We start from the raw sequence: 72,089 nt of genomic DNA, 5'->3' as shown, positions 1-72,089 counted from the left end.
CTCCTTTATTTTCTCTTCTTCTCTCATCTTACTCTTCTTATGTTTTTTCTTTATGATATCTGTTATTTTTGTTATTCTTTCGTTTGATTAAAGTGGAGTTGAGATTAGCCTATCATGGTAGTCCTGTCGTCTAGCCGTAATGTTGTTGTGCCAAAATTACTGTGCCCGCTTTATTGCCACAACAGACTAACCATTGTGTCTAGCTAGTTAGTATCGGTATTGATGTCTGTAGTATTCTTATTGAGCCGATGTGAGTTACTGAGCTCGTTTTACTACCACGTCAAACCAATTACTCATCAGCTTAGTCACTGTGTTGATCTCCCCGCCTGGTCAAATTCTTCTCTCCCCCATATTTCTTATCTCATTCTTCTCTTCTTCTGTTTTTAATGTTCATGCTTGTGTACGTTCACCAAAGAGGCAAGGTGAGGTCTATTGACCCACCTGTCTTATAATATTTGCCATATCTGTGTGATTGCATAAAACAAGAGAATACAAGTCAAGGGAGTGATTCCGAACCAGTTTTATTACTGGGGGCTTTCTTCATGATCTAAGAGGGCACCCACGCTAGCCATCCCGAGTAAGTCCCGAACCCAGCTTAAATTCCTCTCCCAAGAGAGCGATCTCAAAACGTCCCGAGTCTCCTAGAAACCTTAGACGTGTGCCTCCCGATCATCAAGATTCATAAGGTGAGATCGAAACACCTAACCATTGTCCTCTTACATCGATCAATTGACGGAATTCTCCTCAGATGCGTCGATACACAAGAGGCAAGCAAAGTACTCGAAAAAGTGCACGCAGGTATCTGTGGGCTACATTAGTCCGGCCCTACGATCTACGAGCGCATATGCAGACTCGGCTATTACTAGCCTTCCAAGGTGGCTGACTCCCAAAACTATGCCAAAAGATGTCAGGCGTGACAGATCCACTAATCCTCATTCATCAAACCCCGGAGCCTCTCCACCCTATAGTGACATCATGGCCCTTTTCCCAATGAGGTATGGACATTGTAGGACCCATCGATCCCCTTCTGCCTTGGGCCATGCCTTCATTCTGGTGGTGACAGACTACTTTTCCAATGGGCTGAAGCGATCCCTCTCAAGCAAGTTCCAGGGACCGCGGTAGCCAACTTCATGTGTCATCACATCTTCTACTGATTCGGAGTTTCAGACCGGATAATCTCTTATAATGGCCCCCAGTTCAGAAGCCATCATGTTGATCGCCTGGTCAACCAGTTTGGCTTTGAGTGAAAGTACTCGACTATGAACTATCCTCGAGCCAACGGATTGGCTGAGGTGTTCAACAAAACTCTGTGCGCATTACTCCAGAAGTCAGTTTCAAAATAAAAGAAGAATTGGCACGAGAAACTGCCTGAAGCTCTATGGGCTTATTGCATCACTTCTTAGAATGCTACAAACTTTACTCGTTATTCCCTAGTCTACGGAAGTGAGGCAGTCTTACCCGTCAAGGTTCAAATACCCTCACTATACATCAGGGACTAACCGAAGACGAGAGGGTCAAACTCCATTACCAAGAGTTGGATTCCCTTGACGAAAAAAGATTAAAGGCCCAGCAAAACCTCGAGCTCAATCAAGGAAGAATGAAGAGAGCCTTTGACAAATCTATCAAGGTTCGCTCATTCGCTCATCAGGATGTGGTCCTAGCAGTTAAGAGACCGATTGTCATGCACGGGTGCCGGAAAGGAAACTTCGAGCCCAAATGAGAAGATCCGTTCATAGTCAAAAAGGTCACGCTAAACAGGGCCTGTGTACTGGCAGACTCGGATAGAGAAGAGACGATGCCCCCTATCAATGGACGATACCTAAAGAAGTATTATCCTTGACATATCCTTAAAAAGGCGGTATGTGCAGCAAGAGAAAGAGGGAAATGAAAAAAAAAAAAAAACACCAAGCCATTTCAAAGGAAGTTCGTTTTTTTTCCATTGCATAAAAAAGAGTTACAAGTTACAATCAAAGGCCCATTACTAGGGAAGTTACAAAGCTCTTGCGTTTGAGGATGGCTACAGACCAAAAAGAAACACTCTCCTCATGAAGAAGAAGCAAACCCACTAAAGAAATGCTCTCCTCACGAAGAAAAAGCAAAACCACTTGGAGAAGTTAGCTTAAGTGCCACCAAAGAGGTTGGTTACAAGCCAAAAGATGGTGCCAACCATTTTCGAGTCAGCTTCAATACATCTAACGAAGTGTGGTTGGCTTCCAAGGGACCGGCCCACGATGAAACAACATGGACTTATGGCTGCACTGGAGGATTTGGCTTCCAACAAACCGCGGCGACACAGCCTTCTCGTTTGCCATCACTCTTGACCCCCACGAGACAAGAGTGTTTGTCATCACTCTTCATGGCTTGTTTGGCTTCCAACAAACCACGCGTGACTCAACACCATGTGCAGCTATCGTTGTGCGCAACATAACGCCGCATTCTACCATCACGACGAGAAAACAAACTTTGCGCGAGACCATCGCCGCGACCAGCATACTCGTGAACATGGCTATCACCGTACATGGTCTAAGGACATGCAAAGGTGGCACTGTATACTACTTAATGTCGCGCATGTTCTTGTCATACCGCGATTCCCACTATCCCCAATTCCCAAATAGTATTAACCCTTGTGCTTTCTCGGTTTCCCCAACTACCTGCCTGCGGCGACCGCCCACCTTCTCGCGACCTTTCATATCCTCCGGAACCCTTCGGATTTAGCCGGAAACACTCCTTCGTCAGCCAGAAAATCCTGTCTAACCCAATTCTTTCCCTACTAGCATTTCTCCTCTCCGTTGGGAATCCACTCCAAACCACCGGAAGTCCCCTGAAGACTTCCCTGTAACCCTGTGGGTCTTCCCTTCCCCCTGGTTTCCCACTTCAGCAGTTCGCTAAAGCTCACCTGAATTCCCCAGCGTTTTCGGTGAGCCCAATGCAACCCCTTCTCTTTCTCCTCCAACAACCAAAGGACTAACAGAGCCCTTTAAACTCTCTGCGACCTCCTCACCAATAGAACGATCAGAGGAGCACTCGAATCCCGGCAAGGCACCTCTATAAATCCTACTAAGGCCCTGAGAAGCCCTCTTCCTTGCTCAGAAAGCTTCGGCGCTTGTCGAAAAGTGTTCGTAAACACCCTGCGAAGCTTCACACTTCCTGAAGCTCGCCAGAAAACTTCTAGGGGCCTATCTCTGCAAGTTTTTGCCGGAAAGTTTCTGCTAAAAAATCCGTTTCCAAAGGATCTGGCTCTCTCTCTCTAAAAACCGCTTTACCCTTCCATAAAACAGTGAATGGGGTTTTCCCCCTTTTTATACCTAGTGATGTCGCAAACTGCCCTCGACAAACACGAACTGACATTCCAGTCCTCAGTTCCTGATGACAGTAAGACCAGGCCGAGTCAAGTCAAGCCCGAGACCCGAAAAGGTTATCGTCACAAGCTTCATTCAAAGGTCAGTGCTGCGAGCTCCATCAGAGAACTATCACCGCGTTCCCCATCTAGAGGCTATCGCCGCACGCCTCGTCAAGGCTGCACACCTCGTCAAGCGGTCAACGCTGCATGCCTCATCAAGAGGTCATCATCGTGCGTTTCTTCAAGAGCCACCATCGCACACTTCACCAAGGGGCCTAATGTCGCGTGCGTCATCCGACACTTAGTGCCACGTGCATGCTCTGGCACCCTCAGCAGGACCATCATCCTGTACTCTCAGAAAGTTCATCCCCTGCACCACAGCCTCACTCATCAGGGAGTCTAGCCTCTAGTGACGGCTCTGCATGCCACGGTCCATCTCTTAAAGGGTATCTCAACAACATCCCCCCGTGGAGTTAGATTCACACAGGGGGCGTACCTACCCTCTTAACCCCAAATGGGTATGTTTCGCACCAACATCCCAATAAGGGTCACATCCTACTGCAACCCGCTATCCCTAAGGAGTTTGGGCCATCCTTATCCATCAACACTCAATGAGGTTCATATGTGCTTTGGCCTGTCATCCTCAGCAGAGTTACGTACACCCCATTGCTGATTATCCCCGTGGAGTCACACTGGCCCTCCTAACCCCCAGTGAAATCGTTGCACGACCTTAAACTGCATGGTCCTAGTTGCATGACTTTAAACTGCAATACCACGGTCCAAGCTATATGACCTTAAACCATACTACTCGTTCAGGCCGCATGACGTTAAGCTGCTTTGCCCATGTCTAGGAAGCATGACCTTAAAGATGCCCCCACATACGTGCACATACCTTTTACGCGTATCTTCACGCATGTCTTCCCTAACCGCCCCTTCGTGTGCGCACTCCACCTCCATTTCCTCCCCAGTGGGTCTACATATGCGCACACACACCCTTTGTGTACTTCTTCACGCCAGCCCATTCATGTGCATGGACCACCTTCACCATCATTACCATCGTTTCCCTCAGTTAGTCTTACCCGTGCTCACCAAACAGCGAACCCTTCTGCAAGCCATACTTGCCGTCAGCTAGTGGGTCACCATTGCTCACCACCATCCAGCCATCATCAACTCTTCACAAGGAAACTTCATGCCATCTTCCCAAGTGAGTCAAAATTCATCAGCAAGCTCACTCTATGGCCTCCACAAACTGCCATTCATCACCACTATGTTCTAACTGTGTGACCCTAAACTATAGTGCATGTCCTGGCCGCATGACATTAAAAGGGTTCGTACAGGTCTTGAAGGCACAACCTTAAACACGCCTTCTAAAAAAAAACAATCATGGTGTACACCTAGACAAGGGAACTCCATGAGTAAAAATGACGGATGGGCATGGTCACGAAACCATGAGTAAGTGAGTTCCATGGAAAACAAAATCCTGACATGGTGAAAACCCTGAAAGGGCATCATGAGTAAAAAAGGATGAAAAGAGTGGATATCACCGAAGGTCATGGGTTAAAGAGCCCAGAAATAATAGGAGTTGGCAAAAACCATCGTCATAGTGCCACTTCTCCTGTTCAATTGAAAATCGGCAAAAGGGCGCTTGGATCGACAAGACATGATGACACACGACTGCCGCCTCAGCTGACGTCCAGTTTCTAAATAGTTAAGATCCTAGCTAATGAGGTCTGCCTAAAATCCTCAAAAGTCAGCATCTAATTGCAACACCAGGTGGCTCATCAGGGAGTGAGAGCCACATAAGATCTCCCAAGAACATGGTTCATCAGGGAGTGAGAGCCGCATAAGATCTCCTAAGAACATGGCTCATCAGGGGGTGAGAGCCGCATAAGATCCCCCCACGTTTCAACATAGCTCATCAAGGAGTGAGAGCGGAATAAGATCTCTCCAGTTCAACAACAACAACAAGAGTCCTTGAGGTCGAGGGCGATGACTAAAAGATCCCTCTAAAAATTCTAAGGACTATCACGAAGGCAAGAAACTGACGAAGCCAAGGTCTAACCTGCCGTAGGCTTCAGGGTACATCTCGCCAAAACCCCCTAGCCTACATGGGACCAGACTTTCGAGATGGGTCAGAAGCCCCCAACTGGACCCCACTAGACGGGACCTATCGAGATACCCTGAGCATCAAAAGCAAACTTGGTGTAGCAGTGAACAATGCTGATTCGTAGCATTTGGCCTTCAAAAAAAGGCCTGATAATCCCATGAGGGTGAGGACTTCGACAAGGTCCCTCAAAATTTTTGAATGATTGCACTTCTCGATTCTCTCTAAGCATAACATTCGGCGGTGCATGCTGTTAGAAGGTATTTTTCATCAACATGGGGCCCCCGATCAATAAAGGCCTAGCAAACAGTGGAAATTTTGACAGTCTCATAATAGCCCCAAAACTGGCCAAGATCTTCATAACGTCTCTCAAAAGTCTCCTGCCAAGTTTCATCACATTCCATCATGTCTAAGGAAGTGCAGATTGAGAAACAATTCCAGCAAAATCACCCTCTAGCACCTTGGAATGGACTCTATAGCTAGAGCTACATTTTCGGTGTCTCAATTTGTTGTGGGACTACCACCATTGGAACCGGAATGGTTGAAAACCTCAAGGGGTCATTTCAGCTCGAACGGACACTCCTGGAAGAAGTTATAGGCAAAAGAGTGAAACATGAGGGGCCGCAGGCTATTCCCATGTGGCCACCCTGCAACTCCACGGCATGGGAGGGACAATCACGACCAGTGACTTTCGATGCTCATATCTCACCTGTCTCAAGTCAGATCTTGCTCAAATTTGGTGAGCCTATTCGTCTAGTCAAGACGAGCGATTCAATACATGGCATGTCCCGTGATGACAACCAAACACAAAGAAAAGCTAAAGAGAAGTTGTTGATCCGTGAAGAAAGTGCCAAAAATTCAACAGCGTCCTGTCTCGCTCAAGCAATCGGATCACTTTGCTCACGAGCCCGATCGACGCGAGACCAATTCCATTGTGGGTGTAAGGTCTCAAGCTATCATTAATCTGAACCCTGTACATGATGAACGGTCGGATTCTACACACCAAACCAACGAAGCAACTGCAAATTTCAACATCGGAATTCAGAATTCCGGCCAAAATTTCAAAGTGGAGAAATCTTCGTTCAGGCATGTAATCGAGCTGCTTTTGTTGCCCCACGATCATAACGATATGTTCAGTGTATTTCAATGAAGAAATCACCGAAAAACATCAAGAAACGAGTACACTATCGATCCGAAGTTTCAAGATCCACTCAAATTTCAAGTCACATGATCGTGCATTAAAAATACAATCCATGGCTCCAAGGTGGTATCAAAACGATTGTCATGCCAAGCCCTATAAGAAAAGAATCATCTTACGATCAACCAGGCATCAGAACGACCTCGGATCATCCATGCAAGTTCATGCAAATCTAGGGCAACACAAGGACTGCTCTAAAATTTCATGAATTGTTAGGAAGGGACAAATCTATCATTTTGCACCCTATTTTCTAATTTCTTTTAATTCAATTTAGTCTTAATTTTCAGCAATTAAGGTTACTTTTGATCATCCACCCATGTTTATGGCAAATTCTATATATACATACCAGCATTGTACGCAGAAAACACACACACAGGATCAATCTCCTTGCAAAAGAGAGAGTTTTTACTGAATAGAGTTTCTCTTTCTTCCCAATGTTGAGTTATGCTTGAGAGAGAGAGTGAGGTGAGAGAAACTTTTGATCGGTACCCCTAAGTTCGAGGTAAACCTTCTCTTTTCTTTTTCTTTTCTTCTCTCTCTTCCTTTTCTTTTCTTCTCTCTCTTCTTTTTCTTTTCTTCTCTCTCTTCTTTTTATTTTCTTCTCTCTCCTCTTCTCTCTCTTCTTCTCTTTCTTCTTCTTCTTCCCATCTGAGCTCTCCACAGAGGCCATGCACGACAGTGGCAGTGGCAGTGCCCTATATGCCTCTCTAGTAGTCTCCCAAGTCGCGCATGGCGATGGCAGTTCTATACACACATCTCTTTCTCCCTCTGTTCTATCTATTTCGGGAGGCCTACAGATGGCACTGCTCATCACCGTCGGCAGATGTATCCTAAGCACCTCAGCAAAGGACGTGGGTAACGAAGCCTATTGCTGCCCACAGGGGCTTCACCCTGTCGCGTGACCGTTGCAAACGGCAATACCCATCACTGTCTGCAAAGGGTCGAGGCAATACTCGTCGCAGTGCACTGGCTTCTTCCACGCTTCCTTGTGTCCATCGCCGTGCGCTCTATGAGAAGTAATTGCCACGACACCTATGAGAAGTTATCGTCATGCACCTCATTAGGAGCCATCACTGTTCCCTAGGGACATGTCGCCTCCTCGTGCTACCAACGGCAATGCCCGTTGCCATCTACATTCTTCCTCCCTCTGTCATCTCTCTCTCTTCTCTTCATCATTTTCTCTTCTAATTTGACTTAGGGTAGATCTAGATTAGCACCGCCATCTCGGTCTTAGTTTTGAGTAGTATTGCCACCGTGCTGGTCCTGAGGACCATGCCCGTCTTGCTACCACTCTGAGTCGATAATTGTCCAAATGTCATGCTAGTTCTGCTTCTCCGTCAAGTTTTTCTTCTCTTTTTTATCTTTATCTAAAACTTTACGTTTCATCATGTTCTCACATTAATGTACGTTGTCCTAAGACAAGGGTGGGTCTCCTTGACAAACTTGTCTTACAAATTAACCATAGAAGTGTTAGGCAGAAAACAAGAGGATTGCAGGTCAAGGGAGACGATTTCGACCCAGCTAAAGCAGTTGGGGGGGTTTCTTTGTGATCTAAGAGGGCACCCACGCTAGCCAGCCCGAGTAAGTATCAAACCCACCTAAAATTCCTCTCTCATTGGTTGGTATACATGCCCTTGCTCTCAAGAAAGATTCTGAGAGAGCGATCTCAAACCCCGAGTTGACCAGAAACCTGAGGTACGTGCCACCAGGTCATCTAGATCTGGAAGGCGAGATCGAGGTACCTAACCGGCCTCTCCTAAATACAAGACCTTCTTTAGCCAAGGTCTTATCCCTGACTCTTTCGACTCCATGATTGAGCAGATGGCACGACATGAAAGGGCTACAGGGGCACCTCTCAGCACCAGGCCCGACAATAAACCGATAATAACTCCCCAAAATAAGAACAAAAATAAGAACAAAAATAATAACAAGGGGAATGCTTTTGGTCAGGTTAATGAGATTGTCGTTAACAGACCACCTCAAGGTTCAGCCACTCAGCACAACAATCGAAACCAAAATCGAAGGGGTCAACATAGAGTCAATGCTCAAAATAATAACCAAAGGCGAGAGGATAACTTCACCCCTCTCAAAGACCCATTAGAAAAAGTGTTGGAATTACTCCTGGCTAGAAATATGGTTTATCTCCCGCCACCATTTTAAGTCACAGATAAGAGCAAGTGGTGCAAAGGCATCAAAACCATGCTCATGATCCTCAAAACTACTTGTATTTGAAATGAGTGATTCAAGGGTTAATTAATAGGGGGATATCACTATTGCACCTAGAAATCAACATGTCGAAAAACCTAATTAAAAGATACGTATCTTCACAAATCCTTTCCTTAAAAATATGGTCACAACAACAGAAAAGCCAGGAGCTCAAGACAACTCAAAAGAGAACATCATCATTCACATGATTGAGAGTGGAGACGAAGAAGATGATCCTAGTCAATTCATATTTTCTTATGATCATCACTTTCAAGAGTCCGAAGAAGATCTTTTGAGCCTTCCAAGAGGAAACCCTTCATCTCTGAACCTCTATAACCTTCCCAAATGGGACCAATATGGCGAAGATGATACGCTAGAGATCGATATGGTCAGGATCAACGAAAAGGGGTCATCTTCCAAACAAGGGTCAACACCCTGAAATCTCCCATTATTCTCGTTAGGGCTTAGCATGTCGAGCTTCAGGCTGGCGAGGTTGATTCCCTAACTTGAAGAGGCCAAGTGTTCAAACCCATTCAACTGATGGTCGATACTCTCCATGAAAGAATGGTAAACAACTCAAATGCCAGACAACCAACAAGGATCGCAAATCATAAACCGAATAAAGAAATTCAAGGATCTGCAACCACCTATGATCTACCTGCTCATCTCGGGAAGATCCAAGCTCAAATCTCCATCTTGGAGCTGCTTACCAATTCACCAGCACACAGAGCCCAGATCGAAAGGGTCCTCGCCAAAACACATATCCCGAGCAACACACAGTCGAATGAGTTATGCAGCATGATCAACCAATTGATGGCACCAACACCAATCGTGTTTATGGATGATAACATCCCAGCCAGCATCAACCGCTTTCATGTCCAGGCTTTGCACATCAATGTTTTCATGCAAGGATATGAGATACGGAGAGTGCTTGTTGATAATGGGGCATCCTTAAACATATGCCCTACGAAAATAGTTAAGCGGATAGGCAAAAGCTCGGATGACTACGAGCCATGTCAACTAACTATCGCTGCATATGATGAGACCAAGAGACAAACCGAAGGCATATGGCCTCTCACACTCAAGATCGGCCCTATCGTCCAAGTGAAAAAGTTTTATGCCTTAGACATGAAACCTTCATTCAACATGTTGCTATGAAGACCGTGGCTGCATGAAAACCTTGTGGTCGTCTTTAAACTACATCAATGCCTCAAATTTCTGACTAAAAATGGCGTTACAAAGGTATGTGCTGAACCCCCTTCTTTTCTCAATCCTAGTATAGGTAACGGGAAGCTAGCCGTAGGGGTCAATCTTGGAGAAATCTCACTCGCTTCCTTCGACCAAGCCGATTGTGCCACCTTACACCTAGAGGCCGATGACCATGTTCCTCAAATTTTGCAAACTTCCTCATCGAAGGAGGACATCATCCAATGTCAACATCGATACGGTTTCAGGTCCCTCAAGGCATGGCACATGCTCTTCTCCCAAGGCTTCCAACCAGGCCAAGGCTTGGAGAGTCAAGGGTAAGGCGTAACTGAGGCAATTTCTTAATCACCCCAAGCCAAAACTAAAAATGGGGATCGAAGAGGACTCAGGTATTCTCTCACCTTATTGCAAAGCCAGATGAAGCATTCATGCCATCTGGGATTTGTATCTGGAGGCATTCAAAGCCTCGATCCTCTCGATGCCTGTCTTTCAAAAAGGCCGAAGGTGATCCTTGATTCCCCAACGGTTCAGAATTCCTCTTCTTCCACACCTCAACACACACAAGAACTAGGGATTGAAGACCTTTTTGCTGACCTGGATTTGAAGGTATGCACAATTGGCTCTAACACATCCAAGCATGTTCATCCACCGATACAAACCCAGGAACAGAATTGGTCGATCACTCCTTCGAGAATCGCTAGAAGGATACCAGCGGCACCTTCAAGTCCTGGTGCCAAACAACGGATAAATGCAGGGTGGCCACCTAACCACCCTATGAGTCCAATCCCCAACAGTGTGTCAAGTCCCCAACACATCTCTTGCGAGTCCCATAAGGGACACCTCTTGTGTTATTTCAAAATCTACAAAAAATTCAAAGCATGATAAGACTGATAAAAAGGAAAAAGAATTTTCAAAAACGGAAAACACTCAAGATAGGCCAATAACGGTGCACAATACCCAAGACGACGAATTGGACACCCAAGACGAAGATCAAGAGAGCCAAGAGTCTGAAGAAATCCCTCAACCTGAGGAACTCACTTCCCATGTTGAGTAATTCAAGAAGAGGTTCGATGGCGACCCAACAACTATTATCGAAAAGACGATCGACGAAAACCTAGGAACTGAGAAGGACCCAAGGTTAACCACGATTGGAACCTCCCTATCTCCTGAGGAGCGAGAAAATATATTATTTCCTTTCTCAAGGAATATCATGATGTCTTTGCCTGGTCATACGATGATATCTCAGGGTTAAATCCCACATTGGTGCAACATCACCTAATATTCAACGAAGGATAAGGCAGAAACTCAGACGTCTAAAGACCCACCTCGAGCTCAAAATTAAGGAAGAAATCGACAAACTGCTCAAGGAAAAATTCATTACCCCTATCAATTACTCAAAGTGGTTGGCCAACATAGTGGTTATACCTAAGAAAGACGAGAAGATCCGAGTGTGTGTCGACTACAGAGACCTCAACAAGGCATGTCCCAAAGACAATTTCTCCTTACCAAATATAGATGCCTTAATCAACAACACTACGGGGCACGAGATGTTGTCATTTATAGATGGCTTTTCGGGCTATAACCAGATCCTCATGGCAGAAGAAGACCAAACTAAGACTTCATTCATAGTGCAATGGGGAACCTACTACTACTTTGTCATGCCCTTTGGCCTAAAAATTGCAGGGGCAACTTATCAACGAATAAGGATTAGCATCTTCCACGACTTGCTGCACACCATCTTGAAAGACTATGTCGACGACATTCTGGTCAAGTCGAAGGCCAGATCTGATCATCTCACCAACTTGATAACCATTTTCGAAAGACTCCGGAAACATCAACTCAAACTCAATTCATAAAAATGTGCCTTTGGGGTTGAATCCAGCAAATTACTAAGCTTTGTAGTAAGCCAAAGGGGCATTGAGGTGGACCCGTTCAAAAAACGAGCCATCAATGAAATGCCCGTGGGCTTCAAGGTCGCATATAAGCCATAAGGCGTTTTATCTCACAACTGGCAGACAAGTGCATGCCGTTCAATATGCTCCTTACAAAGGATAATGAATGCCAAGAAGTGTATGAACAAATCAAGGAGTACCTCACCAAACCTTCCATCCTTAGTCGTCCTAGTCTTGATAAACCCATGTTCCTATATATGTCAGTGAAAGACAAGCCCATGGGGGTAATGCTCAAACAATACAATAACCATGGAAAGAACAAACGATATACTACATCAGCAAAACTATGGTGGACTACAAAATAAGATACACGGACGTGGAGAAGCACTGATTGACGCTTGTGTGGGTCATGCAGAAGTTAATACACTATCTTATCTCATATAGTTAATCTCATCTCAAAATTGATCCACTCAAGTATCTATTAGAGAGACCAGTCCTTAATGGATGTTTGGCGAAGTGGGGAATGCTATTGAGTGAGTTCGAGAACGAATATGTTACTCAAAGATCGATCAAAGGACAAGGCATTGCTGACCACACTGCTAGATAACACTCACGTTAACACGGATCTCCCTAATGAGAACCTTTTCACAATTGATGACTCAATTTGGGAGCTATACTTTGACAGTGTAAGGAATGAGTGTAGGTCAAGTGTAAGTATCATACTATGCTCACCTGAGAAGATTTTAATGCCAACAGTCATCAGATTGAATTTCCCATGTACCAATAACATTGTTGAATACAAAGCCTTGATAATCGAGCTCGAGAACGCTATGGGAATGAAAATCCAACAAATACGAGTGATTGGTGATTCCTTACTCGTCAAAAACCAAGTTCAAGGGATTTTGAAGGTGAAGGAAGAAAAGCTCAAACCCTATGAAGAAAAGGTGGAAAAGATGATTCTATATTTCAAGAAAATCACCTTTCAGCATGTAACTAGGGAAAAAAAGCGGTTCGCCGATACCTTTACGACCCTTTCTTCAATGGTTGATATTCCTTTAGAAATCACCATGCCGCCATTCTACATCAGGAACAAACATGACCCTTCCCCACCAATGATCGAAAAAGAAATAGAGCAAGAAAATGAGAACGATGGGGAAGTGTCTCTCATGGCTTCTGATGCGCTAGTCATGGCAAAACCATGGTTCCACGATGTTCTGTCCCTACTGAAAGATGGTTTACACCCCTAGGGAGCCACCAAAAAGGATAAAGAAGCCCTTCGAAGGTTTTCTATGGGATTCTTAGTAAGAGGTGATCTCCTGTTCAAGAAATCCTTCGATGGCATCATTCTACGGTGCCTCAATTAGCCAGAAATCGATCAAGTACTAACAAAGTTACATAATGAAGGAGGTCATTCTGAAGCAGCCGCCTTAGCTCAGAAAATCAAGCGCCAAGGCTATTACTGGACCACTATGGCCGAAGATTGTTGGAAGTTCGTTAAGAGGTGTCCCAAATGTCAACTTTATGGAGACCTAATCCATGCACCGTCCGTACCACTCAACTCATCACCGCCCATATGGCCCTTTACCATGTGGGTTCTTGATGTCATCGGAATGATCTCACCAAAAGCCTCAAACCGCCACCATTTTAAGCTACATGGTACTTCACCAAATGGATAGAGGCTGCATCATTTGTAAAAATCGAGGGACAACATGTTGCCCATTTTATAAAGAACAACATTGTATTCAGATTCAGTATTCATGAGTCAATCATTATTGACAATGGATCCAACTTCATAAACAAAAAGGTCACTAAGGTATGCAAAAAGGTTAGGATAACACAAAAATTATCCACATGTTACTGCCCTCAAAGAAATGGACAAGCAGAGGCCACGAACAAAGTACTTATCAGGGTTATAGACAGAATAATAAAGGTGGCATAGATTGGCACAAAAAGCTAAATGACCCGCTATGGGCCTACTGGACAATCGAGAAGACTCCGAGTGACATGACCCCATACTCATTGGTGTATGGTATGGAAGTAGTGCTACCCATTGAAGTTGAGATATTGTCTCTCCGAGTTCTTATTCACAAAAATTTAGATGAGGAACAAAAGATCAAAGCATGAATCACTGCCCTCATTACTTTGGATGAACGACGACTACGATCAACACAAAATATCATTGCTTATCAGTGCAGAATCGAGAGGGCATACTAAAGAAACATTGTTCCCCGACAATTCAGAGAAGGGGACATGATAAGTTGTTCCCTGACAATTCAGAGAAGGGGACATGATAAGTTGTTCCCCGACAATTCAGAGAAGGGGACATGATACTCAAGAAAATCTTCTACACTCCTACAAATCCACACCCTTTAAGCAAGTTCAAACCTAATTGGGAGGGGCCATTCGTGGTTACCCGAGTGCACGTAGGCAATTCTTACAAGATCAAAAATCAGGAGGGGTACGAACTCAATGACCCCATTCATGCTATGTATCTTAGAAAATATTACCCATAACGGGCACAAAAGTGTGATGAAAACCTGAAAAGGCATCACAAAGAAAACCAAAAAAAAAAAATTGGACGTGGTGAAAACCTGAAAAGGCATCACGGGTAAAAAAAAAAAGAATAAAAAATCTCCAAGAATGAGCTTCCAAGCAAAACATTCAAGTACAAATAAGTACTTGCCAGTTCCAACAATACTGCACAAGCAGACCCTAAGGACGAGGATTCCTCCTAAACCCTGCAGGTTCCCAACAGAGCCAACACAGAAGGATGTGGGAGGGTGACATGAATGGAAAATCGAAGTGACTTCGATGACCCCTGGAAGAATGTTGAGACTTCTCCAAGATGGAAGCCCGGCAAGAATCCAAAGAACTCTTCATGGACCCACGAAGCACGGGATGAAAGCTCCAAAGGTAAAAGAACAATTTCGAGACTTTTGAGTTCTCACAATCCCACAAGGAAATCCTTTCATCATCTTTGGGTAAAACATAATAAAGAAAATAACTACCAAAGGGGCCACAGGTGGAAAAACTGTAAGGCGCGTCCCTTATGAAAATGCTTTTTCAATTTAATTGTTAAAATCGTCCAAAACCCTTTTAGAAAGGACATCCTCCATCACTAAAAGAGGTTAAACAGTTAATCGATCTGGCCTCGTTCTCGAAGCCAACTTCCTACTCATGTTATGAAGGCTTTAAACTAGTCCTGCACTCCATTGTTGTATGAGTATAACTACCAACTACCACATATTGGAGATGGGTGAACCTCGCCAATGAAGATATTGGCTAGTCGGGGAGCGTTTTTCTCTCGACTGGATCCCCTGAAGAAAAATGAGGCAAGCTCATCCCTGTGTGTGCATACGATGACCCAATAGCCAGGAATTTGAGATAAAAACCCTACAACTAAGGGACTAAATGTGTAGGAATTCACATTGAAAAGTGTGTTCAAAGAAAGTGTTCCACTATGCTTCGGTTAATAAAATCGCACACTTACAAGATGAACAAGGACCCCCCAATAGGAGAATTAAAAAAAGTAAGGTTTTCAAACTCCCCAGAACAGGGGCAAATTGAAAAAGACCCCCCAACTGGGGCAAGTTGAATAAGGACCCCCCAATAGGGGCAATAAAAAAAAAATGTCTTTCAAACTTCCCAAAACAAGGGTAGAATTTCCAAGTAAAAAAATAAAATAAAAAATAAAAAAATTTCCTATGTGCGACACACCAAGTGTCGCCCAGCCTATGAAGTCGACACCACTAATGTCACCCAAATTTCTTTTGCAAAACCCTTCTGCAGCATTTTCTATATATATATATATATATAATGGGCTACACGCCTAGTGTCGCCCACCATGTGAGGGCGACACTCCCCCAAATCTTTCGGCAAAAACCCCTTTTTTCCCAATTTCCCCAACTTTCACATAAAAAAAAAAAAAGAAAAAAAAAATTACATGGGTGACACGCCTAGTGTCGACCAAATCTTTTCATGCCCCTGCCTAAAAACACCTAATAAAAATAAAAAAAATTATGGGCGACACTCCAAGTGTCACCCATCCAAAAAACACTTAATAAAATATAAAAATAAAAATTTCTTTTGGGAGACACCAGCCGTGTCACCCAAACTTGTGGGTAACACCACCAGTTCCACCCCGGCGACACTAGTACGGGCAACACCACTAGTGTCGCCCGAAAACATTTTCTCAAAAATTCCCCCACTCAATTTTGGGGTCATCTGGCGATCAATTTTGGTTTGATCATGCATTTTTATGACTGTTTTCAAACATTTTAATGTTCAAATATTTCAAACGCTCCTCGGTGGCATGAGCCTAAACTGCCAACCAATTTTCTAGAAAGAAAAAAAAAAAAAAAAAATATATATATATATATATATATATATATATATATATATATATATATATATATATATATATATATAATAACAAATCAAAAAGAATAATTTACTCCTCTGTGGCATGAACCTAAACTGCCAACCAAAGTCTAATTCAGAAAACGTCAAACTCGTGCGATGTAAAAGAGAAGAGATAGGAAAAACGTCAAACTCGTGTGACGTAAAAGAACCGAGGCAGGTAACGTCTAGCCTCGTATGACACAAAAGGTCGGGTGTATCTAGTTTAACGTCAAACTCTTGTGACGTAAAAGATTCGAGGCAGGTAACGCCTACCCGGTATGATGTAAAAGGTCGGGTGTATCCAGTTCAACGTCAAACTCGTGTGACGTAAAAGAGCAGAGACAGGTACTGTCTAGCCCCATATGACGTAAAAGGTTGGGTCGAGTGTATACGACATAAAAGAGCTGAGATAGGTACCGTCTAGCCTCGTATAATGTAAAAGGTCGGGTGTATCGAGTTCAACGTCACACTTGTGCGATGTAAAAGAGCTGAGGTAGGTAACGTCTAGCCATGTATGACGTAAAAGGGTTGGGTGTATTATGTCTAACCCCGTATGACATAAAAGGTCGGGTGTATCCAGTTCAACGTCAAACTCGTGCAACATAAAAGAGCCGAGGTAGGTAACGTCTAGCCCCGTATGACGTAGAGATCGGGTGTACTCCGTCTATTCCTGTATGACATAAAAGGTTGGGTATGTTTCATCTTGCCCCGTATTACGTAAAAGGATTGGGTGTATTTCGTCTAGCCCCATATGACGTAAAAGGATAGGGTGTATGGTCCATCACTGCATGACGCTAGACTGCTTAGAGGGCTCTATGGTTGCAGAAGTTAAAACTGCTAACCAACGTTGTTTTTCAAAATATCTTTCTCTTTTTAAAATTTTCACTATCTGTCTTGTGTTTTCAAAAACTTTAATTTCTGTGATAAAATCATAACTTGTCCTTGATCCAGGTTCTATTTCAAATATCCCTCTATTTTCAAAAATTCTAATAAGTCTTTTAAAAATGAAGGATCTTGAACACCTATATATGATGATTACCGTATTGCTGCGATTACCACATTGTTGCCTTGTCTCTCTCTTCGGAATCGGCCAGACAAGTCTCTTCCTATAGAAAGCCTTTTCCTATAGAAAGCCTAAGGAAACCCTAAGGAAATCAAAGAAGATGTTAGGGTTAAATAATTTCAAACCGTGAAATCCCTAAAGTTAAGTGGCATGGCCAAAAAATTCAACTCTATTTTCAAGCTTGTGTAACTCACCGACATCTCACACCGAAAAACCTAGGAGGAAAATGCCCTAGGTGGGTGAGCTTGGTGAGTACAGTGACTCGGAGGGCTTAGTTGGTACACCCCCAGACCACGTGACGTCAGGAAGATATTTAAAATATCTCATTATCTTTGACGTTCACCTGCCCCTCAAAGGACAGGGAACACCAAAGTGTCTACTTCTTTGGCACTCCCTGTTCTTTGCCACTCACCTGTCCCTCAAAGGATAGGAATTGCCAAAGAGGGACAACTGTAGTCACCTCATTTTAAATATGGAAAATTCTATAGTTTCCTGAATCCTTAGGACCATATTTTCCTAGTAAACCAAAATCCATAGTCCACACAGCCTACCCTGTGACCCAGAACCATCTGCTTACCCATAACCCTGCAAACAAAATCCTGCAGACGCCCAGTTTTACCAAAAAATCCATTAAAAATAGTAAAAAAAATCATTTTTGACCCAAATTTTCTCTGAGAGCTTCACAAGAGGCTAAGGAACACACATGAAGTGGAAATTTCAAGTTTGGATCAATTTTGGTGTGAGCGACCTAGGAGTGCCGATCGGCCTAGACTAGGTGACACAAGTGGCGCCGCCCAGACTTGGGCGACACTACTAGTGTCGCCCAACCCCTTTTGGCCCAAATAAGAAATTTTCCTTGGGGTTATGATTTCTTGCCCTTTTTGAATATTTTTTCCTTTTTGTTTGAGCGACACCTAAAAATTGGTATTTTTGGCTAGAGGATCTGTTGGTTACAAAAAGATGCCCTTCCCAACAGATCCTTAGCCTTTATAAACCATTTTTCGTGGCCATTCAAAAAGAGAACTTCTTGCTTCAAGAGATAAAAATATTGAAAACCTAATCTAAAAGCCCTAACCCAAAGCTTGAAAACATTAGATCTTTACGGCACAACAACCCTAATCCTAAGAAACCCTGACCATTTTCAGTCATCTCTAGGGCACAACAACCCTTTTCAATCAGAGATTGTCTTGTCAAAATCTGAATCAGAGAGGCAAAGAGCACGTTGGTTCTAATACGAGCGAACCCTCGAAGGCTCGGGAGTCCCGGGCCATCTGACCCAGTTTGGTATTGTTCTATTACCCATTCCTTCTTCTTCTTACTATTTTATTTAATTTTATCAGTTTATTGTTTTGAACTCGTTCTTTAATGTTTTCGATCATGCTGGCTCTGCCATAGATCTGAGAGTGGATATACTCGTTTCTGGGCAGATCTAGCCTTAGATATGAATTCGATTTATCCCACTTTCTCTTTCACATTATTTTTATCAATTTAAGGTGTCAAGATCCGAGAGATCTTTGTCAGAAGAACTATCCAATTTTCATCGTAAACAAGTGTGACACTCTCTCTCTTGTCTGTTACGAGCGTCAGTGCATACTGTCAAGCGTGACGCCCCTTTCCTTTCTCAGTATGTCAATTCGTTGCAGGCGACAGTGCCTTTTACCTAGAGTGATGTTCACTTCACTCTCTGTCTGTTATGCGCGGCAGTGCATACTGCCAAGCGTGATGTTCACATCTTCCTCTGTTTGTTGCACGCGGCAGCGCATACTGCCTAGCGTGATTTTCCCTTCTTTCTCTCTGACTGTTGTGCACGGCAGTGAACACTGCTAAGCGTGATCTTTCTTCCTTCCCACTTTTTCCCTGCACGGAAGCAAACACTATTGGACACGATTTCCTTTCTCTCTCATCTCCTTTTGCTCGTTTGAGGGTTGGTTGATCCTTGCACTGTCGTGCCAGTTCTGACATTGAGTAGTTTATCCGTTGTGGCGAACTAGTTATCGTGCCTGTCTAGCTGCTGTGCCAGCCTAGTCACCGTGCCAGGACAGCAGTCGTGCTCATCTTGTGGTCGAGTAGTTTAGCCGTTGTGCCGGTCTAGTTACCATGCCCATCTAACTGCCGTGCAAGACCAGTCATTATGTCAAATTAGTCATCGCACCTGTCTTGTCGTTGAGTAGTTTAGTCGTTATGTCAGTCCAATTACCATGCCCGTCTAGCTGTCGCGCCAGACTAGTCATCGCGTTAGTCTTTTCACTACGCATGTCTAGCCGTTAGGTCAAACGGCTTCATTTGAACGTTTAGCGAGAGCCAAGCTGACCTTCATCATTTCTATCATTCTTCTTCTCTCCACAAAAATCTTGTGTATTTGCCTCTGAAGAGTTGGGTGAAATCCAAACCAACCTCCATCCCACTTTTCTTTGAAGGACTAGTTGAAAGACATACTAGCCTTCAAACCGTTCTTCCTTTTCTCTGTCACTTCTTCTATCTCACCCCTTTCTTTCCTTACTATAGGATCTTACCAAAAGTCCCTCGTTAAGGAGACATCGTAAGATTGTCAAATTGACACGGACTCTCTTATGTTATTTCTTTCACTTCTCCTCGAGTACACATGCATGTGTGTGTTCACCCTATGACAAGGTGGGGTCCTCAGACCCACTTGTCTATACTCTAATCCGTGTGTGTTTTGTAAGTAAGAAGAAAACAGGTCGAGGGAGGCGATTTCGAACCAGCCACAAGCCAGAGGGCATTCTTTGTGATCTAAGAGGGCACCCACGCGAGTAAGCCGGAGCACGTCACGGACCCACGCGAGGTGAATCCCGCCTTGTGACCCTAATTTCTCTCTCATCGGTTGGTATTCCTACCCACGTCTTCTTCACACAGCTCTTGAGAGAGCAAACTCAGGTCCTGGTCCATTTCGAACCCGAAACTATGCCACCAAGTCAACCCGACCCGGAGGGTGAGATCGAGGCACGTAACCAATGTCTTTGACTTTTTTTTCTTTTTTGGTGTTCGATTCCTTTTCGAAAAGGATGATTTGTTGCTTGAGCCTTGAGGAAAACGCATCTCTTATGTAGAAGCAATTTTTCTTTTTGGATAAAGGGTCATTTCAAAGATGGTTTTGTTGTAACAGAAATTTGTACTTCCCAGAAATTTATGCTTCCCTTTATCTATGAATAAATCCTCTTTCTATTTGCCTTGAATGCTCTCTTTTTTCTATTTTAGCGTATTTTTCTCCTTGTTCCTTCTCTGTCGACTTCTCTTTCTCTTTTGGGAGGCAGGATCTGCCTTGCTTGGACTGCTCGGATGCCTACGCCTTGAGTGTGTGAGTGGTGCGAGGAAATGTTTCTTTGTGTTCACTGCCTTAAACACCTCTGATCGCGATGAAACTTGGCAGGTGGTCTTTTGAAGTGTTGATGTAACCAATTTTGGGGCCATTCTGAGAGTCGGGAATCTTCACTATTTTGTAGACTTTACTGGCTTGCTTCCAATCAGGGACCAAGGTGCTGAAAAATACGTTCAAACAGCTTGCCCCGCCGAATGTTGTGCTTCAAGAGAAGCGAGAGGGAAAATCATTCGAAAACTTTCCTTCGACTTTGACTTCTTTTTTTTCCTAGCCACAGGACCACGTGAACGCCGATGAGATTCACATAATGGTGTCACTAAGCTGCTCAAACCTAGGGATGCATAGTTCACGGGTCCATCCGTGGAGACTTTAAGGGGAGAAGAGACATTTTTTCGGGATCTTGTTGAAGTTCTCACCCTCGTGCAAACTGTTAGTGATTCTAAAGCTGAGGATTTTGTACGGACCTCGTTAATCAGAATCAAGCCCATCTGGCAATTGAGTGCCATGTGGAGGGGCATTATTCCCATTTGGTCTAGGTTCGCTTTGCTTTGGTAGGAATTGTTTGCTTTGGTAGGAATTATTTGCTGCTACACCAGGTTTGCTTTTGACCTTCAAAGTACCACTATGGGCCTCGTCTACCGAGTCAAGTCGGGGGCAGGTTCTATTAGTCGATCCCGAAAGTCTGATTGTGTCGGCTAGATGAGCTAACGTCTCTGGTAGGTTCTCCCATGGCTTTGTCAGTTTCTTGCCATTGAAGTATTTATTTCTAGAGTATGTTTGTGACCTCGTGGGAATAATGTTCTTCCTCATGCGACTTGTCTTGCCATCTTGGTGAGTCTTCTGTCTTTCGAGTCCTTTTACAATTGGACTTAGGTTGCCGGAATATTTTCTTTGAAGCTCATATTTTTGGAGTCCTGGTACTATGATACCAGGGATTTGCTTCTTTTGAGTGAGGGCTGAAGTTGTCTGTTAAGGCGATTACTGCATCAACCTGTTTATTGGTCCAAGCATCCGTTATGGATTTTTGCTTGAACTTGGGAAGGGCGCCGTAGAGATGGTTTTCACCAACTTTTTTTTATTTTGAGGCTCTTTTACCCTAACCTTTCGGCTATCTCCACCCTTTTCATCCATTTTTACTAACGATGCCCTTTCAGGTTTTCACCGTGCCAGGTTTTTATTCACGGAACTCTTTTACTCATAGTTTCGTGACCATGCCCATCCGTTATTTTTACTCATAGTGTTCCCTTGTTAACGTATACACCATGCTCATTATTTTTCTTTTTTCTTTTTTTTTTTGTGTGAAGGCGTGTTTAAGGTCATGCCTTTGGGACCTGTGCGAAACAATTTAACGTTATGCGACCATGATATGCACTATGGTTTAAGGTCATACAGCTGGACCGTGGTGGTGATGAATGGAAGTTTGTGGAGGCCATGGAGTGAGTATGGTGGTGGTTTGACTCACTTGGGGAAATGGCATGAGGCTACCTATGATGCATGAAATGTAAGTGGACGATGGTTTCCCACTAACTTACAAAGAGTATGGATGGCAGGATGGTTCGTCGTTTTGTGAGCACGGGTGAGACTCACTGGTGAATGAGGAATGGTGATGAAGGTGGCGCGCGCACACTAACAAGTAGGCTTAGGGAAGGCATGCGTGAAAGTGCACGTAAAAGGCGTGTGCACGTATGTGGGGGCAAGTTTTAAAGGTCATACCTTCAGGACCTGTGCAAAGCAGTTTATCGTTATGAGGCCAGAATGTGCACTATGGTTTAAAGTCATACAACTGGACCGTGGTTATGCAGTTTAAAGTCATGCAACTAGGATCATGCAGATTAAGGTCGTGCAACTAGACCTCCGCTATAGTTTAAGGTCATATAGTTCAAACGATGGTGTTGAGCCTTTTAATGTCATACAGTTAGAATGTGCACTATAGTTTAAAGTCATGTAGCTTGGACCATGGCTGTGCATTTTTAAGTCATACAGCTAGGACCGTGCAGTTTAAGGTCGTGCAACTAGACCTCCGCTACAGTTTAAGGTCGTATAGTTTTGTTTAAAGCTAGGCAGTTTAGGGTCATGCAGCACTGATCGTAATTGTGCAGTTTAGGGTCGTACAGCACGGACCAAGGTTGTGCAATTTAGGGTCAAACAGCACGGATCAAAGCTGTGCCGCCATATAGGTGGAGTTCCATGGGGAATAGGTCTATGGATGGTAATCGGACTCCCTGGGGATAAAATGGTTAAGGCCATACACAAGCAGAGGGCTCAGATGGAAATGGTGGCCCGATGAAGGATGGCCAACAGAAGCAGACTTCGCTAGGGTTTAGGGGGGCAAGTGTGGCTCCCTGGGTGAAAGATGAAACTCTATGGAGAATTGGCTTATAGGTATCGTGACTCCCTGGGGATAAGATAGCTTGGTGTGAAACAGACCCACCGGGAATTGAAGAGGTAACAATGAACCTAAATCCACTGGGGAAAATGGGCTGTAGTGTGGGTGTGACTTCTATGGGGATGAGGAATAGTGACCTGCTCCCGACTCCATTAAGGATGATAGGTCACGGCTTGGGTGCAACATCACTGGGGATGACTGGTCACAGCTTGGGTGCAACCCCACTAAGGATAAGTGGTAGGACGCACAAGACTTCAACCTGGAGTAGTTGATAATAGGTTGTTATAAATACTGCTGGTGTCATGTGTAGCGCTAGTGGTTTCTTGTGAGTATTCAACCAACGATAAGTTCTCAGAAACACAACTGGCATTGAGTTGTTAAAAACTCAGCTAGCACTGTGAATGACCCCTAATATTGTTTGAAGACAACCAGCGCTAAGTTAACCGCCGTTAGGGTCATTTGGAAACACACCCAGCACAAAATCAACCGACACTAGGGTTGTTTGGAAACACAATAGGCACCAAGTAAACAGGGGCTAGGGTTGTTTTGAAAACACACCCGACGCTAATCAACCGGCGCTAGGTTTGTTTTGAAAAACACCTGGTGCTAAGTCAATTGGCGCTAGGGTTGTTTGGAAACACACTCGACGCCAAGTCAACCGACGCTAGGGTTGTTTTGAAAAAACACCCGACGCCAAGTCAACTGGCGCTAGAGTTGTTTTGAAAACACACCCAGCGCTAAGTCAACCGGCGCTAGGGTTGTTTTGAAAACACACCTGGCGCTAAGTCAACTAGTACTAGGGTTGTTTGAAATTCACCCAATGCTGGGGATGGATTGATGAGAGTTATCTCAAGCCTTGAGTCAAAGCCTAACCTGACTCATCGTCGCATGGCGTCCCTTGGACACGACTGGAATTCCCAGTTTATGAGGGGTATTTGAGGGTAGTGTGGGGTCTATATAATAAGGTAAAATCTCGTTTTCCCTCACTTTTTCACCAAGGGTAAAAAAAACTTAAGCAAAAATTTTCTTAACAGTGAGGAGGGAGGTCGGTTGACGTTCCCGGCAAGCAGTGGGACTCCAACAAAGGTTTTGCAGGGAACGTTCTCGGCCAACACTGGGATTCCAGGTGATTTTACAGGGAAGACCTTCGACATGCAGACTTTACCAAGAATTTGGCGAAGTTGCAGGGAAAGGAGCAAGAAAGGAGAGTTCTTCGAGGAGTTTTCCAGCAAACAGAAGAGGTTTCGACTGTAGCAATGTTTTGTACAAGAGATAGGAAGTGAAATTCTGAGCATTTTCGCACATCTCAGGAGTTTTTTGAGGATTTTTAAGAAGTTTCCTGGGGATTGTGGCAACTTTCCGACATTGTTAGTGGCTCTTGCAGAGGTTCCCAGGGACTTAGGGGAAGTTTGCAGAAGTCTTCAGTGAGGTTCTGGTGTTGTCCAGGTGAAAAACACAGAAGGGATAGTTTTTAGTAGGCCATGTAGGAGACATTCTGGCAAGAGACGAAAAGTCACGGGAGGTGGACCATCGCGGAAGGTGTACAGTTGGTGGAGGTGAACCGTCTCATTGGAGGTGTATGATTACCTCCCGAAATTGTGCGACCATTAAGGAGGTGCAAAAACTTAAGCTTTGAAAATGAGGAGTCTCGAGAAGCGAACAGTCGTAATAGGGCGGCGCTAGCATAAGTGCGGTCGGTGCTGAGGCAATTGACGCTGATGGTTTGGAGTTCTGACTCAACCGGATGCTGGCCTTTGGAGGACACAGCCCACGTTGGCTTCAGTTGGCACTCTTATCATGGTGCGAAGAGTGATGCTCTCTTATGGAAGTAAGTTACGTGCAGAATTTGCGGTGCTCAGCAACGAGCTACATACAGTGATGTTCATGGGCCAGCAAAAACCGGTGAACGATGATAGGGTGTGGCTTATGGTACCTATTGGAAGCCAAATCCTTCAGGATTACAGTGAGGTCCATGTTGTTTGTGGAAGGGCACCCACTGTGAACAGGGTATGCTTTCTGTCATAGGCCAGTTCCTTGCCAGGGCAGCCCACTTTGTATGTTTGATACACACGTCGAATGAATCCTTCGTTGTATATTTGATATACACGTCAGATGAGATATCTGGCTTATACGTTTGACATACACGTCGGATGGACTGAGGCTAACCTCTTGGAGTGGCTTTCCTTTGTATTCTGGCATGTAACCATCCTCTTACTCGTCAGATGAATTAAAGCTAACTCTCTGAGTGGTTTTGCTTCTTCTTCATGAGGAAGGCCTTTCTTTAGTGGGTTTGCTTCTTCCTCATGGGGTAGGCATTTGTTTTGGCCTATAATCATCCTCTTATCCTAAGATGCAAGAGCAACACTGCAGGTTTTGGTTTGCAACTGTCCTCTTATCCTTAGATGCAAGAGACTTGTAACCTCCCTAGTAATGGGCTTCTTGTAACTCGTAACTCATTTTTACTGCAATAAAAAGAGTTAGAATTTTGTTTAGACTATCTTGCCTATTTTTGCGTTGAGTCCCTTTCTTTTGAATACGCATTATGGATAGTACTTCTTTAAGTATCGTCCATTGATAGGGGGCATTGGTCCCCCTCCTTCAGGATGTGTCAGTATATAGGCTCCATTGGGCGAGACCTTTTTTACTATAAAGGGACCTTTCCATTTAGGCTCAAACTTCCCTTTATGCCGGCCGGGCATAACAATAGGCCTTTTGACAGCTAAGACTAGATCAATGCGGGTGAATGAGTGGACTTTGACAGACTTGTTGAAAGCCCTCTTTATTCTCCCTTGGTTGAGTTCAAGGCTATGTTGAGCCTCTAACCTCTTTCCATCCAGTGCATCCAATTCTTGATACCGGAGCTTGACTCTCTCATCTATGGTTATTCCTTGGTGAATAGAAACTCGCAGTAAAGGGATTTGTATTTTGAGGGGTAAAACTGCTTCACCCCCATAGACCAGAGAATAAGGAGTGGAATCAGTAGCATTTCGCGTAGTAGTACGATAAGCCCAGAGGGCTTCGGGAAGCTTCTCATGTCAGTTCTTCCTTATTTTTTATACTGACTTTCTTAAAACGTTGAACAGAGTCTTATTGAAAGCCTCAGCTAATCGATTCGTCCGAGGGTGGTACATAGTCAAGTACCTTCATTCAAACCCAAACTGGTTAACTAAGCGATCGATGTGATGACTCCTAAATTGAGGGCCGTTGTTAGATATAATCCGTTCGGGCACTCCGAAGCGATATATGATGTGATGTCACACGAAGTAGGCCACTGTTGTCCCAGGAACCTGCTTAAGGGGGACGACTTCAGCCCACTTAGAGAAATAATTTGTTGCAGCTAGGATAAATGCATGGCCCATTGCAGAAGGAGGGCCAATAGGCCTTATGATGTCCATATCCCATTGTGAGAAGGGCCATGACGCAACCGTAGGGTTTATGGGCTCTGAAGGCTGGTGGACAAGTCTCTAGTGTATCTGGCATACTTGGCACTTTTTAGCATAGTTTAAGCAATCGACGATCATGGAAGGCCAATAGTATCCCAAACTACGTATTCGTTCATAGAGCTTAGGACTGGACTGGTGTAGTCCACAATTGCTTGAGTGGACTTCTTCTAACACCTTATTTGCTTCCTAGATATCGATGCATCTAAGAAGAATGTCGTCAAACGACTGTCTGAAGAGAGCATCTCCTTCAAGGAGGGTATGCTTAGTGGACATTCGACGTATGTTGTTGCGTTTAGCACGATCTTTTGGGAGCCTGCCATGTTTTAGGAAACTAGTGATGGGCTCTATCCAATTTTCTACCTGTTCAATTTCTACACACATTGGGTCAAAGAATTCTAGTTCTTGATTCCGACCCTTAGCTCCCTAACTCTGTGCTATTGCTTGTTCAGTCTTGATTACTTCTTTCGCTGATGGAAGTGCTCCAAATGGATAAGAAGGGCACTCAAGGAAGATATTTCTCTCGTCATCCACATCGACCTTGGTTCTTAGATCGATGTGTCTCCATTCTGTCACCCAGACAAGCGTGGGCCTTGATGAGGATAATTGAATTGTAGCACCGAGTTTCACAAGTGCAGCGGCCTGCAAGTTTAGCCTCCTAAGGATGTGACTCAGGGATATGTCCTCAAAATGAGCCATATACGATTTTATAGTATCGTGGTAAGGCTTGAGAGCGTCTTTTCTCACGTCATAAGTCCCTTTGAGTTGCTCCAAGTCGAGGTCGAAGGCTATCTCCAGTCCGATTATAAGGGCCGGATATTTTGCCTCATTGTGAGAATCGGCTTGAGCAAGAGAGAAAGAAAGTGGCAATATTCCTCCTCTCGGCGTCAAGAATACTACTCTAGCGCCTCCTCAGTCTGATTGGAATGCTCTGTCGAAGTACAATTCCCACACAAGAGTAAGGTCAGCACATAATACTTCTTCATCAGGGAGGTCGCTTGATAGAGGAGATTCTGCCGGTACATGGTGTGCTGCGAGAAAGTCTGCCAAGGCCTGGCCCTTAATGACCTTCAGTGGGACATACGTGATGTTGAATTCCATCAGCAATAATGCTCACTTAGCAAAGTGCCCCGACAAGAATGGGCATGTCATGAGAAAATTTTCAAGATCAGCTTTCGATATAAGTTTCACTTCATGACCAAGCAAGTAATGGCAGAGTTTTTGTACTGCGAAGGTCAGGGCTCGACACATCTTCTCAATAAGGGGATAATTCTTCTTAGCCCCTTGCATCCTGCGGCTGAGGTAATATAACGCAGTCTCTTTTCCCTCTTCATTGTTTTGTGTCAACAATGCTCCGAGTGACTCATCCAAAGCATTCACGTACAGAATGAGGGGTTTTCCCAATACTAGTGTAAAGAGCATTGGGGGTTGACTAAATAATTCTTGATGTCTTCAAGGGCTGCCTGACATGCTTCATCCCAGATGAATGGGGTATCTTTCTTTAACAGGTGTGTAAAGGGTTTACAGTGACTTGAGAGGTTCGAGATGAACCTACGAATGTATGACAGTTTCCCTTGAAGAGAGTTAAGTTCTCGAAGTGTAGTTGGTGACGGCATTTCTTATATTGCCTTGATCTTGACTGGCTCAACTTCAAGCCCTCGATGTCTGACGATGAACCCCAAGAATTTTTCGGAGCACACACCGAAAGCGCATTTCAGCTGGTTCATTTTTAGTTGATGAAGGCGCAATCGCTTGAACACCTTTTCAAGGTCTCTCATGTGAGCATCCTTTTCTTTAGATTTTACCACCAAGTCATCTACATAACACTCCACCTCTTTATGCATCATGTCTTTGAAAATGGTCGTCATTGCTCTCTAGTATGTGGTGTCAGCATTATTTAATCCAAAAGACATCATTGTGTAACAAAAGACCCCTTTTGGAGTTAGGAATGTAGTGGCCTCTTCATCTTCAGGCGCCATCCTTATCTGATTATACACGGAGTATCTGTCCATGAAGGAAAAGATTTAACAGTAAGTTGTAGAGTCGATGACCATCTCAGTGAATGGCAACCTTTGGGATAGATGGTATTCAAATCGCGAAAGTCGATACACACTCTAATTTAACAACTCTTCTTTTTGATCGGGACAACATTTGCTAGCCATTTCAAGTATTTGACTTCACGAATGAAATTTGCTTGTCTGTGCTTGGTTATCTTGGCATCTATCTACATTTCAAGGTTAGACCTGAACCTTCTAGATTTCTATTTGACAGGTTTGACAGTTGGATCAATGTCGAGATGGTGAATAGCGACTTGAGTGTCTAAACCAGGCATCTCATGGTAGTGCCAAGCAAATACGTCTCGGTTTTCTTTCAAGAAGGTAGTGAAATCTTCTTTATCTTATGGAGACATATTCACTAAAATGAAAGTGGGTCTGGGATCCAATTCGTCGCCAAGATTTATTTCCTCGAGTTCGTCAGCTGTGGCTTGACCACGTTCTTCCCATTCTTCTAGAGCCTCTTATAACTCTTCATTGTCGCTTTCAAAGATCTTTCAATAGACCTCAAGTGCAGAGACCCATGATCTTGACATTTCTACCTCTGATAGAAGTCCAAAGTAGATCATAATTTCTGTGCCTTTCTCGAACCGAGTGACGGAAAGGTCAACCTCAAAAGTGGAAAACATGTCAGGTTGGAGAGACTTATCTCGAAAGTTAAGGTCGTTCCCCTCATCAGACCGATCTAGGCAGCTTTTTACATCATCACCAAGGTGGGACAGGTGCAGGGGGTCTTTTAGGTCTTTCCCTTACTTAGACCGTTGGGGAGTGCTTTTAACGTCGTCACCCTCATTGGACGTATGCTGAGTGGGAGACGGCATGGGGACATCTTCTTGACATGATGAAGAAGGAAGAATGACCGTGCCAGGGATGAAGTCCATTAAAGTTGACAGTGGAGGAAGGGGCCTGAGAAATTCCTGCTCAAGTGTGGGTTGAGCGGTCTTGTTTCTTCGGCGAGTAGCCCTTAGTGCCTGTATTTCTGGTTTTTTGAGGTGATGTTTGATTCATCTCGTTGGGCTAGCGAACAACCCTAGTTTGGCGAACTGCTTTTCGCCTTAAAGATTAAGTCTGCTTCGGCCATAGTAGACTATCCATGGCTAGGAAATCGAGGGTTCCGTAGAGTCTAAATCATTGATAAGAAGGTCCTGCTTTAGGAGATCTCCTTGCCCCGATGGAGAAGTGACTTGCGGGTCACTTATAGAGAGATTGTAAAAATCCTGACACTCCCCCATTTTCGTTGCGAATATATCAAGGAAACTTGTGCATTCTGATAGGTATTGGCCTCTTATCTGATGGTATGAGCACCAACGATCTTCAGTCCCTTTAGCAAGGTGACGAGGATGCCTTACCTGCTTCAGTGTTATTATGCCTTCCTGAAGCATTATAATGAAGAAGGCGTAAAGGATATCGGGCATTTCGTCTACCTCTTAGATACTTACAACATGAGAGGCTTCGACTACCCTAACGGCCTTCTTTAAGTCTTCAAGCTTTATCTGACCCTTCAGAATCAAGGGCTCAATAATATCCTTCAGCGTATAGCAGTCATATGTGGAATGATTGATCATCCGATGGTAGGCACAATAATTTGCCTGAGTGTCAAGGCCAGGTTGCTCAGGGAGCTTGGTTTCTGGAAGCTGGATCATATTATGTTCCAATAATAACCGAAAGAGCATAGGGACCCATTCCTTCTCGAACGAGTAGACCTTGGTCCTATGCCTGGTGAAATAATCACCTGGATCAAGGTTGGCCGGTGGGGTACCCGATTGTACAACTGTTGTTACTTGCTAGCCTGGGGTGTTGCCTTTGTTGTGCTTACCCCATTAGAGAGGTCCAAAGTTTGGGAGGGAGACTTCTTTGAATCAGTAACCATAACGGCTACACTGATTACTCCTTTCTCTTGGCTACCCTGTGGGTTATTCCAAGAGTTACCATTGCCCTGGTTGTTTTCTGAACTTGTAGATGGTTGTCGTGTAGCACCATGGTGGCATGATAAACTTTCTATGCGGACTAATTAAGAGATCAACACTAACAATGGAGGTCAGATTAGAGGCCTCAACATGTAGAGCGATCTCGGGTCACATGTTCCGCACGCAAGTTTGGACCGCTTCCATTTCAGGCATAGGTTAGGATGGCGGGAAGCTAAGTTTCTCCATCTTGATATGAGCAGATCTACGGGCTCATCAAGGTCTTGAGTCAGGGTAAGGAGTTTGATGGTTTGAACCTCTCTCTCGACCTCATAGAAGTGTTGATAAAATAGTTTCTCCATCTCCTCCCACATATGCACTGAGTTTGGAGGAAGTCGGGCATACCATTGAAATGTTGGGCCATCGAGGGTCTCAACGAGCTGTAGGAGAAGAAGCCTCCTATCAGCTGCTGTTTCTTGACATGCGACCTGAAAGTGGGCAATATGCTGGTTTGGAGACGTGGTCCCGTTGAATAAAGCGAACTTCCCTTTCTTATAATCTGAGGGAAACTGGAGCTGATCAATATACGAGGGGTATGGCCTTTGATAAATCGTTGCGCCCTGTATCCCCAGGATTTGTCTATTGTTTAGGCTATGGTGACCATAGCGTCAATGTCTGTCTAATAGACTAGATGAGGGACAAAAACGTCCTGTGAGGTAGAAGGAGGGGGCTGTCGTGGAGGTGCACCATCAGAGTGATGGGAATTGGCCTCATGGTTAGCTGACTGGTGTGCAGCATCGATACGATCGATCTTTTCCATCATCGTGAGCACCATATCCTCAAACTTGTTCGTGCACTCTTCTTGCGCATCATCAAGCTTGCTTACAACCATTACATTGACCGTTTCACTATGGAGGTCGACATTAGTGACAACAGAGGGCTTGCGAACTTGACCGGTCAGTCAGCAGTGGGCCAGCATGCCCTGACTGAACTCGACTCTTGTATGTTGATCGCGTTTGGATCGGTTCTTGACAGTCTTGGGACTGTGGCTGCTGAGCACCTGGGTATTTTTCTACAACAGTAACCACAACACAGGGCTCATGGAGCTCTTCTTCAGGCTTTATTGTCTGAAGGGGTTAGCAATGATTCAGGTGAAGAGGGTCGTCGAAATTAGTTGTTTTGACTGCCTTGGTCACCTCCCTAGTCAAAATTTGTAAACCACTATCGTGTTTAGCCTTGAGGTTTTGATGGACCTCTAGCCAAAACTGCGATCTAAGTCGCTGTTGGTCAACTCTTCTTGCATAGGAGAGAGCTGTCTCCATCAAGTGCGACAATGGATGAGGGTCAAGAACTAGATTCATCTTGGGCCGAGGAGGATGAAGGACTCGATCTTCCATCACGTCGAAGCTTCGAGGTCTCTTGTGGGCTCGAGAGACATGACCAAAGTGACGAGGCTGGTTCAGGATGATACTCTTAGGGAAAACCTTCAAGTACCAAGGCTGAAGGTGCTTGCTTGATGAAGAATGAGTGGGCTAGAGTAGGGTTGACTCATAAAGAGACCTTATATGAGGGCGAGAGGGTCATCTCCTGTGTACTCGGGTTGGCGTTGCCCCCTGCAGTGCAGGACTTGGCCTTAAAAGGTTCGATCTTGGACACGATCTCGAGGTGACAGAAGGGTTGCCCTGAGGTGTGGCTCGAGTGGGTAACCCACAAGCCTTGTGGTGTGTGAGAGGGATGTAGACCGTGGGGTTTCCGCCTCGACATGATGAGCCTCTAGGGATTGAGATCACTCTCATGGGAACCTCATTTGAGAACGGGAGTAGGTGTTACCAACTGGTGAGAGAGGAATTTAAAGTGGGTTCGGTACTTACTCGGGCTGACTCCCGTGGGCACCCTCTTAAATCACGAAGAAAGCCCCCCAGTAATAAAACTGGTTTGGAATCACCTCCATTGGCTTGTATTCTTCTTAGTTTTTGCAATCACACACATATATGGCAAAGCTTATAAGACAGGTGGGCCAGACCTCACCCTTTTCCTCTTTGAAGAACGTACACAAGCATGCTCATTCAAAAAGAAGAAGAGAAGAAAGACGGGGGAAAGAAGAATTCGACTAAGCGAGAGGATCAGAACGGTGACTAGGCTCATAAATAATTGGCCTGACATGGTAGGAATATGGGCCCGGTAACTAAGATCGGTTCACAGGATTACTATTAGATGTCATTACCAATACCGACTAGCTAGGCACAATGGTCAGTTTGTCGTGGCAATAAAGTGGGCCAAGTAATCCTGGCACAACAACATTACGGCTAGATGACAGGACTACCATGAGAGGCTAACCTCAATCCCTCTTAGTCGAATGAAGGAGTGGCAAAATTAAGGCCATGAGGAAAGAATAAGAAGAGAAGAAGGGAAAGAAAGAAGGAGAGAGAAGAAAGGAAGAGAAGAGTATGAAAGACAAGAGGATAATGGAGAGAGAGAGAGATGGAAGGCACAGTCGGGGCTAAGCATTACCGACTGTGTTAAAAGGAAGAGAGAGAAAATGCAGCCTACGCTAGGCTTCACCGACTGTGTTGTACAGAGGAGAAGAGAGAGGAGACACAATCGATGCTTAGCTTTACCAACTGCGACAAAGGAGAGAGAAATTCAGTCGGCATTAAGCTTTACTGACTGATAGAAGAGGAGCAAGAAAACCAATGGGTGCTAGGCTTCACCGACTGACAAAAGAGGACAGAGAAATCCAATCGATGCAAGGCTTCACTGACTGATGGAAGAAGAGAGAGAAAATCAGTCGATGTTAGGCTTCACCGATTGAAAAAAGAGGAGAGATAAAACCAATAGGCGTTAGGCTTCACCGACTGACAAAAGAGGAGAGATAAAACCAATCAGTGCTAGGTTTCACTAACTGTTAGAAGAGGAGAGAGAAATTAAGTCAGCGTTAGGCTTTACCGACTGATAAAGGAAAGAGAAAACCAACTGACACTAGGCCTCGTCGGTTGTGATAGAAGAAAGAGAAAATCAACTGGCGCTAGGCCTCATTGGTTGTGATAAAATAAAGAGAAAACCAACCGACACTAAGCCTCATCAGTTCTGACAAAAGAAAGTGAAAACCAACTGGCGCTAGGCCTCGTCAGTTGTGAAGAAGAAAGAGAAAACCAACCGGCGTTAGCCCTCACCGTTTGCATTAGAAGATGACGGATGGAAATATAGATGAGAGGAAAAGAGAGAAAAAGATATAGACGAGAAGAAGGGAAGGGAGAGAAAAATATAGAGACGATAAGAGAGGACGAGAGAGAGAGAGATACAGACAAGAAGAAGAGAGAGAAAGAGATAGCGGTGAGAAGAAGAGAGAGAAAGAGATAGAGATGATAAGAAGAGAGAAAGAGATAGAGATGAGGAGAGAGAAAGAGATAATGATGAGAAGAGAAGAGGAGAGAGAAAGAAATAAAGATGAGAAGAGAGGAGGAGAGAGAAAGAAATAGAGACGAGAAGAGAGACAAAGAGAGAGATGAGACAAAGAGAGAGAGAGATAGAGATGCGACAAAGAGAGAGATATATAGAGATGAGAAGAAGAGAAATAGAGATAGAGTTGAGAAGAAGAGAGAGAAAGAGATAGAGATGAGAGAAAAAGAAGAGGAGAAAGAAAGAGTGGAGGAGAGAAAGAGGGGAGGAGAGAGAAAGCTACCTACCCAAAGCATACCGACCCTTCTCTTCTCTCTCCTCTCTCTCTCTCTAAGACGTACCCAAAAACTCAAGTAAAAATAAGAATTTTATTGATTGATCCAAGAAGAATGAATCCGTTCTTTGTACAATGAGGCAGTGCCTGTTTATATATAATAGGTACCTAGAATTGAAGATAATTATAATTTAATTGAATTTAAAGAATTCTAAAAATGGGTACAAAAGGATCATTTTGCCCTTGCCTAATAATGTGTGGAATTCTAGAATTGTCCCTGCTGCTGCTTGAGAACTTGCGTAATCTTTTGTGGCTGACTCGAGGTTGTTCTGATGCCCATTTGATCTAAAGATTATTGTTTTTGTGTAGGGCTTAGCATGGCAATAATTTTGATACCAACTTCGAGCCATGAATCATGTTTTTGAGACATGATCGTGAGACTTGAATCTTAGATGAATCTTGAAAACTTCAGATCAATTCTGTGCTCGTTCCTTGATTTTTCTTCGTGATGTCTTCATTGAATCACACTGAGCATGCTATCACGATCATGTTGCAATGAACGTAGCTTGATTTTGTGTCCGGATGAAGATTTTATCATCTTGAGTTTTTGACCGAAATCTTGAAATCCGACGGCCAAAATTTACAGCCGCTTTGATGCCTTCGTCTGTGAAATCCAACCGTTCATCATACACGAGGTTCGGATCAGAGATAGCCTCGGACCTCACGCCCCTAACGCAATTGGTTTTGTGCTGATCTGGTATACGAGCGTCGTGATCTAGCTGCTTGAACGAGGCGTTCTGCTATTGAATTTTCTGCAACTTCCTTCACGGATCAGCGACTTTCATTTAGTTTTTATTTCTGCTCGAGTGTCGTCACAGGGCGTACCACATATTGAATTGTTCGTCTTGATGAGATGAACACGCTCACCAAATTTGGGAGCGATCCTACTTGGAATGAGTGAGATATAGGCCTCAAAATTGACTACCCATGACTGTGAAAACAGCCACCTTTGATGGTGTTTCAGTGCAAGGTCGCCACATGGGAATAGTGTGCAGCCTACCCCTTTTTGGTATTTTCCTCATAACTTTGTCTTAGAGTGCCCTATTAAGCTGAAATTTGACCCATAGGGGTTTTCAACCATGTCGAATCTAATGGCAGTAGTCTCATAGCTGTTTGAAGTACCAAAAGTATAGCTCTAGTTACGGGGTCCATTTCAGTGCTAGAGACCGATTTTGTTGAAATTTTTTCTTTGTGTTCACTTCCTTAAACATGTATGATCACTATGAAACTCGACAAGTGGTCTTTTGAAGTGTTGATGATGATCCTGATCAATTTTTTGGCCATTTTGAGACTGTCAAGAATTTCCACTGTGTTGTAGACTTTATTGACTTGCTTCCTACCAGGGACCAAGGTGCTGAAAAATACGTTCAAACACCCGGCTTTTCTTAGTTTTTCTTCCTAAAATTCTGCATGTCTTGGTATCGTTGATCTTAGTTTGATAGGCATGGTTTTCTCATCCCTTCTTTCTCTCTTTTTTTTTACAGTGCGGATCCTTGATGTGAACCAGCTTCCTTGTGTTGATGAGTTAGGGTCAAACGTCTACACTGGGGTATCTTTGATGAGGGCAGCTTCTCTGGGAGAGCTTGAACCTAGCCAAGAGCTCTCGTGGACTTCTCGTATTACCTTTGCAGGAGAGAGCACGGAGCTTTGCTAGTATAGAGATGTCGATGATGAAGCTCTCATCCAGAGACCCGGCGTAGCTCTATACCATGCTTTGCACATGCATTCTCCTTCCGACGAGAGTATGCCCACAATGGGGAAGAGGATGCTAGCGAAGTCCAGTCTTCAGTGGGCTGCAGGTGCTCTTCGTTTTAAAGGGGAGCACCAATACCTGGCTAGGTACAGCACTTGGACGTTGGACGTGTTGGACTCTTTCACCGGTAATTTGAAAAAGTGTGGTCTAGCCACGGCATTTCAATGCTCGACTGGCTACGATGCTCAAACACTGTGAAGGTCTCTTGAAGACATGGTGTTACCATACCAACAGCTGGCTTTTGCAGGAAGGTGGGGCAGGAATCACCCTGCTTGACTTGTATGTCGTAGGTGGCCTTCCCTTGCTGGGGGAGGAGTATGAGGAATTTGTCCCTAGCTATGGGGCCATCTTTGGGGGCGAGCCCATTAAGGGTAAGTAGGCTTCTTCAAGTCTCAATGAGCTATTCGAGATTTATCAACTGTTATACTCAAAATCACAGCCCAAAACTGGTAGGGTACATTTTGAAGCATGGCGAGATTACTTTCACCGTAACCACCAAGAGGGTGAAGATGTAGGTTCAAGCGTCTCGTGGACCGATGAGTCTCAGCGGGCGGCAGCAATCAAGGGTTTAAAGAAGGCGATTGCCCCTCCGAGGTGGAATGTGTGAGACCGATTTTACTTGGCCCTCTTCTTGTGCAAGTTCGCTCTTCCGAGGGCAAAGTGCTATGTTATTCAGCCTGGTTGCTTTTATGCAACCTGCATGATGGCTCAGGGCACTAGCTTTGCACTGGACCAACCGGTCTTGTGTAGCATCTTCCACGGGTTAGGTTCTATTTCTCATGGAAAAGTCCCTTCGAATGACAATAGCAATGAGGTCTCCCTGGGTGAAGGTTTCCCGAGGTGCTTCACTACGAGCTTCCCGGTGCATTATGACTTCGAGTGGCTTTCCGGGTATTTTCTAGGGCGTACGAGCTCAATGGGAACCTCACAATGGCAACATGCCCGCATATGCTGAAGATTGCTGCGATGATAGCCGTGGTCAAAGAGCTGGACGTAGTTCGTGAGCTCCTAACTGATGCATCTTTCTTTACTCGTGAGAGGTCCTTCGCTGTTGGTGGCCCCTCCAACAACATTTTTATTGATGCTTTTGACCTCATGCTCAATAAGGTGGTTACCGAGACAAAAGAGGCCACGTACCTCATGAGCGTCCAAGGTTGTATCCTTCCATTCAGGTGAGTGGGGTGTAAGAAGCTGGAGGGTTACTTCTCTCACCATTTTGCATGTCAGCATGGCCTGGATCAAGGATGTTGTGCTGCCATTTCTTTTTTAAAGAAGTATGAGAAGAAGGGGGTGTTGCATGACCACGAGGCCCCTGGGGCAAGTCACGAGGTCTAGACCGACCTAGACATATGGATGGCTTGGAAGACTTGACTTTTTCTCCCTGGGCGGAGCAGGTTTGTGGTTCCCCATTATGGTCGTGTGGGCCACAAGACTGTAAGCTATCGTTGGTGGTGGGATTCCTCTAATGCTAAGTATTGGGACGTGGATCACCCATGGCAAACCACCAGTGGCTCTAGACGCAATGGCAGAGCTGAGAGGCGCTTCGTCCCTCCTCTTTTCTCTGTTATTTTTGGCTTGGATCATTATCCTACCAACTAGTAGAAATTGGCCAAGCCTCATTCATTAAGTGAGGATGAGGACGGGATGAGGTTGCTCTTATTGAAGAGAAAGACACAATCTATCTTCGACAACCTAGAGATGATTTTTGGTCAAAGCGAAAGGGGTGTGAACCCATCCTGTGAAGAAGGGTTTGCCCCAGCTCCGTCTACTCTGATCGAGGGTGAATCTTGTTCTGGCTCGTATATATGGGCTAGTCATGCTCCAAAGCCTCCTTCTTCCGTTAAACCCAAGAACGTTCTTCCTAAGGAGAGGGAAGATAGGGAGAGCGAGAGAAAAAGAAAAAGAGGGAGGGAGCCTTCGCCCGTCCCTTCTTCTCGAGAAAGGGGGAGTCGTTCAGATAGGGAAGATTTGCATTCAGCAACAGTGCCTTCAGTGCCATCTCATGCGAGGTGGGCTCGGTTAGGAGCTCGTAGGGCTCCAGACTCTCCTCCTGCCGTATCGCCTTCAACTCCTGCAGCAATATTGCGACCGGCTGATAGTTGGCCTGGATGGTCAAGTGCGTAATGGCTCAAGAAACCCCACATCAAGGGTTGAGGTCGGCGTGACTTCTACCGTAAGCAATCGTGTTATGTCTTCTGCAGTTCCCACGGTGTCCGTTATGCCTGCTCTAGAAGCTACACAAGAAGAAGTGAGCACCTCAAGCGCTTGTCCTTCCGGTTTGTCGACGGCACAGTCCTCATATTCACCTACCTTGGGAGGGCCTCTGGGAGATAATCCTCTTGGGTTTTGTGCTACTTTGACAGCTACAACATCCCTTAGGGAAAGGATGGAGGCCTTCAGGGCTTGTGTAGCCAACTTGAGGGGTCTGGCCCGACAGAGAAATCTTCGACCATCTCGATGGGATGCTGCATGATCTCAGTGACTGGGGAACCGAAGCTCTTTCATGTGTGGATGACGCACAGGCATCTTTCGAGAGGTGCTTGGATGCCTTGGAGAAGGACCTGGCTAACCAACAAGACCTTGTGCGGCAGTGTACATAAGAGTGGGCTCGGCTTGTTTCGGAACAGGACTCCTTGTCGGAGGAGGTTGCGATTTCAATGTCGTGCCTTCAGGACCAATTGAGGCTTAGGTCTTCGGGATTTTCAGCTTGTATAGAGCGGGGATTGAGTCGAGTGGGACTCTTCTTGTGAGGAAGTATGTCCTTCTTGGTTTTCTTATGGTGGTGGAGGTTGTTCATCCATTAGGACTATCTGACCAATTTGGATGTAGTTTTTCTGGATAGAGTGGAATACCCTACAATTGGCTAAGTCATGGCCCTTTCGTTGGTGGTATTTGCACCAAGGGTTTTGGCCTTTTTGCATGTTTGTTCCTTGTTTCTTGGAAGCGCATGGCATTATCATCTCATGCTGGGCCATCATGTCGGATATGGTAGAAAACCTCTCAGGGGGCAGTTTAGTCGCAGGAGACACTGGTTAACTCCTCTTGGATAGTGACCATGTGCAAGACTTTTAGGCCCTTGAAAGCTTTCTTGAGGCTTTCTAGGTCGATTTGTCCATTCTGGACCAAGGCCTCGATGTGCTCTTTCAACTGGATGCAATCTTGGACTAGGTGTCCTAACATCCGATGGTAAGCACAATACTTGGGGTTATCAACGAGTTCAGCTTGTTCTGGCTTCTTGATGATGGAGAGCACCAACATCTCCTATTCGAGAAGCATTTTCAGGACCGTCAGGACCCACTCCTTATTGAAGTTGTACTTCTGATTCAGTTTGCACAAGAACTCCATGGTTTTGTGATATTTTTATGACAGCAGCATGTTATTATAATTCTGTTTCTTTGGGGCTTGTTGTTGTGAGTCCATTTGGGCTTTAGTCGGTAACCCTCGTGACATGTCTAGGGTTGGCAGAGGCGCAGCATTAGTTGTAGGTTTGGCGTCGAGAGGTACAATTGTGACGGCCTCACTGATTACATTCTTTGATTGGTTGGTGCGGGGATTCGGCATGTTACCCCCAGTGTTACGACCTTGGCTAGTGCTCAAGCTTTGGGCTTAATCCCCTCCATGGTGTTTTAATAAGCTTTCAATCTTGGCAGCTTTGGTGATCATGTCGGAGAAGGTGGTGGACTTGACATGTAAGGCGATTTCTTGCCTCATATTCCCCTTACACATGTTTGCCCCGCCTCTGTTTTGCTCATGGGGTTGCTCAGGCACATGGTGAGATCACGCCATCTCTGGATATATTTTCCCGCCGACTCATCTGGCTCTTGCATCGTGGTGAGGAGTTATATAGTTTGGACTTCCAACTCAGCTTTGAAGAAGCGTTTGTAAAAGAGTTATTCCATCTCCTCCCAAAAGTGGATTGAATTTGGTGGTAGCCACGCATACCATTTGAATGCGGGTCCCTCAAGTGTTTCAACGAATTGTCGTAAGAGTTGTCTGGTGTCTGCCACTGATTATTGGCATGCAGACGTGAAGTGGGCTATGTGTTGTTGTAGTGATCCCGTTCCATTGAAAACGGGCAATTTCCCTTTCCGGTATCCGATGGGGAAGTGGACTTGGTCAATTGAAGGCGGGGCTTTTTGTATTGGGGCCCTCAGGTGTTTTTGACACCTGAAGGCCTTGGATGCTCTTGTTAATCATCCTTTGAACATCTTCTTGGGTGAAGGTTGTTGATGCAGCCTGTGAGGCTGCATTATGCTGATCTTAGAGGGAGGTGTGTGGGCCACATTGCATTGATGCCTGGCCCACGTGAGGTGGTTGTGACCTCTCTCTTTCATCATATTGGAGTCCACGGGGGGAATACATTTCCTAGTGGGGAGGTTCCGTGGTACGAGTGTCCTCCAGTCTTTTTATCATGTCAAGGACATCGTTTAAGATGCTTTCAATGGTTTCAGGTGGATTTTCCTGTTCCCCTTCTTCATGGCTTACCACCATTACTTCGAACTGCTCATCGGGACTTGACGGCTCAATTGGGGGGAGATCCAGGCCTCTTAGTTCCTCGATTCGGGATATCAATCAGAAGTGGTTGAGCCAGTCCTATCTGGGCCTAAGATTGCCTTGCAACTAGTGTGAGTATGGGCTCTTCGTGCGACGGTCGCCTCGCTTGCTTGTGTTGAGGGAGTGAGTTGGTTTTCCAGAGAGAAGACTGTGCAGTCGTATTTTGTGGCCCTGGCTTTCACGACTGAGGGGCTGGCCAACCAGTCATCTTCGTGCGTCGCCTACCCTGAGGCCTACCCTGAGGCGGATCGAGTGAGTACATCGCGGGTGGAGTTGAGAGAACCGTGCTTGCGGGGAACTTCTTTGAGAGCCAAACGGCGGGTGGCATTTGGCCATTGGTTTGGACCTCTGACATGTCCTTCTTCCTATTGATGGGGTCCACCAATCGGCAAGGAAGGGCTGCAGGGAGCCCACGCCTAGGTTTACGGCTGACAATGTGTCAGTCATGAGGACTTGGGGGAGTGACTGCGGTGCAGCCCTTGGAGTTAACCTTAGTGGGTTCTCTCTATATATGGGTGGAGGAAGGAATAGGGGAATGTATGCCCACACTCCGAGTTATCCTAGGTTGAACTAGAATAGCAAGACCAGCTAACCCACTTGTGGAGGAGTGAGTCATTGATATAGGGATGAGAAAGTCCCCGATTTGGAGGAGATAAGAAGAGTGTGAATTCATTAAAATTTTAGAAAAAGAGGAGAGGAGGGTTTTCGTCTGAAAACAGTCCGAGCCAACTACAGGGTGGCATGTCCCCAGTGGAGTCGTCAGTTGGTCGGGGCCTGATTTTCTCGTATGTCAAGAAAATCCTCTCTCAAACAACAGCAGAAGGCCCGCGCACATGACGTGAGCGCGCGTGCTTTCTTGAACGTGGATAGGCTACCAACAAAGAGAGAGATTTTACTACAAAATTTACTCACCTCATCTTTGCGGGTTCGTGGGACACGTCCAGGTGGCTCGCCCTCTTAGATCAGTCACGAAAGCCCTCCGGCTGTTCACCAGCACGGTTTGGTCAGGGACTCTCTTCAGAGGCTATTGTATTTCTTCTCCTTTCTCACATTCAGAATTTCAATGGGTGTCTTAGTTCTTCTCTCCTAGGTTGACTCTCTTCCAGCGATATTCTTTCAAATGATTGGACAGACGAGTGATGGGTTTCTTTGGTTTGGTCAGACTATGAGGGAAGGGAGGGGTCAGCGATAGCGCATGTGGTTTGGCCCCTGCACGGTCTTGCACAAGTGTGGGATTACGTATTTGGGAGAAGGAAGAGAAATTTCCTAAAACGTTTGGTATTTTCAAGAGAAGGGAGGTGTGTGCCCGGAGGGTCGGGGGTATTTCTGTCACTTGGAAAAAATTTCTCTCTCCTCTCCATGGGACCCTAGGGTTAAGAGAACAGACAAGCAAAAGCAAGTGTGATGTCTCTTCTTTATTGAATTGTAATCCCCCTTTTACAATTGACTTAAGCTTGTTTATATAAAGTTCTCACCAAACAGGGGTGGATACTTGAAAACTAAGCCTAACTACAATTAAAAGTAATTAAAATAAAGTCCCGAAATTGGGTACAATGGCCAAGGTGCCCTTAAATTCTTTTGTGCAAATGACAGACTCATCCTTTCCTGAGGAGGCCGCCGCCATTGTCAAACTTCGAGAGCTCTTTTCTGAGTACTTGCAACGTGAGTTCGATCGGTGTATTGTTATATTCTTGATGTTCATTTTCTTGTCATCATTTTGATCTCTTTTTATCATGTTGTGGCAATCTATTTCATGAAGGAAGGAGTCTGGTTGGTTTTATGAACTCTTCGGTGGATTCTTTTCAGATCTGTGATGTCCCTATGCTTACTGTGAGCCTTGGGAAGATCTTTTTCAGTATTCTTGCAATAGCTTTAGTTTCCTTTTTTGCCTTTGCTGTGTGATATTCTTCGGGCTTTCAAGAGATCACCGAAAAAGGGATTCCGGCGATCGGGGATTTTGTTTTCTTTTGCGGCCTTGGGTTTTGTGCCTTTTCTATTTTGTTTTAGACGCCGCTTGTCGTGTCTGACCTGGACTTCTTTCTGGAGGGTCCTTTTGGTCTTAGTTCCCACAAGGTCAAGTTCTCCATGAGGAGCAAGATGTCCTTCTAAGGATTCCAATGTTCATGAATTCAAGGTGTCTGTCTCCCTTCACAGGGCAGACTTGGTTTCACATTCGCGCATTTGGAGAATGGTGTCGTTGAGGCTTCGCCGGCGTCTGAGGCTTCGGCCACACTTTTGCTGCGGAGGAGGGGTCGCGAGCTCATCAAGGAGTGGTCGGTAATCTCCATAGCCATCGACTGGTTCGGTGAAGTCGTACGGCGAAAGCATGCCTCTGCCCTACTTCGTGATGGTTCGAGGCTTAGCACTACTGGGTTGACCCGTTTGAGCCCGGGCCCACTTCTTGTTGGAAGATGATGATAGCAGTTGTTTAGCGTATCTACCCAGTTCCTATGTTCACCGTGGTGGCATAATTCTTTATCTTTTGGGCACGCAGGTGCTTTTCCTTTGTCATTCTCATTCGAGGCTTCTTCTCAGCTACTACCCTGCGCAACCTTGTGTTTGTGTGTCATTGTGACTAGGTCGTAACCGGCTCTCTCCTTTATTTTTTAAGGGACTAAGGTACATCAAAAATGATGTATAACACTCAGACCTTTTTCTTGAGGTAAAAGGGGCTTTTTATAAGCGAAGTGAGTTAAATGACAGCCTGTATCTAGTTTTGTGCGATTTTTTGGGTCTTCAGAGCTTTGGCACCATTTGGACTGCCACTGGCACTAGTTAGAATGGCGCCATGTCATTAATGTTGCAATAATGACAGTTTATAAATATTAATTGCTCATTAACGCGGCTTCTATACAACCTATCATACCCGGCGCCAATGGCAATGGCACTGACAGCATTCCCATTGCCGCCAAGCACTGTTCAGAACACATGTCGTGCTCTGATAGCTCTGATTTGATCAATCGTAGTTTGAAATTGTATCGACTAGCTTCAGCGACATTCCGACTGTCGCAGTTGTCCAACCGTCTTGGTTGTACCTCCATCTAATCGACCAATAAAAAATCGACAACCTCGCTCTGTACTGACAACTAACATGTCAGTACGGGCCTGCCGCGACAACAGCTACGGACTGACATGTAGCCCGTCACTTCATTCACATCGGCCAGGTTGTGTCCTACCTGGTGAAGGTCTTGGGACTTGGCACTGGCGGCATTGGCTCTACCGTCAAGCAACTTGATCATGTTGTAGCTTGAAAGTGGATCCCGTTGTAGCTGGGAACTCGAGGTCCGGTACTTGTCGCCAATAGGAACATCTTGATCATGTTGTAGCTTGAAAGTGGATCCCATTGTAGCTGGAAACTCAGGGTCCGGTACTTGGTGCCAATAGGAATGGCGTTGGTGCCAATGGGAATGGCGTCAAGCCTTTGGTGTCCCGAGTTGCCCATGTTGTGACTTCGGTGTTTCTGGTACCTTGCTGTCTGACTTTTGGTAGGGCTTTGGTACCCATTAAGGTAACATCATAACATTTCCTGTCGAATACTTCATAGTCAGACCGCTTTGGGTCTACCTCGCCTTATTCAACCTCTTGACGCCCTCGGTCCCACTTGAGCAATAAAGGTTTTGTGGAGACTGGTTTACGGAAAAGGGGTACTTGTGGGGTAAATGGTTTAAAATACCCGGGTAGTCTACCTGGGACATTTCGACCTATCCATAACCTTTCCAGTCAAGATCGGGGTGCTTACAAGTCTACAATAGGCACAAAGTAGCAAAGCATACAAAATTTGCATTCTTTGCTCAAATCATGCGATATTAGAAGTGAACCATATAACCTCAAGCCACTAAATGATTTGAAACGTACTTTGTAAAACTCCAATAATTCGTCATATTTGGTTTGAAAAAAAGCATGTTTTTTATTTCTAGCAAGGGGTCAAGCAAATCTCCATGTGGTTTGATAAAATGCATGTGCGTTTTCATGTTTAGACAAATAAGGAATCAGGTAAAGTTCTAATAACATTATCATATTATTCAACAAAACAAAACCATAATATTGTAGTACACTTGTATTTTAGAGCCTGTTTGGAGCCAAAAAAGATGTGCTCCCATTAATGATAGGGAAGCTGGCATGTAAAACATATAAATCACCAGATATTCTAGTCCCAACTAGCACAATACCGGCTTTAATGGCATGACACTGGTTCATAACTACTTTCTGTTGATGAGATTGAACAATGGATTTTCTAAGTTAGCATTCAACAAAGAAAAGAACAACTGAAAATTGGACTGTGGATTTCAGAACTGAGCACCACAAACAAAACTCGTAGGTGGTGTGTTGTATATTTGACATTTTCCCGGCCCAAACAATACTAGTAGCACGTATCATAAATTTTCCGTTTTAGGATGACAAAACCGAGACTTTCTATATGTGTCACACACAAAAATACATGCCTGCCTACACTTCAGGGCTTCTATAGGTTGATAGTTTGAGAGCCAACACACTTATAAGGTGGTAGTGTGCTTCTCAGGGTACACGCTATAGATCAACATTGTGTTGGATGGTAGATTGCCTTTGGAGGATGGCTAGAGTATTCATTTTCCCTAGGTGGAATGGTGTCATTTGACTTTACAAAATGTTCAATAGTTTTTGCTCTGTGTTATATTTATGTATATGTCACCCTTAAATTTTCAAATTATACATGAGGTATGCATGAGTTATTGTGAATAATTGTCCTGTTGTTTTCAGATTTTTTCCCAAATCGAAGATTGGTCTTTGTCGAAACCAGAGTTCCCATGGGAAGAAAATGTGCTACATCCCAGCTTATTGTGTCTTAAAGTATCAAATGACATCCTCCGGTCGTCAGTTAGTACCATTTCGCCCAAAAAATATAATGGAAGAAATTGAGCAAGTTGAGAATGGCCAGCATAGCATAGAAAAGCTCAAGATGGCCAGCATTGAGATTCTGGGATGCGATCCACTCCCCAGTTGGTAGCCACGAGCCAATAAGGTTGGAAAGGGAGACTAGCACAGAGCTGAGGAAGTAGCCGAGAGCGGAGGAGCACCATGACATTGTGGTGCAGAGGCTCCTCATATGCACAGGTGCTTCCTGATAGAAGAATTCGAGCATTCCTGCTAAGGTGAACATATCTGAAATGCCCAATAACAAAAATTGACATCCTAGCCACAATACCGACATTGGCACTAGGCCCTGAGATGCATCAACTATGCCTGCAGCCTTAGCAGCTGCCTTGCGCTTGACCTCCACAATTGCTGCCACCGCCATAGAGAAAGAGGCTAGTCCTAGGCCAACACCTATCCTTTGCAAAGGGGATAGCCGAGATCCAAGGATTCGATGAAAAAAAGGGACAGCAATGAGCATGAATATTATAGGTATAGCGTAGAGGGATGCTACAGGAAATTTGAAATTGTGGGTGATTCTTGTGTCCATTGTTTTGCCTTGTTCCACTGATAGAGTTTGGAGCTGGGCGAGGCAGCAGTTTAAGGCAATGGTGCACAAGAAAATTGGTATGAGTCTCAGGAATTTCTTTGTCTCCTCCACTTGCTGCATGTTGCAACCCCTCAGAGCTGCCTTGTCTAAAACCCTGCATAATAAGTTCCAAATCAGTTATTCAAATTAACCTATTTCATCATGCCATATGCAAAGAAAATAGCCTACATGCTTCTCGTGCTTTAACATGCCACACTTATGTATGTTTTTCCAAGGAAAGTGAATAACAGTCGTGCTGTAACAGAGAGGCCCATTCTGTGTTGCCTTATTATTTAGGGTATCAGATATCAATATTTGATCGATGGAAATATATATTTGGGCTAAGAAAAGAAATCAACATCCAATCAATATAACATAATGGAGAAGTGGATATTGCCTGAAGTGATTCCGAGACTTCGGATCCAAATCATTCCTGCATTCTTCAAGCGCGAACGAGCAGTTCCGATTCTGATATGCCAACACCAACACCTGACATCCAATCAGCAAACACTTTCTTGTTATTAAATAAACACTTAATCCTCCTCTACTCATAGACAATAAAGAAAACCATCCTTATATCCACTGTCTACACTAGTTGGGGTAGTGGGTCACCCTATAAAACATGATAGGGTTTTTTCTGATGAAAAAAGGAAAACTAAATGCATGTTTAACTAAGAATAAAAAAAGCGAAAACCAAGCACACGTCTAGAAACAAAGAAGAAAAAAGCAAGGAATTAACCCAAAAGACCTAGTGAGTAACTCAATTTGTAAGTACATGCCTAAATAATGTGCATATTTAGCAGCAGAAAAAATAATTCCCTCTAACCATCCTTGACTGAGACATAAATCTAGGAAAGAGAAGAAGACTCGCAGTAAAGGGGAATGAGAGTCCCACTTGAAATATTCTGGTGAAGGGGCTTCCTCCTGGTCGCTTGTGCCTATAAAAGGGCAAACCCGAAGAGAAGAGGAGCAGGGCAAGGCAGAGGGCGGCTGTGGCAATAGCAAAACCCCACTCCCAACCACGGTTTTCTTGCACCCACACCACAACAGTCACAGCAACCAAGCCCCCGGCACACAATGAGAAGAAGAAGGAGTTGAAATACGTGGACACTTGAAGCTCATTGTGCTCGAACTGATCGGCACCATGTGCTGGGAGTGCTGCCTTCACTCCGCCGGCCCCCACTGCCATCGTATACAGTCCCACATACAGCATTGCTGTGTGCCCAACCGATGGCTTCCTTCCATTATTCCCTGGATGCAGCGAATTCACGTCGTTTTGCACCATCAACAGAACCAACCCCTGCTCTCACAAGCACGTCTCACCAAACTATTATTTCTTGAAGTCGAAATATTGTGTTCATTGTATTTGGTAAATTCAATCTGTACCAAATATTGGGCAAGAAATTCTGGTGCATGGGAATAAGGAAGGATGCATGAAAAGGAATGTAATGCATATGGTAAAGAGGAAGGGTGTCCTTGTATTAACAAAGATAAAAGGTGCTGACTGACCTTAATTATAGTTAATCTGCACCATCCGTCTTTGCAAACAGTTGAAACCCCATACCACGTACCATAGATATGATTGTTATACTTTTCCTACTTGTAAAGTTTCTATTCTATGAATGGGTACACAAGTAGTTGTAAGTGAAGGCATTAGTACCACTAATTCAGTTGTACCAAAAAGCATGACACTCCAAAACCTGGTGAGGAAGGAGTCTGAGACAAAACCACCAAACAGAGAAAGAAGATACGTAATGGCCATGTAGTTGGTCACCATGTTAGCAGCGGCGGGACCAGAATAATGCATCGATGATTGCAAAAACGTCACCAGATTTGTGGCATTTGAAGAAAACACCATATTCTCCAAGGCTTCTGTCACTGCTTACACAAACAAAAATAGAAGGGAAGGGTCATTCTTTAACTTGTGTGTACATAGAATTGTGCTTGGCTGTGGATGAATGGTTATGGTGATTACAATTCCAACACTAAGAGTTCCTAGAGAATAGAGAGAGAAATTGTGAAATTGCTTCCCGAAGGCATTTTCAGTTCTAACGAATGAATGTGTATAGTGTGGTCCTGTAGGAACATATCATAATGTTGTTATGCTTCTCAAGCAGCTAGTTAGGGAGGTTGTTTATGTCAAAGTTGGAAATAATCTTTGATTCAAGTTCAAGAGAAAGAAAAACGACCTTCCGTTCTTAATGTTGGACATCAGACCTGGTTTTCAATGGTTTGAAATTATTTGAAAAGTATGCAAGAATGAAGAGATTGAAAATTTTAGCACTTAAGCGAGAGAAACTCAAGATATCTATGGTAAAGTTCTAATGTTTTATGTTATGGCTTGTATATGGCCCTTAACCTTAAATAATAGCAGCAGTGCCCCTCTTCAAACCATGCCTAAGATGCAATTTTGGTGTCAAAGAGCCTTGCCATAGCCTGAAAATCTATTTTTTCAATGTAGATCAAATAAATCCATAAAAAGCTTGAAAATCATGAAAATGGACACTTCAAATAGTGCTTTACAATATACATCTTGAGATCGAGATGATCAAACGGAGGGTTTTTTAGAGTTGGAACAATCTTTTCAAGTGGGTCTTTGAGGTGTATCACTTATATGGTATAAGGTTGATGCCCTATAGAAATGTTTTCCATATATGTCTGTACCTTTAGTTTTCATGTAATATAATGGAAAATGGTCATTTTAGTGTTGAAAAAAGTGTGTTTGCTAAGGGAAATTAAGCCTTATTCAGTTGAAAATCTCAAAATTATGTCAAAAATCTAGAAGAATGAAGAGAGAAATCTAGAAGACTAAAGAGAGACAACTAAAAGATTTTCAAAATCAAGTTAATGAAATGAAATGAAACTCTAATGTAATTCTTGCGTCCTTACATAGGCCCAAGAAAAAGGACCTGTAAATGATGAAGAGAAGCGATGGCTGTCGAATTAGTCTATAAAACATATCCAACAGTGAAATTTTGGCATTATAAGGTTCAAAAGAAAATGTTGTAGTAGCAATATAGATTTTTCATATTCTAGCTAATGAATGTGTATAGACTGGTCCTGCAAGACCATAGCAAACTAGCATACTTTGTTCTACTGCTCAAGTTGTTTATGTCAAAGATGGAAATAATCTTTGATTCAAGTTCAAGAGAAAGAAAATGACTTTCCCTTCTTAATGTTGAACATCAAATACAATCTGTAAGTGTTAGGACTCGAGAGAGAGGGTCAAGGTTTCTATTGTGCAGTTCTAATGTTTTCCCACATTCATTAGAGCCCTAGATAAGTCTTCTAAAAAATGAATAGAGGGCTCTAGAATTAGTCTACAAGCATCACCAAGGGTATATATATGGGGTATGGTTTGTATAAGGCCTCACACTTAAAGAATAGAAGTAATGTGCACCTTCAAACCATGCTCACGGATGCAATTTTAGTGCTGCAAAGCCTTGCTAAAATCTATTTTTTTCATAATTATAAAATTTAAAGATTCAGACTTGGTGCAGATCAAATAAATCTACAAAAAGCTTGAAAATCATGAAAACGAACACTCCCAATAATGCATTACAAGATGCACTATTGTAATGCAAGATGTATCTTGCGCTATTAGATATATCTATACATCTTGAGGTCTAGATGATCAAATAGAGGATTTTCTAGAGTTGGGACAACCTTTTCAAGTGGGTTTTTGAGTTGTGTGCTACTTCTACAGTATAAGGTTGACACCTTATATAAATTCCTTTATATACGTGCATACCTTTATGTTTTCAAGTAATATTGTCGGAAATCGGCATTCTAGTGTTCAAAAGAGTGTGTTGCTAAGGGAAATTAAACCTTAATCAGTTGAAAATCTCAAAATTATCTTAAAAGTCTCAAAATTATCTTAATTTATCAACGTGTTAATGAAGTTAACTTGAGATGATTATAGTAGCCAATACATTAGTGAACATGGGATTCTCAATACAGTGCATATCTAGGAGTGGATGATGCAGGACAGGATGATTCATACTTATACATTTTTCTATCAAATTTTAAGATGTATCCTAGGGACTATTAGTTTAGACTTATTTTAATTTTCTAGGATTTTAGGGGCAAGTTAGTTAGACTGGTTGTCTTTTGTAATTATTTATTTTGTTGGGAGTAAAATTGTCATTACAAAATAATTATCAAACTCTCAAGTGAATGGTGATCATCAATATGTTTTTCTATCCGCTGATATAACCTCACATATAATGAGAGTCTTTTGCCTTTGTCATTACATAATGGTGACCATCAATATGTTTTAGATGCGTTTTATAGTCATGCTTTGAAACATATTATAACAAATTTCCAACAAAGACCATGAGAAGATTTTGGTTTTTCTATCACCATTATCATTTTAATTTTTTTTAATTAATTGGGGTTGACCAAATGAATCATGGTTCTTCATTCTACTATATTAAAGGTCATATCAGCACCATTTCTTTTCGGATTACTTCCAACCACATCCTTTTGGACCTACCCCTTGCCCTTTTCAATCCTTCTACTTGAACTAACTCACATCTTCTAATAGATGTATTTGGTTGGCACCACACATGGTTAACCCACCTAAATCTACTATCTCTTATTTTATTGCCTATTGGTGTCAAGCCTAAATTCTCTCGAATAGATTAAATTCGAATTATATCACTTCTTATCTTGCCACTTATCCATCTCAACATCCTCATCGCTGCTACACTAATTTTATGAGTATATTGTTTTTTGTCCGTCAACATTCCACCCCATAGAGCAAAGGTCTCATCGTTGTCCTATAGAACTTGACATTTAGCTTCATTGGTATGCGGTGATTACATAAAATTCTAGTTGCATATCTACACTTTGCCCATCAGCTCTATTTCTGGGTGCGACATTTTCCTCGATCTCTCCATTTTCTTGGATTATCGACCCAAGATATTGAAAATGCGGTTTTTTGGAATTTCTAACCGTTAATCTTAACTGCTTCCTTGTCTATACTCCTATAATTAAATTTGTACTCCATATACTCTATTTTAGTCCGACTAATTTTAAAACTTTTGGATTCAAAATCATCCCTCCAAAGTTCTAACTTTGTGTTAATATCGTTTCCGGTTTCATCAATCAAAACTATGTCATCTACGAACAACATGCACCATGGTTTCTCATCCTGTAGGTGCTTAGTTAAGTCATCCATAACTAAGACAAAGAGGTACGAGTTCAATGCTGACCCTTGATGTAGACGTATTATTACTGAAAACTCACTCATCTCTCCACTAGTTATTCGTATATTAGTTAGCACTTCTTCGTAAATTAGTTAGCACTTCTTCGTACATATCTCCCACCAAGTCAATGTAGTGTCTAGAGAAGCCTTTCTTTTTCAACACCCGTCAAATCAAATATCGAGGTACTCTATCATAAGCTTTCTCTAGGGCAATAAAGACCATATGGTAGTCTTTCCCTTTCGCCCTAAACTTCTCAATCAGTTGCCTAAGAAGGAAAATAGCCTCAGTTGTTGACCTTCTTGGCATAAAACCAAAATGATTTTCAAATACACTCGTTTCATGTCTTAGTCGCTCAGTCACTCTATCCCAGAGCTTTATAGTATGGCTCATAAGCTTAATCTCTCGATAGTTCACATAATTCTGTATGTTTCCTTTGTTCTTGTAAATAGGTACCATAATACTTTTTCTCCATTAGTCTTTATGTAATGATAGAAATACCAATTTGATCGGCCATGTTAATGTGACCAAAACAAAATATTTCTATTGAATATTCAAAATGATTTTATTTTTTTTTAAATTCCTTAATATTTTGATTTATGAAAATTTTGATTATAGCAATTGAGGTTTGGGCATCTTAGCTTAAATGGATTGTATTTACTATCAAACACTAGGGTTGGCAATGGACCCGTCCAGACCCGGGATCCGACGGATAGACCTGACCTCAGGCCTAGGTATGAGTCCAAATTTTGGACCCGAAAAGTCGGGTTTGGGTCTAAAACCTTAGCCCAAATACTATTTGGGGCTGGGTCCAGCCGTACCCAACCTGAATAATATGGGTATATGTTTTATGGGTTTCATAAATGTTGCCGATACATTTGCTTCCTAAAAATTTCCAGTTATTACATAAAAACAGTAAGGAATGTGGGTATATGTGGGTATCCATAAATGTTATGCAATAGTGTAAATGATGCAAATAATATAGGTATATGATGGTAAGAAAAAAAAAAAAGGGGGGAAGATGAAGCTCAGAGTCATAGGGTGGCAATAGACCCAGACCAGGGACCCGACTGGTCCAAATATGGGGCCAATTTTTGGACTCGAAAGGTTAGGTCCGGTTTTTAAACCTGGACTTGAATGCTATTTGGATTTGAGTCTAATCAGACCCCACTCGTTGCCACCCCTATCAAATACAAAGACGATGAATGCTTGCCAAAAATAAAGCATCAAAACCAAGAGTCCAACGAACGTGTTCATGGAAAGAGACACCCAAAAGTGGAATCCATTCGGAGAATCATGTAGAGCCACAAACCATTGCATTTGTTCCACTAAGAAATTGCATGACCGTTTCGGTTTTATCAAAGGACATGCTTAGCATGCAGCCAAGTCCGCAAATGTACAAATGTGGGCTTGGCAATAAATATAGTTTTAAATATAATTTTATTCTAATTTTTAAAGAATATATAATTTTTAACATAAAGATCAGAACTTTGAAAAAATAAATAATAATTATATTAAGAAAACATTTGGACTGTTAATTACAATTATGTTTAGATGGACCATCTAGTTGCATCTATCTTTAAAATGGATGCTTTATACCTCTGAATTGTATATTGTACGCCCAGATCGCATGAAACAATTGTTCCTTATCAAATAGTACAAGTAAGTATTTTTTTACTTGTCTTGCTGATTTTAACCAATAAACTTGGGTATATTTCATAAAATAAGAGGGTCTAAGTGTCTTTAAAAAACTCTAAAGCATTGTTGGAAAAAAAGTGGCTTTCCACTTAAAATAATGTTAAAAAAATAGTGGCTTTCCATGCTAGACGTGTGCAAATACACCTCCAAAGACTTTTTAAAATTAGTGATTAAAATGGAATATGTAATCAATTAAATACGACATGCACTCAATAAAATGGAGTTGCATAAAGAATTGTCAAATTGTAAATATAATAAGAATCATCCTTGAGTATAAGAAGATGCTAGAGCTCTAGGACCGACGCTGATACAAGTGTTGTTTATATTCTAAATAGGTTTCCAACTAAAACTATAAAATTGATGGCATGTCCAGGAGCTTGGACTGATAATAGACTGAGAGTTACCTTTCTTCAATCTTTGCTACATTGCAAAAGGGGCAATTTGGAAAATTTTCAATTTTTTTTATGCGTAATACCCGATTGACATAGAACTTTAAAATAATACACCAATTTGTTCCTTTAGTGATATTTTAAGGGGTATCATTTTGTTTTTTAATATTTTTTAAAAAAAAATTGGTTATAAATTTGGTAGAAACTTAAAATTCATAAAAGCAACAAGCATATTGACTGTCAATATCATTTCATTCGTGAGCTTATGTAGGAGAAAGAAATGGATTTTAAGCTTTATAAGAGTCATGATCAAGTACCAATATTTTCATAAAGCCGCTTAACTTTGAGAGTTTCAATAAATTGAACAGTACGGTGCTAATGATGCCCCTTGAAAAATTAAGGTTCAAGGAGGAGTGTTGAAAATAACACCTATTCTTTTATGGTTTGAAATTCTATGAAAGTACTAGAATAATGAAATCTAGATACCAAAAGTGATGTTAGTAAATGATAGTTCAATGTTACTCCCTCATCTTTACTTAGAGCCCAAGAAAAGTCTTCCTGGTGAAGGGAGAGCACTAGAATTTGTTTCTCTCTTTCTCCACATACACACACATATATATATATATATATATATATACCCTAAAGGATCATCATTAAATTTGGTACAGATCTCTAAAAAAGTTATCACATGGGTGTGGGACTTGACTTTTTTAGAGATCTGTACCAAATTTAATAGTGATCATTCGGGATCATTCGAGATCCTGTGAGAGGGTCTCATAGGATCATTACTCATATATATATATATATATACATACACTAATATATGTGAGTATTTAGTTAATGCTCTCAATATATTTGGACATTTAATGCCCTTACTCCATAATACAATAACTTTTTGTCTAAGGGAATTTGAGGTGATTATTCAATGGAAAAATACAAATTCATGATAGAAAGAATAGCATTTAATTACAGTGGAGAATGGTATCATCCACATGAGATGTGACATCCGACATCTCTCACATAAAGCATTAAATGCCACCAAATTATTATAGAAATATCTATCATTTTCCTTTTAATGATGAAAAATACTATTGCTCAAAAAAATTTCTACTACAAAACAAGGGTAATTAGTGTCAAAAAATATTGAGCATATTTAGTAAAGTAAATACTCACATGAATGTGTACCCTAACATAATCATATATATATATATATATATATATATATATATATATATATATATATATATATATATATATATATATATATATATATATATATATAGGAATGGATGTTGTCTACCCACGGGCTGACTGCTATACTGTCAGTCAATAGCCTAGATTGAATCTGAGCCGATTTGACGATCACGAACTTATTCGTATTTAAATTTTTATTTATTTTTCTATAAATCTAAATCATTTAAAAATTTAGTCATACATTCTACTCATCAAGGTGCACCTAGTAAATATATATATATGTATATATAAAAATATCAAAATATAAATTGATCAAATTACCCCCGAAAAATTTCGAGGGTATTTTGTTCAATATATAATTTTTTAATTATTTTTTAAATATTTTTATTAGATTCTACTATTTTTTAAGAATAGACGTTCAAAATTTCAAGTGATTTGGATTTGTGTAAAAAGATAAAAATTCAAATACGAAATAAGATCTTGACCATTGGATTGAGCCCAAGTTCATTTAAGCCACTGGCGGACACTGTAGTTGTTAGCCCATGGGCTGACATGATCTTTTCCCTAAACCCTAAACCTTAAACCCTAAACCCTAAACTCTATATATATATATATATATATACTATGAAACCCTCCCACACCTATGTCAATAGGACCCCAAATGAACACCATTAAATTTTGACACAGATTTTTAGAAAAGTTATCAATAAAGCCATTCACCCAAGTCCCATACCCATGTGATAACTTTTCTAGAGATCTGTGTCAAAATTTAATAGTGATCATTTAGAATCCTACTCACATGGTTATAAGAGGGTCTCATAGTGTCATTACTCATATATATATATATATATATATATATATATATATATATATATATATATATATATATATATATATATATATATAGGAAAAAAATTATATAAGGATGCAACCTTATAATGTAGAACTACGAATGCACCTCAAAAATCTATCGAAAAATGTAGTTTTAATGTTGAAAAACCCTTTGATTGATCATCTTGGCATCGAGATGTATGAGCATGAAAAATAAAATTATTTTAAGTCTCAGAAATAGTGCATTTTACAACATATTATCCACACGGTCTATTTTCAAGATTTTCATATGTTTATAGATCTACTTGATTTTAATTATTTTTTAAATTTAAAATTTTATAATTAGATATAAAAATAGATTTTGAGATCATCCTAAGAATATTTTACATCAAAATTATATACCAAAATAAAATTTGAAGATGCACCTTACCTCTACAACGGATGCATCTGTATGCCAACTGCACCCATATATATATATATATATATATATATATATATATATATATATATATATATATATATATATATATATATATATATATATATATATATATATATATATATGTGTGTGTGTGTGTGTGTGTGTGTATGTGTGTGTGTGTGTGTGTATGTGTATGTGCGCTATCAGCCTACGGACTGATTTCTACAGTGTCAGTCAATGCCCGAGATTGAATCTGGGCCGATCTGACAGTCACGACCTTATTTCGTGTTTTTATTTTTATTTTTTTTCTACAAATCCAAATCACCTAAAAAATTAAATATTTTTTCTACTCATCAAGGTGCACCTAATAAAAATATATAAAAAAATAATTCACAAAATATAAATTGATCAAAATACCCATGAAATGTTTTAGGGGTATTTTGGTCAATTTATATTTTTGAATTAGTTTTTAAATATTTTTTAAGAATAGACACTCAAAATTTTAAGTGATTTGGATTTGTATAAAACAAATGAAAATTCAAATACGAAATGAGGTCGTGACTATTAGATTGGGCTAAGATTCAATCTGGGCCATTGGTTGATCCTGTAGCTATCAGTCTGTGGGCTGACAGGATCTTTTCCCTATATATATATATATATATATATATATATATATATATATATATATATATATATATATATATATATATATATATATATATATATATATATTGAATTTGAAATGGAATTTCTCTTTTGAACCAGTAGGGTCTGTCTTCGTGACGAATGATGGGTGCTCTCTCTCCACGGTGACCACTAAAGGTTATCTCTCTGCGGATTTCTTAGAGAAAGAAAGGTGGGAAAAGAGAAAATGGAGGAGTTAGAAATGGAAATGGCAAGAGAGAGGCAACAGTGAGGAGAGAAGAGCGGGAGATAGAGGCGAGCAAATGAGATTTGGGGCTTTAATCTCACCCGTTGGATTCAACAGAATTCAATGGCCAAAAATTGGCCAACACACCGTCTCATTATATTAAGATACAACGATTGCATCATATCATTTATATATATATATATATATATATATATATATATATATATATATATATATATATATATATATAATCATCCTCTTCTTCTTTTTTAAAGAAAAAAAAATCATCCTATGAAGAACAACAACGGTTTAAGAAAATATAGGCTACTCCAAGGTATGGGACGAAATGTACTAATAGTCTATGTAATAAACAATCCATCAAAATCATACTTTAGAGACTAAAATAATAGACAAGACCACCAATTAGACCACAAAATAGTTCGCGTTAGTAAAAAAAGGTAATCTCGAAGAAAAGTAAATTATTAATGCTATTTTGAATTTTTTATATATATTTTATGGTTTTCTTATGTTTTTAGTGATTGAGCTTCTTTGATGTTGAAAAAAATGATATTATGGTGAATTTCATACTAAAGAGACTAACATAATAGATAGGACCGCCAATTAGACCACAAACTAGTTCGCTATAATATACTAAAATAATATATTATTTTTATAGCAAATTTTATTTGGTTAAATATGAATTTCAATTAGATAGAATTACTCTTACATATCTAGCCGAAAAAATGAGATTGGTTTAAATTTATTATGGTGAAATTATTTATGAATAAATAAATCTGAGAGAACTTAGGGGGTACCTTCAATAGACGATAAGATGAGGGAAAGTAAACACAGATAGTCTAGTCATATACAGCATTGACATATAATAATACTAGTTAGGAGGTACTATTTAGTTCAAATAGAAGGCTCTAAAAGGACAACGAATAGTCTAAAAGGACATGGATAGAAGTAGTAATAAGATATATAGTCACTTGTGGTCTAACTGAAGGTATGGCTCTCGAAGAGGCAAATGACATAATAAAATTTGTATAGCCGATCCCAAATAGTTTGGATAAGGCTCGAATGACAATGTTGATCCTTTTTTATGAAATTATGTAGTGAATGTATTGACTATAGATGACATTTTTTCTTTTGAATTTTAAATTTTCAATGTATCTCATGTTAGGTAAGTTACCCATAACTATCAAATGGGAATGAAAGGAGATAACCACCTTATGATATCTTGAGCATTGTGACTTAACTCACCTGCATTAAATCTATATCTGAGTGTGGTTTGTATAGAGCCGAGGCTCTAAATAACCATTAGCGTTGAGAAATGTGGTTTCAATACTGAAAATCTTTGTGATAGCCTTAAACTATATATTTTTCATCTTTAATTATAAAATTTAGAGCTTAAAAAATAGTGTAGATCTATGGAACCTTGAAATTCTTGAAAATTGACGGTCCAAAAATGCATTACAATATGCACTATTTCCAAAACATGAAATCCATTTTTTTCTCATGTCCAATCATCTTGATGCCGAAATGATCGATTTGAGGATATTTGAGCATCAAAACAACCTCTTCTAATGAAATTTTTGAGGTGGGCTTTAATTTGATTGTTTAGAGGCTCCATACAAACTTTTTCCTTTAGTTATAACTCACTACATGAAATGTTGTCATGTACAAAAATACTATCTAATTAACTTTTTACTTGATTTTAACATTTATTTTTCAAAAAGTGATTATGGGTAGCTAGTCTCTTTTTTCTAATTTGATCACCTATAAGATCACTATGATTTGTAGCACGACAAAAACTACAACGCCCAAAAATCCATTGCAACTTCAATTTATCGTGACAACATAGGACTTCACTAGGATGTATGTTGTTATGAGAGAATCCTAATAAAATTAAGAGAAAAGGACATATAACCTATCTATGAAATAATAATCCTGCATAGCATCTCCCTGTGAACCTCTTTCTCTCTCTTGCAGCTTCCCTTAACCTTCATATCTCTGTCTCATCTCATGAACCTCACAAGTAGGTTAAAGGGCACCGCTAATTCTATTTATACGGTGAGGCTATTAGAAAAAAAGAAAAAGGGTAAATATTGAATTTGGACAATGAAAATATCAAGGGGTCTTAAACATCCTTTCCTCTGAATTGGAGAGGGTCTATGGGTTTTTCATGGATCCAGGGGGATTATTTGGACTTACGATTTTAAATAGGGTACTTATTTGGATTATGTCTAGTTGTTAAGCCTAGGTCCATAATAACGACTTGTAACTAAGCTCGAGTCCATCATGTACATATCATTAGTACTAGCATTGGGTTAGGTAGACCTGTTGGCACTGAGAAAATAGGGCCTAAGGCACAAAATGTGGTCTGAGAGCCTAGGCTAGGACTAGGACTAGGCCGGCCTGCTCAACCCTTTCTTTTTCTTTTTATGATTGAGTGTATTAAGCATGGTTTAGCCTGAACAAAATCAAGACCAGGCTTAGACCAATGCGTCTTCTGCCTAGTCCAAACCAGGCTTAAGTTAGCCCTATATGGAGCACACTATCCCTTCACCATACAAAATATAGACAATGGATATGCAAATAATCTATATAAAAAGAATAACTCCAAATAATGCAACCTTTTAGTTCATTCCCTCATGCCCAAATGAAAGCCCATCAAGTTTTAAGGGCTTTCTTTTCTTTTCTTTTTTGGCCTTTTTTTAGGTAGATAAAAGTTTGGAGTCATAAAGAATCAAATTCTAGACCTCGAGATGACTCTAGCTATGGGCCATCAATATATTAAAAGAATTTCGACCATTTCCTAACACATTTTTTTAGGAGGTTTGCCTGGTCTTTTCTGTATATTTCTAATTTTATAGGATGCCTTTAAAAACTAGGTTTAGTAGGTTTTATAGAAGAACTAAGACCTTTTTGGGTTTGTAAAATGAAACAACTTTAACCTTAACAAGGCAAAATTGATAGTACCCCCAATGTATAGAAATGTGGCTAATTTAAACGTGTTCGAGCTTATCTATGCAAATGGAATAAATCCTGCTTTGGCCACATTGGTAATAATTTATAGAGGGCTAGGAAATGGGTTTCCAAGCTTCATGACCTTCTTCATTTTGACCTTTTAAATGTTGGTCTTAAAGAAGAAGAAAAACAATTTTACTTGCAACAGTATTTATGGCAGGAAGAAAGTTTTTGAAGGCAAAAATCTAGAGAGGTGTGGCTGAAAGGTGGGGTTTCAGCACCAATTTTTTCCATTGGTATATAGGCGTAGTAATGATTGTATTTTCTTCTCAAGGATTCTTTAGGTAAATTCATCACGAAGAAGTGGAACATCATACGATACCCTTCCTCAAAGAACTGTTGCCTCAAAACCAGACTCCCATATCATAGTGCTTGGGCTTATGATTATCTTCCTATGTTAGGAATTTCATACTCGCAGCATGCAGATTTATTATATGAGGTTTACAATGATGAAATTAAAGAATGCATTTGGATATAAGAATTGAAAGTGCTCCTCGGCCATATGGCTTTAGTGTTGAATATTATAAATTTAGTTGGGAAATTATTAAGGGTGGTCTTTTTTCAGCTGAGAAGGTAAACTTTTGAAAGAGATAATTATACTTTTATATGCTTAACACCAAATGTCAAATCCCCTAGTCATATGAAATATTTTAAACCAATTGGGTTGTGTAATGGTTTTACAAAATTATTACCAAAATTCTTGCCATTGGATTATAAAGAGTTTTGAATGGTCTTATCCATCCTAGCCAGGCCACTTTCCTTAAGGGCAGGTTCATCTCTGACAATATCCTTATCACTAATGAATTAATTTCCATGTGTCATCAATTCACAATGTCCCCAAATATGTGATTGCAACTTGACCTTAGTAGTACATAGATTGAGTCTCATGAAGTTTATTTTCTGTAAACTAGAAGCTGTGGTTTCCAAGATTTTTGTGTCCTGGGTGCAATAATGTATTTCTTCGCCTTATTTCTCAGTTCTCCAAAATAGGCCCCCATAGAGTTTTTTTAGAGGAATGAAAGGTCTATGCCAGGGTGACCTCTATTGCCATACCTCTTTTTGTTTGTCATGGATTTTTCTAAGGCAGCAACTTTATGTAGCCACCTCCATAGGCCTTCCCCCTAGAGCTTTTCCCTCAAGATGTGATTATGGAGTTTTCACATTTTCTCTATGTTGACGATGCCTTTATTTACTATAGACCCACCCCTCACATCCATTACATTGAAATCTATTTTGCAAACCTTTTGCCATGCTACATGTTAGATGTTGAATAAGGCTGTGAGCAACGCTGTTTTTCGGGGCAAATAGCAGGATCAAATTTGATGTCTTGCGCAGGCTAGGTTTTGGAGAAGGCACTCTTCTTCTAAAGTATCTTGGCCTTCCTCTTTTTTATGGTGGCCTTAAACACTCTCACTGCCATGGCCTGATTGGTAAGATTATTGGCAAAATTGACTCCTGGTAGGCTTTGTACCTCTGCTAGTTCTTGCCAAGTCTTAAAATTTGTTTTGACCGCCTCTTTGGTAAATTGGACTTGTCTCTCCTTCTCCCAAGTAAAACATGCAACATGATTGAGAGGTCACAGTAACACTTTATATGGGCAGGGCTAGTAGAGCAAAAAGGGTTTAACCTTGTTAATTGGATGCATGCATGCTTCCCCTTTAATGAAGGTGATTTGGAAATTCGTAATGTGGTTGATTTTAATCTAGCAAGGTTGATGATACTAGCATGGAGAGTTCTATCACATCCTTTATCTCACGTGGCTCGCTTCTTCAAACGCAAGTATTTTCGAAGTTCTTCTATATTACAGGACTCGCCTGCATTCTTGGAAAGATATTATGAGGGGCTTAAACAGACTGAAGCATAATGTAAGATGAATTATTGGAAATGGGGAACTACTTTGATCTCCAGATGTCTCCTTTGTCTTTAGGAAGAGGAGAGTACTAACCATTTATTAATTAAGTTTGCTTTCTCATAGGCCCTATCATGGTGTTGCAGCAAGCTAATAATGCGAGACCATTTAGTCCCCTCAAAATACTACCATTTCGAATCTGCAGGTATGAATCGCGTTAGGCTTCTCTGTTTGCCTCCACCATTTGGCTCTTATGGTAAGGATGGAATAGAAGGAAAATCATCCAGTTGGGAGTCTTTACTTAATCTTATTATCTCATATGTTGCCAAATGGCGATCCTTCCACTCTTCAAAGAATTTCGACTCTAGCTATGGGCCATCAATATATTAAAAGAATTTCGACCATTTCCTAACACATTTTTTTAGGAGGTTTGCCTGGTCTTTTCTGTATATTTCTAATTTTATAGGATGCCTTTAAAAACTAGGTTTAGTAGGTTTTATAGAAGAACTAAGACCTTTTTGGGTTTGTAAAATGAAACAACTTTAACCTTAACAAGGCAAAATTGATAGTACCCCCAATGTATAGAAATGTGGCTAATTTAAACGTGTTCGAGCTTATCTATGCAAATGGAATAAATCCTGCTTTGGCCACATTGGTAATAATTTATAGAGGGCTAGGAAATGGGTTTCCAAGCTTCATGACCTTCTTCATTTTGACCTTTTAAATGTTGGTCTTAAAGAAGAAGAAAAACAATTTTACTTGCAACAGTATTTATGGCAGGAAGAAAGTTTTTGAAGGCAAAAATCTAGAGAGGTGTGGCTGAAAGGTGGGGTTTCAGCACCAATTTTTTCCATTGGTATATAGGCGTAGTAATGATTGTATTTTCTTCTCAAGGATTCTTTAGGTAAATTCATCACGAAGAAGTGGAACATCATACGATACCCTTCCTCAAAGAACTGTTGCCTCAAAACCAGACTCCCATATCATAGTGCTTGGGCTTATGATTATCTTCCTATGTTAGGAATTTCATACTCGCAGCATGCAGATTTATTATATGAGGTTTACAATGATGAAATTAAAGAATGCATTTGGATATAAGAATTGAAAGTGCTCCTCGGCCATATGGCTTTAGTGTTGAATATTATAAATTTAGTTGGGAAATTATTAAGGGTGGTCTTTTTTCAGCTGAGAAGGTAAACTTTTGAAAGAGATAATTATACTTTTATATGCTTAACACCAAATGTCAAATCCCCTAGTCATATGAAATATTTTAAACCAATTGGGTTGTGTAATGGTTTTACAAAATTATTACCAAAATTCTTGCCATTGGATTATAAAGAGTTTTGAATGGTCTTATCCATCCTAGCCAGGCCACTTTCCTTAAGGGCAGGTTCATCTCTGACAATATCCTTATCACTAATGAATTAATTTCCATGTGTCATCAATTCACAATGTCCCCAAATATGTGATTGCAACTTGACCTTAGTAGTACATAGATTGAGTCTCATGAAGTTTATTTTCTGTAAACTAGAAGCTGTGGTTTCCAAGATTTTTGTGTCCTGGGTGCAATAATGTATTTCTTCGCCTTATTTCTCAGTTCTCCAAAATAGGCCCCCATAGAGTTTTTTTAGAGGAATGAAAGGTCTATGCCAGGGTGACCTCTATTGCCATACCTCTTTTTGTTTGTCATGGATTTTTCTAAGGCAGCAACTTTATGTAGCCACCTCCATAGGCCTTCCCCCTAGAGCTTTTCCCTCAAGATGTGATTATGGAGTTTTCACATTTTCTCTATGTTGACGATGCCTTTATTTACTATAGACCCACCCCTCACATCCATTACATTGAAATCTATTTTGCAAACCTTTTGCCATGCTACATGTTAGATGTTGAATAAGGCTGTGAGCAACGCTGTTTTTCGGGGCAAATAGCAGGATCAAATTTGATGTCTTGCGCAGGCTAGGTTTTGGAGAAGGCACTCTTCTTCTAAAGTATCTTGGCCTTCCTCTTTTTTATGGTGGCCTTAAACACTCTCACTGCCATGGCCTGATTGGTAAGATTATTGGCAAAATTGACTCCTGGTAGGCTTTGTACCTCTGCTAGTTCTTGCCAAGTCTTAAAATTTGTTTTGACCGCCTCTTTGGTAAATTGGACTTGTCTCTCCTTCTCCCAAGTAAAACATGCAACATGATTGAGAGGTCACAGTAACACTTTATATGGGCAGGGCTAGTAGAGCAAAAAGGGTTTAACCTTGTTAATTGGATGCATGCATGCTTCCCCTTTAATGAAGGTGATTTGGAAATTCGTAATGTGGTTGATTTTAATCTAGCAAGGTTGATGATACTAGCATGGAGAGTTCTATCACATCCTTTATCTCACGTGGCTCGCTTCTTCAAACGCAAGTATTTTCGAAGTTCTTCTATATTACAGGACTCGCCTGCATTCTTGGAAAGATATTATGAGGGGCTTAAACAGACTGAAGCATAATGTAAGATGAATTATTGGAAATGGGGAACTACTTTGATCTCCAGATGTCTCCTTTGTCTTTAGGAAGAGGAGAGTACTAACCATTTATTAATTAAGTTTGCTTTCTCATAGGCCCTATCATGGTGTTGCAGCAAGCTAATAATGCGAGACCATTTAGTCCCCTCAAAATACTACCATTTCGAATCTGCAGGTATGAATCGCGTTAGGCTTCTCTGTTTGCCTCCACCATTTGGCTCTTATGGTAAGGATGGAATAGAAGGAAAATCATCCAGTTGGGAGTCTTTACTTAATCTTATTATCTCATATGTTGCCAAATGGCGATCCTTCCACTCTTCAAAGAAAGCCATCGTTCAAAACCTAAAGATTCCATGGCATGCGCAAGGCCCATTGCCATGCTTAAATCTCATGGTCCCCTCCACAGGGTATGATAAAGCTAAAGATTTTTTTCTTTCAATTTTTGTATAATATTGTTTTGTTGTTTTGGTAGTTTAGCAGTTGGAATCAAACTATATATATATATATATATATATATATATATATATATATATATATATATATATATATATATATATATATATATATATATATATATATATATATATATATATATAGTTTTATTTGTGGTCATGCCTTTATATGATTTATAGTAAAAAGAAACCGTATTTCCTTCCTTTTTTTTTGTTACTTCAATGACTTTATATTTTCTATTGACTTTTTATGCTTTAAGTCTGATAAAAAAATAATTTTAATATTGTTATATATTTCAAATTTTTTATTTCGGTTTTGAATATTTAAAATAATGCTAGAATCGTTTGCAATTGATTTTTTTTTAAAAAAAATCAACAATAGAAAATCTAATTCGAAATTAAATAGTTGAAATATGCTATTTTTGCTAAAGAGAAAAGCAAATTTATGTTCCCAACTAAAATTTCTTTTATGAAAAATTACATATCGGTTATTGCTCATTTTTTTTATTTGTAATTATAAAGTTCAAATTATCTTAAAAAAAATTTATTTGGGTGTTTTTTGCTTTTTAAAAAAATTCATTACATTTCATTTACTTGTAGTAAGAAAAGTATAAATGTGCCAGACAAGCTTAAAGTTATTTTTATATAAAATTATTTCATGTGGGCTGGACCACATTTCTATCATATACCGTCCAGAGGTATAAAACATCCATTTTAAAGATGGATGCAAATAGGTGGTCCATCTAAAAACAAGTGTAACTAACGGTCCTAATTTTTTTCTTAATATAATTATTATTTCTAGTTTTTTTCTAAAAAAATATTTCATATTCATGATCTCCATGTTAAATATAACATATTCCCTAAAAATCAAGATCAAATTATATTTAAAATATATATTTATTGCCAAGTCCACATTTCTATAATATGAGGGCTAGCCGCATAGAAACCATATCCTATTTTATTATCTATGTTTAATTTTTTTTAATTTTGCAATTTCAAACATATATATGATTTATTTCAAAAATTTAAAAGAAATTTTTAAATATTTGAAGATAATTGTCATCATCATAGCCTTTTTCCAAAATTAATTGGGGTAGATTACACTAATTTTGATCTGTCATTTTGCTCTATTAAAGGTTACACCATCAATGAGGCCATAAATACCCATATTATTTCGGACTACTTCCAAACATATTGGGACTACTCTTTTCCCTTTTCGGTCCTTCTACTATAATTAACTCGCACCTCCTAACAAGTGTTGTACTTGGTCGGTACCACACATGACCAACCCACCTAAGTATACTCTCTTTCATCTTACCGCCTATTGGTGCCACACCTAAATTATCCTAAATTGATCCATTTTGAACTCTATCCGGAATGGATCCATTTCGAAATATGATTATTTGAAAATAATCATGTTTCAAAAAATGAAACTTCCTATATTTTTTTTTTAAATCCTTTCGGGTATTTATGCTAAGTACAAAATTGTGTACTTTAAAAATGGTTTTGACTATCGACCTTTTTTAATGACAGTTGCCAAAAAACTTCTTAAAACAATGTCCATTATACGTTCCTTTTGGCAATATTTTCGTCCTATTGTTTCTAAGTATAACAATTGAATATAAAATCGTTGTATTCTTTAAATCTATATTTATAATATTTTAAATTTTCATTTTTTATTCAATTTTCTATTCTTTAGGGAGATTTTAAAATATAAAGACTAAATTATTTATTTTGAATTATTTACTTTAGTTTTTGATGAATGATTGGTTTTTAACTTGAAGTTTAGAACCAGCAAAGAGGGATTCAGAGTGTCTAAAATAATATGTCTCCATCTAAAACGAGAGGGTATTAGTGTACTGCCATGGGAGAACTATAAATTTAGTCCCCTAACTAATGAGTAATTTTCATAAATTATTTTATTTTTTAAATAATCATTTAAATAATTTTATTTTTTAAATAATCATTTGGAACTGCAAAGTAGAGCCCAAAAATTAGAATAATAAAAAAGTATTTTGTCCAACTGCAAAGTAGAGCCCAAAACTTAGAATAATAAAAAAGTATTTTGTCCAAGGAAACAAGTATATAGTTTGCACAACAAGGGAGCACACATTAATGAAAGACCATGTTTCTATACGGCAAAAAATGTGGGCCCCTTAATAAATCTATTTTTTTAGATGGATTTTAAGACTAAATTTTTAAGAACATGTAATCTCTAGCATGGAAGTCATGAATATGAAAAAAAAATTAAAATTAAAATTAAAAACTAGAAATAATAATTAAAATAAAAAAACATTAGGACCTTTAGTTTTTATTGTTTTTAATTGGAATGCCTACTTGGTTAGAAATGCGGTCCAGCCCACATGAAATAATTTTCCATTAATGAAAAGGTTAAAGAAAATAAAAAAAGGGCCGCTGTGACCACTCATCAATGCAAACTTACCCCACTTTTTTTCCCTTTATATTATGCTCCTCAAGGAACCCACAGTGAACTTGGTACCTCGGGCAATTTAGTTTTTCTTTATTTTTGTATTTTTGAGATCCACTTTACAGATGCGGAAAATTATTTACAAAAGAATTAGAATTTGAATGCGAAAGGTCATTTTCAATGGAGTTATATATAAGTAGCGGGTTTGGGACTTCAAGTTCTCAACCAGTTTTTTAGTTATAATTTTGGTTTCGAACTTAAGGATTCAAATCCTAAACTTAAGCCAGAACTAGAAATAACTCTATGAATGCTATGCTTCTGCAGGAGCATAGTGTATATCTACTTCCTCGGTCATAAGACCTACATGGGGAGATTTTTTTCACTCTTGAATTTAGGAAACCACCAAAGAATCGCTAGATGATTATTTTTAAAAAAAAAAAAAAAATGAGTTTTTCAAGGCTTGAATCTCACTCTCTAAAAATTGGATGGTCTCTATTCAATCTTGAGACATTAATATTTTTATTTTTATTTATTGAAGTTAATCTATGAGTTGAAGAGGTTACATTCTAAATATTTAGATTTCCTAAAATTAATCCTAGTTGAGGTTTTATCTAAGAGAGTAATCAAACAATATACTCCTTGTGGAGCATAATATCTTTGGCTTTTTTTATGACACAAAAAGGGGTACTGGCCTCCATTCCGCTAATTTTTATCACAAAGTTTCGATTGTCTAAAAATAGTTTTTGACTGATTTTTAAATTTATTCAAACAATTAAATTCTTCGAGCTTTCTTTTTTATCGTAATTTTCTTGCTATTTTTATATTTTAAAATTTGTTACTCTTTCTTTTGTGCTTCATGTAAATGACATCAATTTTCCACATGACAAATTATTTTGGTTATTGAATATTTTGTTATTTTTCAATCTCTTATTGTATATGTACATGTAACATATGATAAATCCGCTAGTATCAATTATGTAGTTTAGGAGCACATTCCAAATTGGCCATAGAGAAGGGGTAAAACGGATTAGATTATTAAGGTAGCACCCCATACCTTAGTCATCACTTTGTGGTTTCTATTTTCACCACTAACACAAACCCACTAATACTTTAAAAAAACTAACTCTTAATCTACTTGAAAAAATGAGTAGGGGCCTGCCTTCCCCACTGAATTACCAAAAAAAAGAAAAAAAGAGTAGAGATTATCCCCTCCCCAAAAAAAATCCCATTTTTCTTTGCGCACTTTTACCATTTCATGATCCTTCGATAAAAAAACAAGAATTAAAAACCAAATAATGGGTTTAATAAAGGGTTTTGTAGGCTACACCACTTGGTGGTGTATACCCTTAAAGTCTTCAACATTTTTTGACATTCAGATACCTTTATTCTATAGTGTAGTAAATTTTTTGTCTATGGGTATTTTAAATAATTAGTCAATGGTAAAGTAGAAATTTTTAATACAAATAAAAACATTTATTAACAATAGTGGACAATGACATCACGAACATGGTGTGTGACATCACCCACAAGATGCATTAATTATTTTTTAATTACTAATAGAATGATACTATTTTCTTATAAAAATATTCATTCTACCCTTGTAAATGACCAAAAATGAAAAAATTGTATTACAATTCAATAGTATTTAAGTGTCAAAAAATATTGAGAACTTTAAGGGTATATACCACCAAGTGATGTAGCCGAACAAAACCCTTTAATAAAAAGAAAAGCAAATAAATGGTAGTAGTGTGTCATCCCTGCCGTCTAAGGTAAAATGAGGTGACAAAGATGAAATGTCCTTCCACTTGAACTTGTGATGGTAAACTTGAGCCTAAGACTCCTTGTCTCTACCATCCATTGAATATTAAATGTAGTTAGTTGACACCAAACAAGTACACTGCCTAGATGATGTGTACCTTATGGTAGAGTTCCAAGAATGGACCCAAGGCATACGAGGTCAGGGTGATGGGTGCTTCAATATGACATTTTGAGTTTCATTCTTATTAAGGGTAGAAGACTCATCACCCATTAATCTACCCAAAAAAATATAATAGAGTTCCCCTGTCTAGTGAGACCACCCATCAGAGCCATTGTTAACCATTGCTCTTGGAGGCGTATTTTCATAATACTTATATCTACAATTGTTGCAATAGGCGCATGATTTGGTTATACACCAATTTGGCCACTATTAATGGATAAAATAATTTCTTTCACTTCGAATCCCAAATAATTCGATCAAGAGTCAGTACACAAAGATTTACATAAAAAATAAAAATAAAAATTTAAAAAACTGAGAGTTGAGGGAAAAGGCATTTTGTTTGTAACTTGAATGATCAAGATAAAATGGCTTACCACATACAAAAGTTGCTGCAATAGTGCCATTCCGTTGTGACTCTTCCTCTACCCTCCTACCTCTCCAGTCTACGAATTCCTCCATGTTCACATCCATTTCACCAATAACTTCAAACCAAGCAAGAAAGAAAGGGTTGAGAAAAGATCAATTTAAGGAGGACAAAATGTGAAGGTATACAAAGATAAGACGAAAGTAAATGAGTAATGACAAGGTATCTTAAATATAGGGTGGCACTTTTAGTGCATGAAGAGCCAAATGGAGATATGCATTTGCATCCCTGCCTGCCCAAAGTAAGGCCCAAGTAAATTCCTTCATCTATATTTAGCACATTTACTAAAACAAAAATAGATGCATGTCACAGCGCATTATCATAAGAGGCCTTTTTTTTTCTTTTTTGCCTTTTTTTTACTTTTTTTTAAATTTTTTTATTTTTACTTTTTTTTTTTATTTTTTAAATTTGAGCTTACCGTCATCGTCGTCATCATCATCCGAACTTTATCCCTAATGGCCCTTCAAAAAACTAAAATCAATTGTTCACATTTCCTTCACATTAATATTTTTTATATTTGGGTAAGTACAAAAAAATTAATTTTTTACACATTAATAATTCCCATTTTAGGGATTGTATATTATTTGAAAATTAGCATCAAAATCTGCTTCAAAATTAGATTACTAAGGGGAGTTTGCATTTCTACTTATGAGTCTAGGGCTCATAGAAACCATGTCCTTTAAAATGAGTGGTGACCTTTGTTCACGTCCTAAACCTTTTTCTTGAACGCAACTAATTTTCACTGCTTAAGTAAAACATTACTTCTCCAAAGAAAAGGTACTAAAGATCAATCAAAGATAGGGACAATGGGACATTAAATCACACGTCACGTAAAAATTTATTGGAAAACAAGCCAAAAGATTTTATGCTCCCTCTGATAGGCCATTTACTTCCTTGTGTAACTAGTTTTAGTTATAGGAGCATAGTTATGAGGATTGGATCGGTAGGTCCTTTTGGATCATGTATCAATAGTATAGTTTATTTGGTCTACAACAAAAATCAAATGCATTTAAAAATTGTCAAAAACAATTTCTGACCAGTTTTGGTCTATCCAATTTGACGTCTGACTCTTATAGCACTACTTAAGAACTCAAATTTTACAAATATAACCTCCTCAACCTAGCAAACGTTCAAAAGAACTAAAAACTTCACATGCATTCACAAATATAATTTCATAAGGTTCTTTTTGGGCGACTAATTTCATAAGGTTGAAAGCATATCAACCATTTTTGTGACGATCGAAGGGGCTTGAATCTAATTTTTGTTTCCAAATATTCCTTTTTGAGAACCTAAAGTCTTATCATAAAATAAGATTAGCGGGTCGGGTTCGGACCCGGACCTAGACCCGAACAATATTTGGGCCCAGGTTTTGGACCTGGATCCGACCCCTCGGGTCCAAACATTGGACCCATAACCGTAACCATCGGGTTGGGTCCCGGGTTTGGTCGGGTCCATTGCCACCCTTACTATTATGAGCTTTGTTTTTTTTTTCTTTGCCATTTTTTTACCATCGTTATTGGTAACAAGGTCGCAATCACCCACCAGCAGATTACAAGGTTCTCAAGTCCTCTCATTTTTCTGGTTGGTAATAGCCAACCGTTATGGAAATCCTTTTTCTGATTACTAACATAATGGAAATGAGAGAAAAATATGTTTTGTCTCTTATTAATGGTTAAATTTTCCTTGTATATTTTAAATAGTGTTAATTTGATTTTATTTTTATTCTTCGAGAGGCACATTATTGGTTTTTCTTCTCCTGTTAACGACATTGTCCTCCCCTGATGCATATTTATCATGCTATTTTCTTTATGAGGGTTGACATATGAGAACCTGATTCATATTTGTTGTCATTTTTTGTTTTTTAATATGGTGGATATATTCCTGAGCTATCATTGTTATAAACCTCTTGTTTGGGTGAATTAATTTTCATTATTTTTGTAGTTCATACTTGTAGGAACTGTTCCTTTTTTTTTGGAATCATATATACACATTTAAATCCATAAATTCAGGCTGAGTTGAGCAAGTGGTAGTGCACAAAAGAGGTTTTTCATTGAAAACAGATCACAAATCTAGCAACAAGAACAGTACGAGAGATTACAAAGTGACATCCCAATGACAAACTACTCAACCCTCTACAAATGAGGACTCCTACTTGCTACCACTCCACATTTCTAAAGCATATGCCTCCATAGCTCCCCTCACCCACAACAGGATATGTCCTTTCAATACCTCTATAGTATCAGAAATATCAAATACTTCCTCAAACAGGGGTAAGTGCTTCCTTCCTAGTCCATTTGATAGCAATGAGGCAATCACCCACCCTCAATAATGAAAAGATCTCCAACTCTAATGAGCACAGCTTCACCCTAACCATTGCTTGAGCCCTCTAAGCCAATTATAGGGTTCTTGCTGCTCAACCATCACATTTTCCATTTCTTCACCCTCAACTTGTAAACTGAATTGAAATGTGAAGTTTCATTAATCACATTGAACTCCTTCAAAACAAAGTGGATTTTTACTATCTATATACAGAACACTTAGCAGGCAAGAGATGGGGCCCTGTTTATGACGAATGTGCTCCACTTGAAAGGAATTTGTGTTATCAGCATTCTCATTTTTCTTGTTCTCATATAACATATACTAGATTGGGGGCTAACTTGATACATGTGCCTCCTCCCCAGAAACCATCTTGGTTTCATACCTCTCTTCCGGATCCCATTGACGTTTATGGAAAGCACCAGTTGGACAATACACAACTCATGGTAGTTC

General features: G+C 40.7%; 1 protein-coding gene across 1 annotated transcript; it reads right to left on the bottom strand.

Annotated features, from left to right (window-relative positions):
• Positions 1–45,279: 45,279 nt before the first annotated feature.
• LOC18440082 (protein NRT1/ PTR FAMILY 4.1) lies at positions 45,280–69,459 on the bottom strand. Its single transcript, XM_020670891.2, has 5 exons — positions 69,271–69,459; positions 47,710–47,927; positions 46,945–47,349; positions 46,447–46,538; positions 45,280–46,164 (listed from the first exon to the last, which is right to left on the bottom strand). Exons 1-5 carry the CDS (start codon positions 69,365–69,367, stop codon positions 45,426–45,428), a joined length of 1,551 nt encoding a protein of 516 aa, XP_020526550.1. The 5' UTR covers positions 69,368–69,459; the 3' UTR covers positions 45,280–45,425.
• Between the last annotated feature and the right edge of the window lie 2,630 nt (positions 69,460–72,089).

Source organism: Amborella trichopoda, chromosome 6 (genome assembly GCF_054954075.1).
Source record: "Amborella trichopoda isolate Santa Cruz 75 chromosome 6, AtrichopodaSantaCruz75HAP2 v2.0, whole genome shotgun sequence".
NCBI classification, from domain to species: domain Eukaryota; kingdom Viridiplantae; phylum Streptophyta; class Magnoliopsida; order Amborellales; family Amborellaceae; genus Amborella; species Amborella trichopoda.
Note: the sequence above shows the minus strand (reverse complement) of the source record. Positions and strands in the feature narration are given on the sequence as shown.

Coding starts and splice junctions, on each gene's coding strand:
- LOC18440082 (XM_020670891.2), bottom strand. CDS start 69,367: ATGGATGTGAACATGGAGGAATTCGTAGACTGGAGAGGTAGGAGGGTA. Junction 47,928..69,270: donor TGCAGCAACTTTTGTATGTG/GTAAGCCATTTT, acceptor TTGTGTAAGCAG/TGACAGAAGCCTTGGAGAAT. Junction 46,539..46,944: donor CCTTCACCAGAATATTTCAA/GTGGGACTCTCA, acceptor ATTGGATGTCAG/GTGTTGGTGTTGGCATATCA.